Below are 65,770 nucleotides of genomic sequence, written 5' to 3' on the forward strand. Positions count from 1 at the left end.
GCAACCTGCTGCAGTGTGAGGTGTCCCTGGCCATGGCAGGGGGGTTGGAACTGGCTGAGCCTTGAGGTCCCTTCCAATCCTGACACTTCCATGGTTCTATGCAAAGGGCTGTCTGGAGCTCTCCTCCTGAGGTCCCTTCCAACCCTGACACTTCCATGGTTCTATGCAAAGGGCTGTCTGGAGCTCCCCTCTTCAGGTCCCTTCCAGCCCTGACACTTCCATGGTTCTGTGCAAAGGGCTGTCTGGAGCTCTCCTCCTGAGGTCCCTTCCAACCCTGACAGTTCCATGGCTCTATGCAAAGGGCTGTCTGGAGCTCCCCTCCCGAGGTCCCTTCCAACCCTGACAGTTCCATGGCTCTATGCAAAGGGCTGTCTGGAGCTCCCCTCCCGAGGTCCCTTCCAACCCTGACAGTTCCATGGCTCTATGCAAAGGGCTGTCTGGAGCTCTCCCCCTGAGGTCCCTTCCAACCCTGACACTTCCATGGCTCTATGCAAAGGGCTGTCTGGAGCTCTCCTCCTGAGGTCCCTTCCAACCCTGACACTTCCATGGTTCTATGCAAAGGGCTGTCTGGAGCTCTCCTCCTGAGGTCCCTTCCAACCCTGACACTTCCATGGTTCTATGCAAAGGGCTGTCTGGAGCTCTCCTCCTGAGGTCCCTTCCAACCCTGACACTTCCATGGCTCTATGCAAAGGGCTGTCTGGAGCTCCCCTCTTCAGGTCCCTTCCAGCCCTGACACTTCCATGGTTCTGTGCAAAGGGCTGTCTGGAGCTCTCCTCCTGAGGTCCCTTCCAACCCTGACACTTCCATGGTTCTATGCAAAGGGCTGTCTGGAGCTCTCCTCCTGAGGTCCCTTCCAACCCTGACACTTCCATGGTTCTATGCAAAGGGCTGTCTGGAGCTCTCCTCCTGAGGTCCCTTCCAACCCTGACACTTCCATGGCTCTATGCAAAGGGCTGTCTGGAGCTCCCCTCTTCAGGTCCCTTCCAGCCCTGACACTTCCATGGTTCTGTGCAAAGGGCTGTCTGGAGCTCCCCTCCCGCAGCCGGGAGAGCAGCAGTGCTGCGAACAGCAGAGTGAAGGTTCTCTGTTTTCCTAGGGATGTGAGTCTCTCCCTTGCCTGCTTGTGTAACTGAATTAGGCTGTGATTTCTGTCAGCTCTGCCCATGCCTACAAAATCCCTCTCTTGCTCCTTGTACAGCTCCCCTGGCAGGAGAGGTTGGCTGTGACATGTCAGCTGCTGTGCTCGGCTGTGGGAATCGGGCCAAAGCCATCACAGCCAACTTGAGGCTGTCCAAGTCTCAGCAGGGTCTGGGTTGTTGGTTCTGTTTTGGTTCCCCCCTCCCCCACTTTAGCAGCCAGTTTCCCACACAGGTACACAAACTTGTTCCTTATTTATTTACCTTCCTGTCGAATTTGGTTGCAGTCAGGCAGTGCATTCAAGCATGAGGAGAGGCACAGGGAAAGACAGAAATCATCACAGAACGGTTTGGACTGGAAGGGATCTTAAAGATCATCCAGTTCCATGGGCAGGGACACCTCCCAGTTGCCCAGGTTACTCAAGGTTCCCTCCAACATGGCCCTGAACACCTCCAGGGAGGCATCATCCACAACCTCCCAGGGCAACCTCTTCCAGTGTCTCCCCACCCTCACCCTACAGAAATTCTTAGAATCAGAGAATTGTCAGGGTTGGAAGGGACCTCAAGGCTCAGCCAGTGCCAACCCCCCTGCCATGGCCAGGGACACCTCACACTACAGCAGGTTGCTCACAGCCACATCCAGCCTGGCCTTAAAAGCCTCCAGGCAGGAGGCTTCCACCACCTCCCTGGGCAGCCAGTGCCAGTCTCTCACCACCCTCCTGGGGAACAACTGCTTCCTAATATCCAATCTGAACCTACCCATTTCTAGTTTTGCTCCATCCCCCCCAAGTCCTATCACTCCCTGACACTCTCAAAAGTCCCTCCCCAGCTTTCTTGGAGCCCTCTTCAGATCCTGGAAGGCCACAAGAAGGTCTCCTTGGAGCCTTGTCTTCTCCAGACTGAACAGCCCCAACTCCCTCAGTCTGTCCTCATAGCAGAGCAGCTCCAGCCCTCTGCTCATCCTCATGGCCCTTCTCTGGACACCTTCCAGCACCTTCAGATCCTTCCTGGCACAGAGGCTCCAGAACTGGACACAGTACTCCAGGTGGGGTCTCACCAGAGACTTCCCAATCTCCTGTCTCAGTCTCCCCTCTTCCAGCTCAAAGCCCTTGCCCCTCATCCTATCACCATAAGCCTTTGTCAGAGCTCCCTGCACAGCTTTCTTGCAGGCCCCAATGCACTGCCCAGACATCCTTTCCCAGGCAGACCTGAATCATGATTTTCATAGACTGGTTTGGGTTGGAAGGAACCTTAAAGTTCTGCTGGTTCCAACCCTTTTGCCCTGGGCAGGGACACATCCTCCTAGACCAAGATGCTCAAAGCCTCATGCAGCCTGGTCTTCAACAGCTCCTTCCAGTTTGAAGCCATGACCCCTTGTCCCCTCACTACCTGTCTTTGTACAAAGACCCTCTCCAGCTCTCCTGAAGGCCTCTTCAAACCCTGGCAGGATTCTCTAAGCTCTCCCTGGAGCCCAAACAACCTCAACCCTCAGCCTGCCTTCAGAGGAGAGGTGCTGCAAGCCTTGGCTCATCCTTGTGTCCCTCCTATGGACCCAATCCAACAGTTCCACATCCTTGATGTGCTGGGGGTTCTACAGGTGGTCTCAGTACCCCATTTGGGGTCTCACAAGACCCATAGCAAACTCTTGGCCAAGCTAACAGCCCTTGGCTTGGACGGGAGCACACTGTGTTGGGTTAGGAACTGGCTGGAGGCTGAGGCCAGAGAGTGGTGGTGAATGGTGCCACAGCCAGCTGGCAGCCAGGCACCAGTGGTGTGCCCCAGGGATCAGTGCTGGGGCCCATTCTCTTTAATATCTTCATTGATTATCTGGATGAGGGCATTGAGTCAATCATCAGTAAATTTGCAGATGACACCAAGTTGGGGGCAGGAGTTGATCTGCTGGAGGGTAGAGAGGCTCTGCAGAGAGACCTCGACAGGCTGGGCAGATGGGCAGAGTCCAAGGGCAGGAGATTGAACACATCCAAGTGCCAGGATCTGCACACTGGCCACAACAACCCCAGGCAGTGCTGCAGGCTGGGGTCAGAGTGGCTGAGAGCAGCCAGGCAGAAAGGGACCTGGGGGGTACTGGTCGATGGTAGGCTGAACATGAGCCTGCAGTGTGCCCAGGCAGCCATGAGGGCCAATGGCATCCTGGCCTGCATCAGGAACAGTGTGGCCAGCAGGAGCAGGGAGCTCATTGTGCCCTGTGCTCAGCACTGGTTAAGCCACACCTTGAGTCCTGTGTCCAGTTCTGGGCCCCTCAGTTTAGGAAGGAGGTTGAGATGCTGGAACGAGTCCAGAGAAGAGCAACAAAGCTGGGGAGGGGTCTGGAGCACAGCCCTGTGAGGAGAGGCTGAGGGAGCTGGGGTTGCTTAGCCTGGAGAAGAGGAGGCTCAGGGGAGACCTTCTTGCTCTCTACAACTCCCTGAAGGGAGGTTGTAGCCAGGTGGGGGTTGGTCTCTTCTCCCAGGCAAGCAGCACCAGAACAAGAGGACACAGTCTCAAGCTGCACCAGGGGAGGTTTAGGCTGGAGGTGAGGAGGAAGTTCTAGACAGAGAGAGTGATTGCCCATTGGGATGTGCTGCCCAGGGAGGTGGTGGAGTCCCCATCCCTGGAGGTGTTCAGGAGGAGACTTGATGGGGTGCTTGGTGCCATGGGTTAGTTGATTAGGTGGTGTTGGATGATAGGTTGGACTTGACGATCTTGAAGGTCTCTTCCAACCTGGTCTGGTCTATTCTATTCTATTCTATTCTATTCTATTCTATTCTATTCTATTCTATTCCATTCCATTCCATTCCATTCCATTCCTTTCCATTCCATTCCATTCCACTCCATTCCATTCACTTAGTATAATCCATCCCTAGCCCAAAAAATACTCCCCAATTCCAGTTGCTGGTGGGTGCAGCCAACTTATTTGATCCAGACAGCTCTTTCTGGAGTCTCAGGCTGGAACCTGTGCCAGGCAGACAGTTGCTTGGTGGTTTGGGGTGGGTTTGTGGGTGTGCAGCAAGGAGAAACATCATTTTCTTAAAGCCATGCAGACGAGGAACAAGCTCCATGCATAAAACGAACAGGCAGCCCATTTTTCACCTGTAATTGTTGCTTTGCCACATTAATGAAAAGATGGTGTGTGTGGTGTGGTTAATGGATATGTAAATGAGAGGTGATTAATAACCCATTTGCAGAGAAATGGGAAGATTCATTTACCTTCTGGAATTCCTCTGGTGCTCCCCAGCCTCTCCTCGCTGCCCTGCCAGCTCCTGGCTCTCAGTGCCTGAAGCCCTTTGCCACAACACAATGTGAGACACATTATTGCCCAGGCTAAACTCAAGAGCATGCCCAAAGCATCTGGGTTTTCTTTGAGGGCATCTGCATGGTGTGTGGAACACTGGGCACCACTCAGCAGAGTCTGGCCCCAGCCTCTTGCCCCCCACAGGTCATTTAGCTCTTGCTGAGCATTGCTCAGCTCCCCTCTGGGGCTGCTCTTCTGCAGGCTCTCAGCCCCAGGGCTCTCAGCCTTTGCTCCTCACAGAGCTGATCCAGGTCCCTCAGCAGCTTTGTAGCCTCCCCTGGACTCTCTCCAGCAGTTCTCTGTCTCTCCTGAACTGGGGAGCCCAGAACTGAACCCAGCATTCCAGATGTGGCTTCACTCTTGCTCTGCTCAGCCTGCCCTGAAGACATGGTTCAAGCCAGCTTCAGGCTTCCACCAAACCTTAGGTTAAGTTGTTTTTTTCTTGGCAAAAGAAAGGGACCTGGGGATACTGATTGACAGCTGGCTAAACATGAGCCAGCAGTGTGCCTAGATGGTCAAGAAGGCCAATAGCATCCTGGCCTGCATCAGCAATAGTGTGGCCAGCAGGAGCAGGGAGGTCATTCTGCCCTGTGCTCAGCACTGGTTAGGCCACACCTTGAGTGCTGTGTCCAGTTCTGGGCTCCTCAGTTTAAGAAGGACATTGAGAGACTTGAAAGTGTCCAGAGAAGGGCAACAAAGCTGGGGAGGGGTCTGGAGCACAGCCCTGTGAGGAGAGGCTGAGGGAGCTGGGGTTGCTTAGCCTGGAGAAGAGGAGGCTCAGAGGAGTCCTTCTTGCTCTCTCCAACTCCCTGAAGGGAGGTTGTAGCCAGGTGGGGGTTGGTCTCTTCTCCCAGGCAAGCAGCACTAGAACAAGAGGACACAGTCTCAAGCTGTGCCAGGGGAGGTTTAGGCTGAAGGTGAGGAAGAAGTTCTTCCCAGAAAGAGAGATTGGCCTTTGGAATGTGCTGCCCAGGGAGGTGGTGGAGTCCCCATCCCTGGAGGTGTTTAGGAAGAGCCTGGATGAGGCACTTGGTGCCATGGTTTAGTTGATCAGATGGTGCTGGGTGATAGGTTGGACTTGATGACCTCTCAGATCTTTTCCAACCTGCTTAATTCTATTCTATTCTATAAATCTGCAGTCACCTAAGCACTCTTGAACCAAACAACTCAGCCTAGATGTAGAGGTTTAGGATCTGCACCCCAGCTGGATAAACAAAGCCCCTTGCCAAGGTGTCCTCCCATGGGAGAGCCACAGGGTGTGAGCATGGGCTGGGCAAAGGCTTTTCCCTGACAAGCTCCTTTGACAGGTGCCTTTTTCCATCCTTTCTGAGGCCTGAGTCTATGAACAATACTCCTTTTCTTGCCAATACCATGGGATTTGGGGTTTGAGCTGGAAGGTTTCACTAGATGTCTGATGGTGAAACATTTCTGCCCCCCAATTGTATACAAAGTCATAGAATCACAGAATGGTTTGGGTTGAAAGGGGCCTCCAAAGGTCATCCTGTCCAAACCCCCTGCAGTCAGCAGGGACATCCTCCACTAGACCAGGCTGCCAGAACCCTGTCAAGCCTGACTTTGAATATCTCCAGGGATGGGGCCTCAACTACCTCCTTGGGCAACCTATTCCAGTGTTCCACCACCCTCCTGGTGCAGAACTTGCTCCTAACATCCAATCTAAATCTGCTCTTCCCTAATTTCAAGCCATTGCCCCTCATCCTATCACTTCAGGCCTTTGGAAACAGTCCCTCTGCAGCCTTCTTGTAAGCATCCTACAGATACTAGAGGGACATTCTTAGGTCTCCCTGAGCTTTTCCCAGGCTGAACACCCCCAGCTCCCTCAGCCTGTCCTCATAGCAAAGCTGTTCCACCCCCCTAATCATTTTTGTGGCCCTCCTCTGGACCCACTCCATCAGGTCCATGTCCTTCCTGTGTTGTGAGCTGGATGCAGCACTGCAGGTGAGGTCTTACCAGACCAAAGTCCCTCCTGTCCATGCTGCCTGTCCTCCACAGACCCCTTGCAACCTTGTCCCATACTCTGCACAACTGCAGTATGGACTGCACCAAAGCCCTCAGCATTTGCTCTCAAACACTGATTGCCTGAGAGCTGGAGGTGAAATCTGTCTGACCCCCTGGCATGCAAATTGCTTCCCTGGAGCACCAGGTTGCACTTACTGGGAAGGTGAAAAGCCAAAGGGGTGTCCAGCTCCAAGGGGACACTGTCCTGCTCATTATCACCTCACTGGGATCTTCTCAATGCTCAGCAATATCTAAGGGTGAGGGGCAAGACAATGGGGCCAGACTCTTGCCAGTGGTGCCCAGGGACAGGACAAGAGGCAGTGGGCACAAACTGGAAGCCAGGAGGTTCCATCTGAACAGGAGGAGAAAATTCTTGGGTGTGAGGGAGGCCTGGAGCAGGCTGCCCAGAGAGGTTGTGGAGTCTCCTGGTGTGGAGAGCTTCCAAGCCCAGCTGGACACCGTGCTGCTGGGCAAGCTGCTGTGGGTGCCCTGCTTGAGCAGGGAGCTGGACTGGGTGATCCCCAGAGGTCCCTTCCTACCCCCACCATGCTGGGGTTCTGTGACTTTGCTCCCTCCTGTAACTGATGGACTGGATGATCTCCAGAGGCCCATCTGGGTTGGTCCTTCCAGCTTCCACCACTCTGAGGTTCTGTGATAGCAACACCTCCAGGGGGTGACATAGAAATCATCAAAGGGATCAGGAACCACACAAACTGAGGCCTCCTCTGTAGCACAGGGCTGCAAGAACCAGAAAGGGCTAATTTTGGGGGGGCTATGATGTTGAGCTGGGATGAGAGGGCACAGGACGGTTTGCAAAGCCCTTTAGCCTGCGGTCTGCAGAGGGAAGCCAAACTCCTCCGAGCACCAGTGCATGCTGCCAGCTTCCTGAGCTTGGGTGGCCTCACACAGCAGTGCAGAGCTGTGCAGGGCAGAGGGAACTGTCCCTCCAGGCTGTGGCAGGCCTTTCTGCCCCAACATTCCTGTTCCTTCAGTGTGTGCATCACTGGGCAGCGGGTGCCAGTTCGAATCAAGCATCCACACCGAGACCCTGCCTCGACTGCTTGGTGCAAACCACTCAAGAGCAGGTGGGGGTGGGGGGTCTAAGGGGTTTTCTTCTGTCCCACTACAGTTTGGTGGATGAAACTGGTGCTTAGCAGTGATTATGATGATTGCTCTCAGCTTTGCACACTGGCTGGCTCTGCAGAGCTGGCAGAGCTGGGGAGGGTCTTCAGTTCCTTCCCAGCTCCTCAGGACACACAAGCCTTGTGTGAGCAGCATTTCAAGGACCTTGCACTAGTCCCTTTGAATGCTCTTTCTGCACCCTGAGCTCGACTATCAGGACACACACCCCCTCTCGTGGCAGCAGCTTAACCTACAAAGAGCCCAGGGTGCTTCCTTTCTGTAGAGCTCAAGGTTTGGCTCTATTTTGGAGAGAATCTTTCCTCAGATTCCCCCTGAGGGGGTAAAAAACATGAATTCTAATAAATAACCAAATGGATTTGTGCACTGGTTGAGCTCTGTGCTGTGCTCTCTCTTCCATGTGTGCTTTCTGCAGTGAGTTGTGCTCCTGTGCACCAAGGGCAGAGATTTGTATATCCTGGAGGACATTTTTCTCTCCTGCATGGCCAGATAGGCTGAGAGAGCTGGGCTTGATCAGCCTGCAGAAAAGAAGGCTTCTGGGCAGCCTTCCAGTACCTGAAGAGGGCTATAGGAAAGATGAGGAGAGACAAGGGCCTGTAGGGATAGGAGGAGAGGGAATGGATTGAAGCTTGAGGAGGGCAGATTGAGACTGGAGATGAGGAAGGAGTTCTTTCCAGTGAGGGTGGGGAGACACTGGCACAGGTTGCCCAGGGAGGTTGAGGATGTCCTCTCCCTGGAGGTGTTCAAGGCCAGGCTGGAAGAGGCCTTGAGCAAGCTGGGCTGGTGGGAGGTGTCCCTGCCCATGGCAGGGGGGTTGGAACTGGCTGAGCTTTAAGGTCCCTTCCAACCCAAACCATTCTGTGAATCTAGGCTGGATTTTCGGAGGAAATTCTTCACAGAGAGATTGGTCATTGGGATGTGCTGCCCAGGGAGGTGGTGGAGTCCCCATCCCTGGAGGTGTTTAGGAAGAGCCTGGCTGAGGAACTTGGTGCCATGGTTGAGTTGATCAGATGGTGTTGGGTGAGAGATTGGACTTGAAGATCTCAAAGATCTCTTCCAACCTGGTTCATTCCGTTCTATTCTATCTCCTGAGTGAGCCTGGACACAAACTCACTCAGAGGCAGAGCTGGCTGCACATCCACCCCCAAAAGGCAAATTTGGCTGGAGACATGTCCCTGGAAAGTAAGACTTTGTTTTCCAGGGGAAGAAAAAAACCCCAAACCAACAGCAAACAACAACCCAACAACAACAGAAGCAAACCAAACCCACACAAAGGCAAACATGGCCATTTGTTCCAACTCTTCATTAAAAGCATGCATGCTCCTGAAAGCAAATGGCAGTTACAGAAAAGCAGCTGCTTGGTTGGTTTTCTGTAAGCAAAAGCAGAAGATTGGGCTTGGGAAGACAAAAAAAACACCCAAGCAAAAATGAAAGGTTTGGGAGAACCAAGCTGCTTGGGTCAGGAAAGCAAAAACCAAAGGGAAATGCTTGCAAGGCCTAAAATAAATGTTTTTTCTCTGAACTTCCCAGAGCATAAAGCAAAGAAATGGTTCCATTGATTGAATTCAGCAGCTGGGGAGCCTGGTGCTGAGTGCTTGCTGCCTGCAGCATCCCCAGCCCCAGCAGCCCCTTCCTGCTCCTGCTGTGCCGTGTCCTCAGCAGGGTGGGATCACAGCTTGCCCTCAACAGGACAAGGCCTTGTGCCCTGGCCTTGAGGGACCAAAGCCACCTCTGGGCAGTAATCATCTCATGGAGGTATTGGATCTGAAGCCCTTCCATGTTTAGGAGGAGGCTTGATGGGGTTTAGTTGATTAGAAGGTGTTGGATGATGGGTTGGATGCGATGATCTTGAAGGTCTCTTCCAACCTCGTCTGGTCTGGTCTATTCTATTCTATCCCATTCCATTCTATCCCATTCCATCCCATCCCATTCTATCCCATCCCATCCCATTCCATCCCATCCCATTCTATCCCATTCCATCCCACTCCATCCCATCTCATTCTATTCTATCCCATTCCATCCCATCCCATTCCATCCCATCCCATTCCATCCCATTCCATCCCATTCCACCTCATTCCATTCCATCCCATCCCATTCCATTCTATCCCATTCCATCCCATCCCATTCCATCCCATCCCATTCCATCCCATCCCATCCCATTCCATCCCATTCCATCCCATCCCATTCCATTCCATCCCATTCCATTCTATCCCATTCCATCCCACTCCATTCCATTCCATCCCATCCCAGGCTCTCACCCAGCACTATGTGTCTGGGGAGTGTTTGCTTTGCTGCTGGGTGCAGAAGGGAAGCCCCAAGCCCACTCTGCTTGGGCACTGCTCCTGGAGATATGTTGAAGAAGAGGCTCTGCAAAAGCCATTTGTGATCACTTTGTGTTTTCTTAGTTCCCTGGACCAGTGTTTCCACCTCACTGCTCTGCCTTTCCAAGGCTGATGGAGTTAAGCAGATCACTCTGAGAGACTTGTCTCTGTCTCACTCAGACTGTTTCAGCCACTAGGAAAAGAAGATTAAAGAACTCAAGATGTCTCTCTGGGGTCACAGGATGTTAGGGGTTGGAAGGGACCTCCAGAGATCTTCCAGTCCAACCCCCCTGTCAGAGCAGGGCCATAGAATCCAGCACAGGTCACACAGGAACACATCAAGACAGGGCTGGAAAGTCCCCAGAGGAGACTCCACAACCTCTCTGGGCAGCCTGTTCCAGTGCTCTGGGAGCCTCACAGTGAAGAAGTTCCTCCTTGTGTTGAGGTGGAACCTCCTGTGCTGCAAGCCTATATCTATTACCTCTTGTCCTATCCTAGGGTGCCACTGAGCAGAGCCTGGCCCCTGCCTCCTGACCTCCAGCCCTCAGATATTCATAGATATTAATTAAATCCTTCTCAATCTCCTCCTCTCCAGACTAAACAGCCCCAGGGCTCTCAGCCTCTCCTCCCCAGGCAGTGCTGCAGTCCCTTCAGCAGCCTTGGAGCCCTCCCTTGGACTCTCTCCAGCAGATCCCTGTCCCTCCTGAACTGGGGAGCCCAGCACTGGATGCAATATTCCAGGTGAGGTCTCAGCAGGGCAGAGGAGAGGGGGAGGAGAACCTCCCTGGCTCTGCTGGCCACACTCTTAATGCCCCCCAGGACCCAATTGGCCTTCTTGGCCCCCAGGGCACATTGCTATCCCATGCAGAACTTGCTGTCCACCAGCACTCCCAGGTCCTTCTCCCCAGGGCTGCTCTCCAGCAGATCACCTCCCAGCCTCTACTGCTGCAGTTTGTTCTTCCTCCCCAGGTGCAGGACTCTGCACTTATCCTTCTTGAACCTCCTGAGGTTCCTCTCTGCCCAGCTCTCAGTCTGTCCACGTCTCTGAACAGCCTCACAGCCTTCAGGCATATCAGCCAAGCCTCCCAGTTGGGTATGCTCAGCAAACTTGCTAGGGAGACACTGTCTGTCTGTCCGCTCATCAATGTCATTGATAAAGATGTTCCTCATTGATTTTTCAATGGGGACCAACAAAGCCTCATTCAAAGCCCAAACCCTCCCCTCGTTAACGTTCCCTTCGCTGCATCAGCCTCTCCAGCAACCAATTAACAGAGACAGAATGAAACCAAGGCTTTAGGAGGAGCTGTTGTGTCCAGAGGAAGGGCTGTGCTGTGTGACTCACAGGGCATTAGAATTCAGCCCTGGTTTTCTTCCTGGAGCTCGACCTCCTGCCCCAGGTCCGGCAACAATGAGGTGTGGATTAATGCAGCCTATTTCACGCCCTGTCAGCTCAGCCCAGCTCCAGGCAGCACAGCCCCCCAAAAGGTCAGCCCAGATCTGTGGGGAGAGCAGATGTGGATGGTGTCAGCTTTACTGCAGCCCTTGGAAAGGTCTGGGGTGCTCTGCATGGGGTGCCCCAGGGCTCCCACGGTGCCAGGCAAAGCCTAGGACCTTCTCCCCTGCACAGTCCTGGGCTTCATTTAACTCAACAGCAGGACATGTGGGCTTGGGAGCCCCTGGCAGGGAGAGGAAGGGCATCAGCCTTCCTAGCATTTAGCTTGCCTTGGCCTGGCAGCTCTGAAGTTCTGCAGGACCAAGCATGGGGCTGCTCCTTGGATGCCTCCTAGCCCACCCCCCAGCATTTCACATCCCCCGAGGGCCGGGTGAGCAGCACCAACCCCTTCACTCTGCACCTCATGGCCATCCAAAGAGGAGCAGAGGTCCAGAGCTCAGCCCTCCAGGCCCTAGGAAACCAACATCCCGGAGGCCATCGGCCCCATGGTCCTTTCTGGGCAGCAGGTTCACCCAGCCTCGTTGGCAAGGATGCTTCACAGGGAAGGATGCAAATTCCATCCCCCAGCCCTCAAGGTTTCCTCTGTTCAGAATGAGATCTGGGCCTGGGAACATGTCTGTGCTCCTGCACTTCGAGAGGGAGCTTTAATTAAGAGGTAAAATTATTAAAGCTGCAAGTTATTATAGCCCCAGGACCCCCCCTGGCCCAGTGATATGAAGCAGATGGTCCAGGGGCAAGCAAGAGGCCCTTTAATAAAGCAGCTTTTGCAATTCATGAGCATTAATTATGTCCACTTCTCCCATTTGAAAATGTTCTGCTTGTCAGCCCTGGGATTGTGTGGGGAGCAAGCATGATGAATTAGGCAAACCCCTTCTGGTCCAAGGCATACTCTTTGTGTGGCAGCAATTGAAAGTATCCTTCCCCCAGAAGATAGAGGGATTGGAACAGGCAAGCTCTTGGGGTGCCCTCCCAACGCCTCCTCAGCCTTTTCTCCCTCCACCACCACAGCTTCCCTGTTTTGTTTTGGGCCGGGGGGGGATGGCTGAAGGCACTGCTGGGATCTGAGCATCCCCAGGAGGCAGAGAGGGATGCATCATCCCAGTCCCTGGGACGCTGACTGAGGGCACTGGGGGGCTCCAGGCAGCTGTTCAACGGGGAACTGGGGCCACCTTGGGCGAGACACTTATCCTCTTGCTTCACCCCCTAGCCCACCCCATCTATTATTAATAACAAACCTGGAGCCCAGTGTCTATCTTCAGCCAAACAACAGCCACTGCTCTGTCACCTGGTGACCCCTCCCCAGCACAGAAGGGGGGCTGGGAGAAGAAAACATCAGGGCTGAAATGCAAAGGAGGATTTAATGAGACAGCAAAATGAGCACCGATGGGAAGCACACAAAGTCACACTCAGCACAGTGAGACACACTAACCAGGAAGGAAGGGAGCAGGAGAAGGAAGGAGAGCAGGTTGAGAGGGAGCCAGAGCAAGGCAGGTGGGCAGAGTCCAACTTGATGGCTTTGAACAAGTGCCAGGAGCTGCACTTTGGCCACAACAACCCCAGGCAGAGCTACAGGCTGGGGACAGAGTGGCTGAGAGCAGCCAGGCAGAGAGGGACCTGGGGGGACTGGTGGACAGCAGCTGAACAGGAGCCAGCAGTGTGCCCAGGCAGCCAAGAAGGCCAATGGCATCCTGGCCTGCATCAGGGACACTGTGGCCAGCAGGAGCAGGGAGCTCATTGTGCCCTGTGCTCAGCACTGGCTAGGCCACACCTTGAGTCCTGTGTCCAGTTCTGGGCTCCTCACTTGAAGAAGGACATTGAGAGACTTGAAGGTGTCCAGAGAAGGGCAATGAGGCTGGGGAGGGGTCTGGAGCACAGCCCTGTGAGGAGAGGCTGAGGGAGCTGGGGTTGCTTAGCCTGGAGAAGAGGAGGCTCAGGGGAGACCTTCTTGCTCTCTCCAACTCCCTGAAGGGAGGTTGTAGCCTGGTGGGGGTTGGTCTCTTCTCCCAGGCAAGCAGCACCAGAACAGAGGACACAGTCTCAAGCTGTGCCAGGGGAGGTTTAGGCTGGAGGTGCCGAGAAAGTTCTTCTCAGAAAGAGTAATTGGCCCTTGGGATGTGCTGCCCAGGGAGGTGGTGGAGTCCCCATCCCTGGACGTGTGCAAAAAAGGCTTGGATGTGGCACTTGGAGCCATGGTTTAGTTGTCAGGACGTGTTAGGTGTTGGGTGATAAGTTGGACTTGATGTTCTCTGAGGTCTTTTCCAGCCTGGGTGATTCAATGATAAGAGCAGGAGCCTACATCCTCAGCAAACTTCCCCCTCTCTGCTGAGTGGGGTGTTTCTGGTGTGGGATACTGCTGTAGTCAATCTCTACCTGAAAGAAGCCTACAAAACAGCTGGGGAGGGACTTCTGACAAAGGCTGGGAGTGACAGGGTGAGGGACAATGGCTTTGAGCTGGAAGAAGGGAGATTGAGAGTGGAGATGAGGAAGAAATCCTTTCCATTGAGGGTGGGGAGACACTGGAACAGGTTGCCCAGGGAGGTTGGGGATGTCCTCTCCCTGGAAGTGTTCAAGACCAGGCTGGATGAGGCCTTGAGCAACCTGGGCTGGTGAGAGGTGTCCCTGCCCATGGCAGGGAGGGTTGGAACTGGATGATCTTTATGGTTTCTTCCAACCCAAACCATTCTAGGATCAGCTGTCCTGGCTGTCTCCAAGCTGCCAAGGGCCTGCAGACCACAGCTGGGATTCTGTCCTGGCAAAAACAGGACACCCAGCAAAACAATGGAGGAGAACAAGAGTTTATCCCACTGAATCACAGGGACCTCAAGAGATCATCCAGTCCAACCCCCCTGCCAGAGCAGGATCACCTACACCAGATCACACAGGAACACATCCAGGAGGGGTTTGAATACCTCCAGAGAGGGAGACTCCACAACCCCCCTGGGCAGGCTGTTCAATTCCCTGCCCTGCTGCAGTTTGCCATCATCACTAACACACTTCCCCACTTGATTTCTGTGGTGTCAAGTGCCACACACTGTGGTGCCTGCTTGCCAGATGCTCTGTCCTGTCACTAGATCCATGCTACTTCATTGGGACCCTGCACAGCTGCAGGCAGCTCTCCCTCCCCAAGCAGTTATGGGCTGGGGAAACCAAGGTTGACCCCACAAGGCACAGCAAAGGGGAGGCTAAGAGCCCAGCCTGGGCTTCTGAAATCCCCACCCACAGTCATGGCACCCTCCTACTCTGCTCACCTGGGTGGCAAAACAGCTCAGGGTTAAAAGCAAAGCACCTGGGGGCTGTTAGGAAAGGGCAGCAGCCACATCAGAAAAACCTAAAAAGCCAGAGGAAAATGCCAGCCTTTCTTATTTTTGCCCTTTGCTTTAGACTCTTGAGATGGCTTAGGTTGGAAGGCATCTTCAAAGGTCACCCAGTCCAATCCCCTGCAGCCAGCAGGGACATCTGCAACCAGAGCAGGTTGCTCACAGCCCCAACCAACCTGACCTGCAATGCTTCCAGGCACGGGGCAGCTCACACCTCTCTGGGCAGCCTGGGACAGGCTCTCACCACCCTCAGGGTCAAACATTTGCTCCTTCTCTCCACTCTGAATCTCCCTCTTGGAGTTTCAAACCATCCCCCCTTGTCCTGTCACAACAGGCCCTGTTCAAAAGTTTGTCCCCAGCTTTCCAGTTGTCTCCTTTAACCCACCAGAAGGTCTCCTGGGAGCCTTCTCCTCTCCAGGCTGCCCAAGGCCAACTCTCTCAGCCTGGCCTCACAGCAGAGGGCTTCCAGCCCTGCCAGCATTGCTGTGGCCTCCTCTGGCCCTGCTCCAACAGCTCCCTGTCTGTGCTGAGGACTCCAGAGCTGCCCCAGCACTGCAGGGGTGGGGGTCTGAGCAGTGCACAGCAGGACAGTCTCACCTCTCTTTCCATCCACTTCTTCCCTCTGATCACTTGAAGCATTAAGAGCACTTAAAAGACAACAGCAAACAATTCCTCCTCCCACCCTCAGCAAAGGCATTTTCCATTTCGTTGCTCCAGTTCCCAGCTCAAAAGCTCTCCTTGACTTTCCCTAGGCACAAAGAGGTTTTCCACGCAGGAGAAGCAGCCTCACGCCATGCCTGATGTTTCAAGGCTGCTGGGAAAGGAGGAGGGATATTAACTGGCTCAGACTGCTCCCAGCCCTGGAGGGCATCAGATAACCCAGTCTGACCTTACAGCATCAAGCTGCCTGCCCTCCCCTGTAATGGCTTCACCCCCTCCCCCCAGCCTCGTTCAAAGGTGACATCGTTTACATTCAGAGAGATTTATCGGCACTTCCTTTTGCCCTGATTTAAGCCCCATTGTGGGACCATTTCATTTGGCCAGGCATTAGTCAGACAAGCTCAGGACTTGGAGGAAATAGGCCCCCACGGAGTCCCAGCAAGGGCTGAGCAGCAGGCTTTGGGAAGGCACAAATCCACCCTGGAAATCATGGAATTGTCAGGGTTGGAAGGGACCTCAGGGCTCAGCCAGTTCCAACCTCCCTGCCATGGGCAGGGACACCTCACACTGCAGCAGGTTGCTCACAGCCACATCCAGCCTGGCTGCAAACACCTCCAGGCAGGAGGCTTCCACCACCTCCCTGGGCAACCTGTGCCAGGCTCTCACCACCCTCCTGGGGAACAACTTCTTCCTCACATCCAATCTGAATCTTCCCATTTCTAGTTTTGCTCCATCCCCCCCAGTCCTATCCCTCCCTGACACCCTCAAAAGTCCCTCCTCAGCTTTCTTGTAGCCCTCTTCAGATCCTAGAAGGCCACAATTAGATCTCCTTGGAGCCTTCTCATCTCCAGACTGAAGAGCCCCAACTCTCTCAGTCTGTCCTCACAGCAGAGCAGCTCCATTGACCAAATGGACAAAGCTGGGGAGGGGTCTGGAGCACAGCCCTGTGAGGAGAGACTGAGGGAGCTGGGGTTGCTTAGCCTGGAGAAGAGGAGGCTCAGGGGAGACCTTCTTGCTCTCTACAACACCCTGAAGGGAGGTTGCAGCCAGGTGGGGATTGGTCTCTTCTCCCAGGCAAGCAGCCCCAGAACAAGAGGACACAGTCTCAAGCTGTGCCAGGGGAGGTTTAGGCTGGATGTTAGGAAGAAGTTCTTCCCAGCAGGACAGATTGGCCATTGGGATGTGCTGCCCAGGGAGGTGGTGGAGTCCCCATCCCTGGAGGTGTTTAGGAAGAGACTTGATGGGGTGCTTGGTGCCATGGCTTGGTTGATCAGATGGTGTTGGGTGATAGGTTGGACTCAACGATCTCAAAGGTCTCTTCCAACCTGGTTAATTCTATTCTATTCTAATTCTTCCCCAGAAGTGATCTCCCACCCTCTGCTGACCACTGCTGGGCTGTGAAGTGAATTCACAGCCTAGAGCCAGAAAGTTGATGCTTTAAAACAAAATTGGCCCTGCCTGGGAGCCCTTAATGCACAAAAAGCAAAACCAAATGCTGAAGAGGAGGAGGAGGATGCTGCTGCTGTGGGTGCTTGTTCAGTGCAGTGATGGCTCAGAGCAATGGGTGGCTCATGCCTTGGTGCCTCTGCTCTGAAGCTTTAGGCTGCAGAAGAGAAGTCTGAGAGGGAATCTTAGCAATGGTTATAAATATCTGAATGGTGGGGGTCCAAGAGATGGATCCAGGCTCTTTTCAGTGCTATCCTCTGATAAGGCAAGGGGCATTGGGCACAAACTGGGATCCAGGGGGTTCCATTTGAACAGGAGGAGAATTTTCTTTGGTGTGAGGGTGCTGGAGCCCTGGAGCTGGCTGCCCAGAGAGGTTGTGGAGTCTCCTTCTCTGGAGAGACCCCAAACTCACTTGGATGTGTTCCTGTGTGCCCTGCCCTGGCTCATCCTGCTTTGGCAGGGGGGCTGGACTCAGTCTCCAGAGTACCACAGTATCACTAAAGTTGGAAGAGACCTCAAAGATCATCGAGTCCAACCTATCAGAGATCCCCTTCTATCCCATGACAGACTTCACCTGCCCTGTGCAGGGGCCCCATGGACAAGCCCAGCCTCCCACCATGCAGCACAGGCTGGCAGGTACACACTGCTCCTATCCCTTCTTTGCAAGAGGGGAAACCAAGGCAGCTCTGCCTTGCCCTCAGACACGGCCTTGCACAGAGCTGGCTTTAGCTTGGCTTTGTCAAACCCGAGCTCAAGCCCTTGTGGATGCTCTGCTCCACCCCAAGATGAGCTCTCTCAGCACAGGAGCTCTCTAGGACCCTGGACTCACAGCAGCCAGCTTTGAGTTCTGTAGGAGCCTACTGCCCTCTCCTGCAGGATGAGGGATTTTGTTTGGTTGCCTGTCCAGCTTCACAGGGGCTTGGTTTTGCTTCATGGTTTAATTGGGCTGTGATACATTTATAGGGATGCTTATAGAACATGCAGCCCCTTCTGAATCCTCTGTCCACATGAATGCTTGCAGGGCCTGGAATCACTGCCATGGATGCTGCTGGGCAGGAACAGCCTCAGAGGTAACATTCCCAGGCTGCTGCAGGATTGTAGAATCATAGAATCAATAAGGTTGGAAAAGACCTCAAGGATCATCAAGTCCAACCTGTCACCCAACACCTCATGACTACTAAACCATGGCTCCAAGTGCCACATCCAATCCCCTCTTGAACACCTCCAGGGATGGGGACTCCACCACCTCCCTGGGCAGCACATCCCAATGGCTAACAACTCTCTGGGAAGAACTTTCTCCTCACCTCCAGCCTAAACTTCCCCTGGCACAGCTTCAGACTGTGTCCTCTTGTTCTGGTTGCCTGGGAGAAGAGACCAACCCCCTCCTGGACCAGGACATTCAAGCCATGCAGCACTTTGGGATTGACAGAAAATGTCATGCTTGTGTGCCCATCCCACCACTGGCCATGTCTGGATGCTTCTGGTCCCTCCCTGCCACAAAGAGGTGCAGCTGGTGCCACCATCTGAGCTCAAACCTCTTTGGAGGCTCTTGTCAAGGCATGAGGACATCTCACCACGATGACAGTCATCCCAGTGTGGTCCCCAAGGCTTGCTCTGAGACCCCTCAGGACAAGAGGTGGGTGATGCTCCCACCTTCACTCACCTCTTCTCAGGAAATGAGGTGGGTGCAAGTTTCTCTGGTGACCACCAAAATGTTGTCAGTGGCTTAGGGGCATCCAAAAGTGCCTGAGGGACAAGTAGGGGAAGCATCTAATGCAGACTCCTCTCTGCCATAGATCCTGCCCAAACAGCCCTGAGCTGAACCTGCCAGGAGCACCCAGGTAGAGCTCAGCCCTGGTGCTTGCTCCCTGCTCTCAGCTGGGAGGGACCAGCCCCACAGCCATCCTTCAAAAGCCACTGAATATCCCCAGAAGAGCACTTCACAGACCATGGCCAGCAGACACCCAGGGCCTGAGGCAGACTTGATGCTCGTCCCAGGGCCTGAGACACCAAGCCAGGGCTGAGGGGTGTGATCCAGGACCTCCAGGAAGGCAATGCATCGTTGGAGAAGAACCTAGAGGCCAGGTAGAGCTCTGAAGTCAGCCCAACCTTTCCCAGGTGAAGAACCAAAGCAAGGCCTTCTTCAGCTGCTAGGGGATAACCCCAACATACAGAACCCCAGTGTGGAGAGTGGGTGGAAAGGCATCTGTGGGGGTCATCCAGTCCAAGCTCCCTGCTAGAGCAGGGGCAACCACAGCAGCTTGTCCAGGATCACAGTGTCCACCTGGGCTTGGAATCTCTCCAGAGAAGGAAAGTTTGGGCAGCCACAACAAAGAAGTTTCTCCTCCTGCTCAGATGGAGCCTCCTGGGTTCCAGTCTGTGCCCACTGCCCCTTGTCCTGTCCCTGGGCACCACTCGATGGACTTGATGATCCTCAAGGTCCTTTCCAACCTAAGTCACTGACAAGAGTCTGGTCCCAGCCTCTTGCCCCCCATCCTTGACCTCTTGCTGAGCATTGCTCAGCTGCCCTCTGGGGCTGCTCCTCTCCAGGCTCTCAGCCCCAGGGCTCTCAGCCCCAGGGCTCTCAGCCTTTGCTCCTCACAGAGCTGCTCCAGGCCCCTCAGCAGCTCTGCAAACTCTCTCCAGTAGCTCTCTGTCTCTCCTGAACTGGGGAGCCCAGAACTGGACCAAGTACTCCAGCTGTGGCCTCACTAGGGCAGAGTAGAGAGGGAGGAGAACCTGCCTTGACCTGCTACAGTTCCCTGCTGCCCCCAGTGGGTTACTTGCCCACACAGGGCTTGCCTTGCCCATGTGCACCAAACTGCACTTGCAGTTACTCCCCGACACAGGTACCTCTCAGCTGCCTTGCTGTGAGCCTGCCCAGCCTGCAAGGCCACAATTCTGCTTTCCTAGCATGACACAGAGGCTGAAGGAGCCTCAGATCCCCATCACACACTCAGAACCCCCCCCTGGTTTTACCAAGTGAAACACCAAGATACCTCATCCCTGTTCATGGCCAAATTCAGTCAGTCCCTGGCTCAGGCACACAAAGGGCTGCAAGGGGCAGTGGGAAATTACACCCTGCAGAGCTTTAACAACCGTCTGAGCTCAGATCCTGCTGCTCCACCTGCTCTTAGGCTGCAGAGGGGTCAGGTGCAGCTCCACCAGCACGGTCAAGGGCACTGGGGCAACACTGGGATGCCCCAGGGCTCGGGGGGAGTGTGGGGGGGATGTCTCTCATTAATTGGGAATCAGAAAGAAGGAAATAAAAATGAGACACTGAACACAAGGAGAGGGAGGTGGAAGGGAATTCATTACCCCAGTTTACTCCCAGCCCTATTAAGCAGTCCCCAGCCCTTTGGTGTGGGCAGGAGGGAAGCCCTGCCCTTGCCCGGGGCAGATGGGCTCAGCTCCAAACCACTCCCAGGTGCTTTGTGGTCCATTAGAGGCGAGGGAGGAGCAAGGCAGAGGGGTTAAAAGATTATACCAAGGGCCAGGCTAGGGACACAGCAGGGAGCTCCTCTGCTCATCTATATCATAGACACTAATTTGGTTTAATTGACTTCAAAGGCTTTCCCCTAGGCTGGGGCATAGAGGGCTGGGATCTATTTTTGTCTCAGGAGAGGTCTGAAAGGGGGCAGAGGCCTTTGCCTTGAAAGCATCCCAGGGAAAGTGCTTTGGGCTTGGATAGTTTGGGGGGTTGATTGTTTTACAAGGGCTGTCTCCAAAGGCAGATAGGAGGGAGCCCTGGGAAATGAAAGCCAAAACAACCCCCCCACACACAAAACACAGCAAAAAACACAAGTATCTGTGAAAGGAAACACAACTGGCACAGATTGCCACAAAGCAGTTAAAGCACTTGGAAAGTAAAGCCTCCTTCCCAGCCAGTGCCTGCAGAGTGGCAATAAAACCATCCTGCAAAGTGCTGCTGGCCAGAGGTTCCCCCAGGGAAAGCAGGCCCTTTGGGGAAAGATAAAGCTGCTGAATTATCCCCCAGGAAGTGAATAAACCAGGGGCAACTCAGTGCTTTTATCCTCTCATCAGCCCAGGAGAGAGTGGCTCGGTAATGGTGGGAGGCTTAGGGAGAACAGAAACCCCAGTGAACAGCCACAGGGCTGGGGGACACAGAGCAGGGTGGCCTCTTGGCAGGCAGGCATGAAAGGCAGGACTGGGTCCTGGAATATAATCAGCAGCTTGTGTCATCCAATGCTGTGGATGAGGCTCAGCTCAAAGCCCAAGAGCTCCAGCAGCTCCCAGCACAGCTCTGAGCATCTTCCTGCAGCTTTGGGCAATCAGGGCTGCCTCTTCTCCGGGGAAGGGTAAAGGAAACATCAGACACAGGGAGGTCCAAGGAGTGTGAAACCACACCAGGGACAGCCCCTGCAGGAACATCCCCAGAACTGTATGATTTCAACCCCAGCATGGAGCACCCTTGGCTGAATCAGGTTGAGAATCATAGAGTCACAGAGCATTACAGACTGGGAGGGACCTCCAGAGATCATAGAATCATAGAACCAATAAGGTTGGAAAGGACCTCAGAGATCAGCAAGTCCAACCTGCCACCCAACACCTCCTGACAACTAAACCATGGCTCCAAGTGCCACATCCAATCCCCTCTTGAACACCCCCAGGGATGGGGACTCCACCACCTCCCTGGGCAGCACATCCCAATGGCCAACAACTCTTTCTGGGAAGAACTTTCTCCTCACCTCCAGCCTAAACCTCCCCTGGCACAGCTTGAGGCTGTGTCCTCCTGTTCTGGTTCTGATAGCCTGGGAGAAGAGACCAATCCCCTCCTGGCTGCAACCTCCCTTCAGGTAGTTGTAGACAGCAAGAAGGTCTCTCCTGAACTTCCTCTTCTCCAGACTAAACACCCCCAGCTCCCTCAGCCTCTCCTCACAGGGGTTGTGCTTGAGGCCATTGAGTCCAACTCCCCCTCCCCCCTCCAAAGCACTAAACACTGCTGGGTGCCTCTGCAGCATCTCAGGCGCCTCCTGACTTCAAGGCAGGGCACTTCAGCGCTTGCAGATGCTGAATTAGTGCTCAGAATGTGACCTAAAGCAGCATCTCCCGACCACAGCCTGTCCCCACGATGGGAGAGGGGAGCTGCAGCACAGGAAACACCCCACACATCACCACACAAAGAGGTCATGTTCAGGGAAGCATCAATAATCACATTAAATAATTATGGCCAAGTGAGAACTGGGAGGGCTGCAGGGTCAGCACCCCCTCGGCAGAGATGGGAGGGAGGGAGAGGTGGCTTGGACAGCAACACTCTGTGCTGGAGGCTGAGCCCAGAGAGTGGTGGTGAATGGTGCCACAGCCAGCTGGCAGCCAGGCACCAGTGGTGTGCCCCAGGGATCAGTGCTGGGCCCCATCCTCTTTAATATCTTCATTGATGATCTGGATGAGGGCATTGAGTCAGTCACCAGCAAATTCGCAGATGACACCAAGTTGGGAGCAGATGTTGGTCAGTTAGAGGACAGAAGGGCTCTGCAGAGGAACCTTGCCAGGCTGGACAGATGGGCAGGGGCCAATGGGATGGCATTCAACAAGTCCAAGTGCCAGGGGCCAAGTGCCACAGCAACCCCATGCAGAGCTACAGGCTGGGGTCAGAGTGGCTGAGAGCTGCCAAACAGAGAGGGACCTGGGGGTGCTGATTGACAGCTGCCTAAACATGAGCCAGCAGTGTGCCTGGAGAAGAGGAGGCTCAGGGGTGACCTCATTGCCCTCTACAACTACCTGCAAGGTGGTTGGAGCCAGGAGGGGGTTGGTCTCTTCTCCCAGGCAACCAGCACCAGAACAAGAGGACACAGTCTCAAGCTGTGCCAGGGGAGGTTTAGGCCGGAGGTGAGGAGAAAGTTCTTGCCAGAGAGAGTTGTTAGCCATTGGAATGCACTGCCCAGGGAGGTGGTGGAGTCCCCATCCCTGGAAGTGTTCAAGAGGGTATTGGATGTGGCACTTGGTGCCATGGTCTAGTCATGAGGTCTGTAGTGACAGGTTGGACTTGATGATCCTTGAGGTCTCTTCCAACCTTAGCGACACTGTGATGCTGTGATACTGTGAGGCCAGGCTGGAGGCTGAGGATGGCAGAGGGACAGGAGGGCTCAGGGGATAGGCAATGGGATGGAAAGGAAAAAGTGTGGCTAGATTCTGAAAGCAGACTGAGACTACTCCAGTCTAGTCCTGAATGGATCTAAACAGACATCCATCAACCACATCCCAGCTCCAACCTACACAGGGGAAGTCCAGCCCTCAGCACCCCTGCACCTGCCTGTGTGACAGGGCAGGTCTGGAGAGGATGGGTTAAGGCAAAGCCCAGCGGTAGTGGTGTTAGAAGGTTTGTTTTAATTAGCCTCATTAAAAAGTAGTGGTAAAAGCTGCTCAAAGCATACAATCATGGACTTGTTTTGGTTGGAAAAGACCTCCAAGATCACCGAGTCCAACCATCAACCTCACACCACCACGGCCACTAAACCATGGCATGAAGAGAACATCTCCCACCTCCCTGGGCAGCCCAGCCCAGGCTCTCACCACCCTCGGGGTCAAACATTCCTCCTTTCTCTCCAGTTTGAATCTCCTGCTTGCTTTGAGTTCTAAACCATCCCCCCTTGTCCTGTCACAACAGGCCCTGCTCAAAACTCTGCCCCCTGCTTTCTGATCAGCACTGAAAGGCTGCAGTAAGGTCCCCTGCAGCCTGTTCTTGCCCCTGTGCTTACCCCTAGACTCAGTCCCTGTCCATGTCCTTACCCCAGTGCATATCCTTACCCCAGGCCGGTCCCATCCTTGCACCCATCCTTACCCCAGTCCATATCCTTACCCCAGTCCAGTCTCGGTCTTTGTACCCATCCTTACCCCAGCCCATATCCTTACCCCAGTCTCCATCCTTACCCCAGTCCATATCCTTACCCCTGTCCCTGTCCTTACCCCTGTCCCTATCCTTATCCTGGTCTCCATCCTTACCCCGGTCCCAGTCCCTGTCCCTCTCCTTACCCCAGTCCCTATCCTGACCTCATTCGCTATCCTTACCACGGTCTCCATCCTTATCCCAGTCCCTGTCCTTAGCCTGGTCCTAGTCCCTGTCCCACTCCTTATCCCTGTCCCTGTCCTTACCCCTGTCCCACTCTTTATCCCTGTCCCTCTCCTTACCCGGGCCCCACTCCTTACCCCTGTCCCTCTCCTTACCCTTGTCCCTATCCTTACCTCACTCCCTATCCTTACCCCGGTCCCATTTCCTCTCTTACCCCTGTTCCTCTCCTTACCACAGTCCCTATTCTTACCCCAGTCCCGGTCCCTCTCCTTACCCCTGTCCTTCTCCTTACCCCTGTCCCTCTCCTTACCACGGTCCCTATCCTTACCCTGGTCCCATTCCCTATCTTTACCCCTGTCGCACTCCTTACCCCTGTCCCTCTCCTTACCCGGGTCCCTATCCTTACCCGGATCCCTAGCCTTACCCTAGTCCCATTCCCTATCCTTACCCTGGTCCCTATCCTTACCCTGGTCCCTATCCTTACCCCCGTCCCTCTCCTTACCCCGGTCTCTATTCTTACCCCGGTCCCGGTCCCTCTCCTTACCCCCGTCCCTCTCCTTACCTCGGTCCCGGTCCCTCTCCCTACCCCCGTCCCTCTCTTTGCCCCTGTCCCTCTCCTTATGCCGGTCCCCGTCCCGCTCCCGCCGCTCTCTGCAGCCACCGGGCGGCAGCCGCGGGCCGCGGTCGGGGCCGGGGCTCCGTTCCTCCGCCGCTCCCCTGCCTCTTCCCGTGCGCCGCCGGAAAGACGCGGGAGGACGGAATTTAAGCCAAAAATAAAAGGTCAAAAGAGCCTGCTGGAGGCTGCGAAAGGGACCTTGGTGCAGGGACCGGACGCGGCTGGCAGCTCCGGACCGGCAGCTCCTGCTCCCTCAGCCCCCGCAGCCGTGGCTGAGGGCTGAGTAACGGCACTGAGCTTCTGCAGCCCGATGGAGTCACCCCAAAGGAGACACCGCTGAGCGGGACAGATGCTGTAGATCAGTTACCAGAGGCTTAGACCCTTTCCTGCAAAGTCCCAGAATCCCAGCGTGGTGAGGGTTAGAAGGTACCTCTGAAGCCCATCTAGTCCAACCCTCCCGGCCAGGTGAACAGGGTCTCCCAGAGCAGGTCGACTCTGGTGCACATGGGTGGCATTTCCTCTGTGGGCTCTTTCCAAAGGGATTCAAACCTTAGCTTGTTGCCACTTCAGAAATAATCTTGCTCTGCACGCTTCCAGCAATGCATCCCTGTGGCCATGCAGTGCTGAGATGTTGACAGAGGAATCGCTGGAGGTGTTGCTGAGGTCTGGTTGATTAGACAAGGTTGGGTGATCAGTTGAACTTGATGTCATCTTGACGGTCTCTTCCAACCTGTGTGATTCTGTGTTGCAGAGGGATCTGGCCAGGCTGGATCGACGGGCTGAGGTCAGTTGTATGAGGTTTAACAAAGCCCTGCACTTGGGTCACAACAACCCCATGACTGCTCCAGGCTTGTGGCAAAGTGCCTGGAAATTGCCCAGCAGAGAACAGTGGCTGAAGATGAGCCAGCAGTGTGCCCAGGTGGCCAAGAAGGCCACCAGCATCCTGGCCTGGATCAACAATGGCGTGGCTAGCAGGAGCAGGGCAGGGATTGTCCCTCTATACTGGGCACTGGTGAGGCCACACATCAAATACTGGGTTCAGTTTCTGGCCTCTCACTCCAAGAAGGACATTGAGGTGCTGGAGCAGGTCCAGAGAAGAGCAATGAAGCTGGGGAAGGGTCTGGAGAACAGGGCTGGGGAGGAGCAGCTGAGGGAGCTGGGGGTGTTTAGTCTGGAGAAAGGGAAACTGAGAGGAGACCTCATGGTCCTGACAGGAGGTTGCAGTGAGGTGGGGGCCGGTCTCTTCTCCCTGGTATTGGGTGAGACAAAGGATGGCCTCTTAAGTTGCACCAGGGGAGGTTTAGGATAGATATCAGGAAAATTTTCTTTCCTGTAAGGGTGGTCAGGGATTGGAACAGGTTGCCCAGGGAGGTGGAGCAGTCCCCATGCCTGGAGGTGCTTGAGAAACCTGTAGCCATGGCACTTCAGGACATGGTTTAGTGGCCATGGTGCTGTTGAGTGATGATCTTAAAGTTCTTTTTCCAACCTTAGTGATATTATGGTTCTAAATGATGCCGTTCACACCTTAAACAGATGGAACCCTTGGGGAGCATCATACTGAGGGGGGAGGAAAATGAAGCGCTGAGCTTTTTTGTGCTTCCTGAGTATTGATCTGGAGTGGAAAAGAGCATCTTTAGTTTTGCTGTAAGAGGGGAAAAACCCCACCTGTGCTCCTGTCTGGTCCTCAGAAGGGAAATCCATGTCTGCTTTGCCTGGCAGGACCCAGGAGGACCACGTGTCCCAGCACTGCAGCTCACAGGGGCATGAATGCTGCCTCAGCAAGCGAGATATCCTCCCAGGCTTAGTCACAGCTCGGCAGAATGAGCAGGCTGGAACTACTCTCAGGTGGAAGACCACGGAGCAGGAGCCCCAGCCGTGAAGCCAGCAGGTTCACACCGCTCTGCCCAGGCTCTGCGCCGGGCGGCCGAGGAGAGGTGAGGCAACTCCTGCTCTTTTCCTTTGGGATGAGGCAGGGTTGAGGGCTTTGGGATGTGGCCTGATGTTAACAACTGGCCTCGACAGACGGCCTTGCAAGGGCCATTGTGCTTCTGCCAGCACCAGTTGCTTCATCAGCTCTGGTATTTAATAGCCAAGTGAATGAGGAGCGGAAGTGCGGCGGCTTCCGTGCCAGCCATTAATGCTGCACACACTGCACACAATGTGCTAATCCCCCAGCCCTAACTGCACCCCCAGGCTCTGGCTGTTTGGGTGCACAGCACTGAAAGCCTCCTGCTGTTTGTGCTGGGTGGCAGAGCTGGCCGGATCCCCCCAGGGCAGCTGATGCTGACCTGAACCATCCCTTGCTCAGGAGATGGGGATAGGACGAGCGCAGCCCTGCCAGCTGCTGCCCGGCTGCTGCCTTCTGGGTTTGGTGGACACATCAAGGGAGCATTGTAGGACAGAGGCAGAAAGATGAGCAGGCACTAGCTGAGCTGAGCTCAGTTCCTGGTGCCAGCACTAGCTCTGGTAGAGTCTTACCCCTCTGGCACAGTCTTACCCCTCTGGCACAGGTACATCTGCCTCACAGACAGCCCACAGCCTCTCATAAGCATGAGCTGCCCCCACAAATTTGCTCCAAGGCATACAACCCTAGAATGGTTTGGGTTGGAAAGGACCTTCAAAGCTCATCCAGTCCAACAGCCCTGCATTCAGCAGGCAAAACAGCCCAGGGTTAAAAGCAAAGCACCTGGGGGCTGTTAGGGAAGGGCAGCAGCCACATCAGGAAACCCCAAAAAGCCAGAGGAAAATGCCAGCCTTTCTTATTTTTGCCCTTTGCTGTAGAATCTTGAGATGGTTTAGGTTGGAAGGCATCTTCAAAGGTCAGCCAGTCCAGCCCCCCTGCAGCCAGCAGGGACATCTGCAACCAGTGCAGGCTGCTCACAGCTCCGAACAACCTGACCTGCAATGCTTCCAGCCATGGGGCAGCTCCCAGCTCTCTGGGCAACCTGGGACAGGCTCTCACCACCCTCAGGGTCAAACAGTTCTTCCTTCTCTCCAGTCTCAATCTCCTTCTTTGAGTTTCAAACCATCTCCCCTTGTCCTGTCCCAACAGGCACTGCTCAAAACTCTGTCCCCAGCTTTCTGATGGTTCCCTTGAAGCACTTCAAGGCCACCAGAAGGCCTCCCTGGAGCCTCCTCTTCACCAGGCTGAGCCACTCCATCACAGAGACCTTTCAGGGAACGGCCATGGAAGCAGACTGGTGGAACTCAGGCCAGTTTATCACCCCCCTCACCCCCCAATGCCAAAAAGAGCAGAAGCAACTGAGTTACTCTGACTTTTATTTCATTGCTTCTTAGTCCACACAGTCGGTATAAAATCAGAAAAGCAAAGCAAAAATGAAACAACAAACCCAGAGACGACCAAAATGAAACGAAGACAACAACAGCAACAGTGTCTGGAGTCCTCAGAGGGCAGCCTGGGGTCTGTGCAAGGTGCCCATTCAATTCATGGCCAGACACATCAGACACACAGACAGAGGGACAGACACCTTGCTCCACCAGCAGACACCCCACCCCCCTACCCCCCCCCCCCCCCAGAGGGCTCTTGCCTGGAGCTTTTTCTGTTCCTCTTGACCACGGGAAAGGGGTCGGGGGGTGGGGGAGGGGAGTGGAATGGGGTGGGGGGTGGAAAAAAAAGGACCTCAGTTATAAATGCTTTATTAAAAATAATAACAACAACAACAACAATAATAACAGTAAGAGCAAATCTAAGTACAAAAGCAGTTACAGCTCATGTATAGTCCACAGAATTAATCTCTGGCCTCTAGCTTCTGCTGTTTAACCTCAAGGCTGTTAAGTGAATTTCCAGTGCAGAAGGGTTAAAATGGCTTTAGCAATATAAGGAATGGTAAATAGATAGCACCATTTCATACATCTGCTATTGGATTTCGTTGCTATACTGGGCTTAGCTTCTTCGTCTCTCAGCTGTACTTTAGCTCCACGGCAAGGAATAAAACGCAGCTCGCTTTGCCCCGGCAGCTCGGCACGGCACGGCACGGCACGGCACGGCACGGCACGGCTCGGCACACAGCCCCCACCGGCACCCCCCAGAGCCTGCGGGGCTGAAGGAGGACAGCCCACGCTGGGTTTGCCGTTCGACCTAAGTGATTTCAAAAGCCCAAATTCCCAGGGGGTGTGGTGGGAGGCCAGGGAGGGAATTCAGGCACCCGAAAGTCATTTAGGCGCGTTAAGTCATCGAGGGCGCTCGGCGGGGCAATCAAAGCCTTTGCTCCGAAATCCCTTCAAAGCTTTGGGAAGCCTCTCCCGGTCAGATCTGGACCTGCACTTCGATTACCAAGATCACAGCATGCGGCAGGAGCGAGGCCCAACCCCTTCAGCTGGTGTCAACAAGGCGTCGCTCCCGTTCGCCCCAGCCCGAAACCACTCAAAGCCGCCGGGGGTGGGGTGGGGGTGGTGGTTCTGACGGCTCCGTACGGGCTGGGACGGGGTGGAGGGAGGAGACTTCAGGTCAGAGAGGAGGGGGAAGGGGGGGAAATAAAACCAAAACACCAAAAACCCCATAAAATCACCACGCTCGTGTTACATTGTTAGGAGTAATAGATCCTTAGGCACTTGCTTTAGGCTTTCAAAGGCAGCGTAGGGTCAACGAAAGCGAACGAGACTATGTACATATATGTAAAAAGTGTTATAAATAGGTTTGTTTTAAACCATAGATACTATATACATCTTCAATTAACAAGTAACCCTTTGAGTGTTTCCTTTTTGTTGGCGGGGGGGGAGGGGGAGGAAGGGAGGGTTTGATTTTGGGAGGGTTTATTCCTTTGCCCTTTTATTTTGATTATTTTTTTTCCTCCTTTTTTTTTTTTCCTTCTTCCTTTTTTTTCCTCTTTTTTTTTTCCCTTCTTTTCTCCTTTTTTTCCCTCCTTTTGTCCCTTTTTTCCCTCCTTTTTTTTTTCTCTCTCCTTTTTTTCCCCTTTTCTTTTTTTTCCCCTCTCCTTTTTTTCCCTCTCCTTTTTTTCCTCTCTTTTTTTTTCCCCTCTCTTTTTTTTTCTCCTTTTTTTTTTTTTTACTCTCCTTTTTTCCTTTTTTTGGTTTTTTCTCTCTTTTTTTTTTTTTCTCTCCTTTTTATTTTCCCTCTCCTTTTTTTTCTCCCTCCTTTTTTTTTGTTTTGTCTTTTCTCCTTTTTTTTTTCATTTTAGTTTGGTTGTGTTTGTTTGTTCATTTCTGGTTAATTCTCTTTTCCGTTTTCTCGTCTATTTCCCTCCCCCCCTTCCCCCCCCCCCCCCCCCTTCCATCTCGCCTCCTCCTCCTCCTCGGACGCCGTCAGTGCCCTGGGTGGGGTCTGGCCGCCTCCCCGCGGCGTCATTCGCGCTTCCGGAGGATGACATAGATGATGCCGCTGGCGAGGGCCAGGGGGAAGGCCAGCCATGCCAGGATGTAGGCAAAGCCATAGGAGGTGTTTTCCGAGGCTTGGTGCCAGTCCGTGTGCCTCACTGTGAAGATGGCAGCGCCGCTCATCACGCAGAGTCCTGCCGGGGACAGAAGGGGGAAAGAAAGGACAGAAGGGGGAAAGGGTTAGAATCATCACAGGATCAATGCTCTGCCTTTCTGAGGCTGATGGAGTTAAGCAGATCACTCTGGTAAGGCTTTTCTCTGCCTCACTCAGAGTGGTTCAGCCGTTAAGGAAAGGAAAAAGAAAGAACTCAAGATGTCTCCCTGGATCTTGGGGTCACAGGATGTCAGGGGTTGGAAGGGACCCAAAGAGATCATCCAGTCCAACCCCCCTGCCACAGCAGGACCACAGAATCCAGCATAGGTCACACAGGAACACATCCAGATGAGCCTTGAATGTCCCCAGAGAAGGAGACTCCACAACCTCTCTGGGCAGCCTGCTCCAGGGCTCTGGGACCCTCACAGGGAAGTTCCTCCTCATGTTGAGGTGGAACCTCCTGTGCTGGAGTTTTACATCCATTGCCCCTTGTCCTGTCACAGAGCACAAGTGAGCAGAGGCTGTCCCCTCCTTCCTGACCCCCAGCTCTCACATTTATAGACATTTATTAGATCCTCTCTCAGTCTTCTCCTCTCCAGACTAAAAAGCCCCAAATCGTTTTGCTTGGAGAAGACCTTCAAAATCATCTAGTCCAACCACTGTATAAACCCAGGCTGGTGCTAAACCATGGCCCTCAGCACCACATCTCTGTGTCTTTGAAGCACATCCATGGAAGGGGCTGAAGCCTGCTTCAGTTCTTTGAGAACCCTTTCAGTCAGGAAGTTTCTTCTAACGACCAACCTAAACCTCCCCTGGTGCAACTTGAGGCCACTTCTTCTTTTCCTAGCACACAAGCAGCTTCCTGCTGGAAACTCAGAGCCAGAGAGGATAATACCCACCCCCCAGCATGGGAAACTGCTTTTATTGTTGGCCCCCTGTATTTCATCTTCTGGAAGACCACAGAATGATTGGGGAGTGTGATGCTGGGGGCTGTGCCCTGGCTGCAGGTGAGTGAAGACATCTCTGCCAGGGTCAGCAAGTAAAGCAGGACCCCCTGGACCAAGTGAAGATGGAACCTCTGGGCCAAGCAAAGCTAAAGCCCATGGGGCAAGCAAAGCTGGAGGCTCTTGACCAAGCAAAGCCACAGGCTTTTGACCAAGCAAAGTAGGAGCCCTTGGAGCAGGCAAAGGAGCAGCCCCTGGGGCAAGCAAAGGAGGAGCCCCTGGGGCAAGCAAAGGAGGAGGCTCTTGACTAATCAAAGCCAGAGCCCCTGGAGCAAGCAAAGCAGGAGCCCCTGGAGCTTGCACAGCTAGAATCCATGGAGCAAGCAAAGGAGGAGTACTTGGAGCAAGCAAAGCAGGAACCCCCTGCGCAGTTAAAGACAGAGCATCACCTGGGCTCATCCATTCATCAGGCAAGCACTGGCTATCCCTCCAGCTCCCACTCCAAACCTGCCCCACTCCCCTGGGTGGCTTATTTAAAACCCAGCCTGTAGCTTGAACCACACTACCAGAGCTGCTGCAAGAGGTCAGGCACAAACCTCATTCCCTTCAAGGCACAAGACTTTATCTTCTGCTCAGGCAACACAGCTGGAGCCAGTATTGCTCAGGCCAGGCAGGTCTGTGCCTTGCCATCTCCTGCCCTCCCCCAGGGCTGTGTGAGGACCTCAGCTACCAACCCTGCTCTACTGTGCTTGTGGCCTGTCCCTCTTCCCCAGCTGCTGTTGTCCACCCTGCCCAGCCATGGGCTCCCCAGGGGCTGTGCAGCCAGGCCTGGCTCCGGTGAGCCACGCTTCAGCTTTGTTTCAAAACCAACCCATCAGCATTAGGGACTGGCCAGAGCTCACACAAAGCCACCTCTATTCCTGCCCCCAAAAAACAAGCTCTTTCAGTCCATCCCAGCACTCCTATTATACAGTGGTGGGGCTGTTGTTGGAGCAGAGTTCCAAACCCCCCCTGCTGCACGGACTTCAGGACCACCTACATTTAAGCAGGGTGATATTTGAGCTGCAGTTCCACTTGACACTGCTCCTTTGTTCTGCCAAAGTGCAGCAGTGGGAACACGTTTCAGCAAGGCGCCGCTGGGGCACTTTCCATTCTCTGAGCAACTCCTACTGCCCCAGCCCATGCACAGCCAGCACAACAATAGCCCTGCCCCGGGCTGGGGGGACAGGGCACAGGCCTGTGGGCACGCTGGGCACCTACAGACAGCAGCAAATAACAGCAGTGATTGTCCTCCTGAGGAATGGGGCCAAATGGAGGCGATGGCTTGGACTGCACTCCTGCAGCATCTGCGCTGGGCTGGGCCTGCAGGACCTGCTCAGGGAGGGGAGGACAACCTGCAGGCAAGGACAACCTGCAGGCAAGGACAACCTGCAGGCAAAAATACATCAGCAAGTGGAGGATCTTTGGAGGTCCCTTCCAATCCCTAACATCACGTGATCACCAAGGTTGGAAGAGACCTCAAAGATCATCAAGTCCAACCTGGCACCACAGACCTCATGACTAAACCATGGCACCAAGTGCCACATCCAATCCACTCTTGAACACCTCCAGGGATGGGGACTCCAATACCTCCCTGGGCAGCACATCCCAATGGTGAATGACTCTCTCTGCGAAGAACTTTCTCCTCACCTCCAGCCTAAACTTCCCCTGGCACAGCTTGAGACTGTGTCCTCTTGTTCTGGTGCTGGTTGCTAGAGAGAAGAGACCAACCCCCTCCTGGCTCAACCACCCTTCAGGTAGTTGTAGAGAGCAATGAGGTCTCCCCTGAGCCTCCTCTTCTCCAGGCTAAGCAACCCCAGCTCTCTCAGCCTCTCCTCACAGGGCTGTGCTCAAGGCCTCTCCCTCGTTGCCCTTCTCTGGACATGTTCAAGTGTCTCAATGTCCATCCTGTGCTCCTGTGACCTGGGGAGGAATAACCTCCCCCTGCACCAGTGCAGACAAGGTGGTGATCTTCTCTGCAGAGAAGGACCTGGGAGTCCTGGTGGGCAACAAGTTCCCCGTGAGCCAGCAATGTGTGCTCATGGTCAAAAAGGGGAATGGTCTCCTGAAGTGCATGAAGAGTGTGGCCAGCAGGTCGAGGGACATTCTTCTCCCCTTCTACACTGCCTTAGTGAAGCCACATCTGGAGTCCAGTTCTGGGCTCCCCAGTTCAGAGAGACAGGGAACTGCTGGAGAGAGTCCAGGGGAAGCTGCAAAGATGCTGAGGGGCCTGGAGCAGCTCTGGGAGGAGCAAAGGCTGAGAGCCCTGGGGCTGAGAGCCTGGAGAAGAGCAGCCCCAGATGGGATCTGAGCACTGCTCAGCAAGAGCTAAAGGAGCTGTGGAGGACAAGGCTTGTCAGAGCATATTTCCAAGCAGTGTGGAGAAGATGCTGGGGAATGCACCATGCCCTGCCACTGCACAACACCCCCAGGTGACCTCCTCTCCTCACTTCTGTTGAGCTACAGGGGAAATCATAATAGGGACCAGCCCCTGCCCTCCCTGCTGGCTCTCAGGGCACTAGTGCCCAGCTCTGCCATCCAACAGTGGCTGTGCTTCTGGCACCCACTGATTCAGGTCCAGCATTGCTGTTGTTCAGGCTCCAAAACAGGAGACCTTCAGCTTTGCCAAGCTGCATGACCCCCAGGAAGAGGTATGGGGTGGTGGAGGAGTTCAGGAAGAGCCTTCTCATCCCATCCCAGGAGGAGGGAGGTCCTCTCCAGCTTTCCTGGAGCTGAGCATAAAGGCAAGTCTGCAGACCTGCAGCAGAGCTTTGTGGTGCCCGGGCATTGCAAGGCATGGATGAACAACTGCAGAGCCTGAAGGCCACACAAATTCCCTCCAGTGGCTTTAGACAGCAAGCTGCACACAGACCACAGCAGGTTCAGCTCCTTTGAGCAGAGCCATCCACACCTCCAAGTGGGATCTCCAGTGCTGACATGCTGTCCAGTTTCCTACCAACAACCCTGAGACTTTGAGCCACCAAGACCACAGCTGCCTCAAGCCCCCTCCTCCAGCCTTGGCCAGGGAACACAGCAAGGATGGCTACCAATGCCCAGCTCTGCATGGCCCATTCAGACCCAGACCTCTGCATAGGAGGCCACAAGGAAGCTTCATGGTGATCAGGTCACACTTTTCCTGTCCTTCATGCTGGCTGAGGATGGCTTTGTCTCCTGCTTCAACAAGGAAAGAGACAGTAGTCCTGATCCTATCCCCCCTTAGGACCCAGCATGGACAGGAGGGTTGCAATCCCATTTTCTCTTCCTCTGAGAATGAGATTTCCCCAGCAGTCACCCATGAGAGAGAAGCCTTCTGCTGCCAGATCTCTTAGAGAAGCTCTCAGGCAGATAACTGCATTATTAATGCCCATTTCTCCTCCTTGTCTCCAGGGCTCTAATGGGTTTCTACACATCCATCTTTCTGAGACAGTGAACTGATCTGAACTCACCACCTGCCTGCTGGCCGAGCAGCAGGTACACTTAGGACAGATTCCATGCCACCCTTGCTAATCCAGGTCAGCTGAAGGCTTTTCCAGGCTGTGTGGAGGCCAGAGGCTTAAAGGATGCCCAGAAGCTTGGTGGTGGAAGCCTCATCCCTGGAGGTGTTTGCAGCCAGGCTGGATGTGGCTGTGAGCAACCTGCTGTAGTGTGAGGTGTCCCTGCCCATGGCAGGGGGGTTGGAACTGGCTGAGCCTTGAGGTCCCTTCCAACCCTGACAATTCTGTGGTTCTGTGAAGCTTCATCTAAAGTCAGTGGATGAGTTTTCTCCACTGCTTTAGTGGCAGGAGCTAGGCTGGCTTTTAGGCTCACATCTAAATGCTTGGTCTCTTGCCCAGGCAGGCAGACCTTGGTACATGGTTGAATGTTCCTACTCTGAATGCTTGAGAAGCCTCTCCCCTGGTTTCATACATGGAAAGGTAAATGGAGCCAGTGGCTTGCCAGCAGCTATATTTGGTAGAACCACAATGTAGGACATGAACCTTGGCTCACTGCCACTGCTGGGTTCTCCAAGAGTTAAAAATAGTGGCTGACAGGTCAGAGTCAGCTGGCTCACCCTGCAGCTCCAGCAGGCTCTTTGCTGAGGTGGAGAGCACCAGGCCCCCTCTTGGTTAAGTTTATAAATAATCATTGGATCCTTTTTCATCCTCACTGCTTCCCCCACCCCGCCAGCAGTTGTGGAAACATTGCCCAGCCCATCAAAGGTGGGTCCCAGAACCAGCACAGCCAGCCTGCACCCTCAGCACCCCACCTCAAGCTGAGAGCTGAGCAAGCAGACCCTCAGTCTGGCAGCCCCCATGCATGTCCTGCCTGTCCCACCACCCAGCACCACCAGCAGAGCTTTGCCTCCAGCTAGGTGGGTCTGGCACCCTGCCCCTCCAAAACCTTCCTGGCTGGGGCAGTGTCCCTCTTGCACCTTCCAGCACACCCTTGGGGCTGACACCGTCTCCTCCCAGCGCCACCGCCCTCCCTCTAGGCCTGGCCTGAGGAGCGGAGTGCTGGCCACAAGAGGCATCACTTTCTGCTTGAAACTCTGACTGCTGGGGACTTAGAATCACAGAATCAACCAGGCTGGAAAAGACCTCAGAGATCATCAAGTCCAACCTGTCACCCAACACCTCATGACTACTAAACCATGGCTTCAAGTATCACAGTATCACCAAGGCTGGAAGAGACCTCAAAGATCATTGAGTCCAACCTGGCACCACAGACCTCATGACTAGACCATGGCACCAAGTGCCACATCCAATCCCCTCTTGAACACCCCCAGGGATGGGGACTCCACCACCTCCCTGGGCAGCACATTCCTATGGCCAATTACTCTCTCAGTGAAGAACTTTCTCCATGATGCACAGCTTGGATACAGTCACACATTGCATAGGGTTGGAAGGGACCCTTAAAAGTCATCTTGTCCACCCCCCCCCAGTCAGCAGGGACATCTCCAGCTAGATCAGGTTGCCCAGGGCCAGACACATGTCATAGGCCCTGACAGATGGGCCCCCTCCTGGGGTGGGACACATCCTGCCCTGATACTGTACAACAGACCCAACTGACCTTGTGCATCTCTTGTTGCCCTTACCTCCACTCCCCACTTCCCCTGAGCCACAGACAAAGCTGTAGTGCAGCCCAGCCCCTGCCCTCCTTGGCTGTCAGGGCACTGCTGCCCATCTCTCTCAGCCAGCAGTGTGAGACCTCAGCAGACCCAAATGATTCATCCCCCTTCCCCATCACTAAGCCCTGCAGGAGACCATTCAGTGGCTCTCCTGTTTCAGCACCCCAGAGCATGCTCGCTTCCAGCATCACACAAACCACCCCCTCCCCCCTTTCCCCCCATCCATCAAGCCCCACTTACCAGCTAGGATTTGGAAGAAGGCAGTGATGTAAAACCTCCCACCCTTGGTGAGGGTGAAGAGCTGGCAGAAGAACCAGAACAGGGACAAGACACTGAAGATGACTGAGAGGATCATCATCGCTTGGACAGACTGCAGCCATTCTGGGGAAAGACAGACAGACAGACACCTCAGTGCTGGCACCACAGACAGGGAGACCCCCACCCCGTGGCCTTGGCATCAGCCCCTGTGAAGCTTCTGACTAGCTGGGGGATGCAGCTGCTGGTGAGGTCCAGGGCACAGGCAGGATGCTGCTTCAGATTTAGGATGATTTGTGCCGAGGTAGAGGCCCCTTGGGATAGGATGAGGGGGAATGGGTTGAAGCTGGAGGAGGGGAGCTTTAGACTGGAGATTAGGACTCAATTCTTGACAGTGATGGTGGTGAGACACTGGAACAGGTTGCCCAGGGAGGCTGTGGATAGGATACCCCTCAAGGCCAGGCTGGATGATGCCTTGAGCAAGCTGGGCTGGTGTGAGGTGTCCCTGCCCACGACAGGGGGGGTTGGAACTGGATGAGCTTTAAGGTCCCTTCCAACCCAAACCATTCTGTGATTCTGCAGGCATCAGCTCACATTTTCTTGCCCCTGCTCCCTGGGAAAGGTCCTGGCCCTGCCATTTGTTCTACCTCAGTACAAATCATCCTAAAGCTGAAGCAGCATGGTGCCTGTGCTGAGGACCTCACCAGCAGCTGCATCCCCCAGCTATTCAGAAACTTAACAGCACAGGAAGGGTTAAAGATCACTTTAAAGATCATCCAGTTCCAACCCAACCCCCCTGCCATGGGCAGGGACACCTCCCACCAGCCCAGGTGGCTCAAGGCATCATCCAGCCTGGCCTTGAGGGGTATCCCCAGCCTCCCTGAGCAACCTGTTCCAGTGTCTCACCACTCTCACTGTCAGGAATTGAATCCTAATCTCCAGTCTAAAGCTCTCCTCCTCCAGCTTCAACCCATTCCCCCTCATCCTATCCCAAGAAGCCCTTGCAGAAAGCCCCTGCCCAGCTTTCTTGTAAGCCTCCCTCAGGGGCTGGAGGGGCGAGCTTCAAGGCAAAGCTTCTCCCCCAGCTTCACCTCAGGCCCTGGGTGCTGAGCTGAGGTAGAAACACAAAAGCCACACGTGGCAAGCCGGGGACACCCAGCTGGGAGGTAAACCAAACACCCAGGGAGTGAAACCTTCTGCTCTTGTGGACTCAAACCTTTTGTGAAGAGCCTTCTTCCCCCCGCCCCCGGCTCCCCCAGCTGCCAAACGCAGCTGCTTCCCAGGGCAGAGCAGTTAAAGCAGCCCCTGCCTGAGTGAGTCACTGCCCAGCTATTTCCAGGCTTCATGGGTGTGTAACTCCCCGTGTGAAAAGAAAAACCAACCACCCAAGCGACCCTAAACATAAATAAATAAACAAGCAAAGGGCTGCTCCAGCCCATGAGCTGCTGGAGCTTGACAGAGAGACCTCCCAGCGCCCCAGGACGGGGCCACGCTCGCAAATCTCTCTGCCTTGCCCTTGCCTCCTGATGTCTGAGCTCAAAAGGAGGATTGGCAGCCACCCCTGAGAGGTCTTGAAGGAGGCAGCATGGATTAATTCACCACAATAGCCAGGCAGGACCGAGGCACAAACCCTCCAAGTGAAAGGCAGAGGGGGCAAAAAAAAAGACCATGCTTTGAGCTGGATCCTCAGGCAGGGGAGAACTGGGCAGCACTGAGGTCCCAGTCTCATGTTCCTGCCCCAGTTTTGCTCCCACCAGCTTCACTCCCCTGCTGCAAGCAACAGCTTTCTGCAGCAGAGAGCTGCGAGGTGGCAAAAGTGCCGAACAAAGAGAGGCTTCAGCTCAGCAACCTGCAGCCCTGGGTGTGGCAATGAGGCCCTCGGGGATGCCCAGGGCAGTGTCTGCTCCCAAGGAAGCCATCACGCTTCCTAGCTGAACCCTCACAGGCTGCACTTGCTGAGAGTGGAATTTGATGTGGAGAGCGAGGTGCTCAGCTGGGCCAGCAGGGATGATCCAGGCCTCCCAGCAGGGATGATCCAGGCCTCCCAGCAGGGATGATCCAGGCCTCCCAGCAAAGCCATGCCTGCAGGGAACATCCTGTGCCGTTGAGTAATGTCTGCCGGGCCTGACTTTGGAGCATCAGCTCTGCCTCTTGGCTCCGCATCTTGCTTCCAGGCATTGCAACAAAGCAGATTCAGGTCCTGCTCACCAGGGCAGACTGAAACCACGCAGAGCAGCCTCTGCTCGCCACAGACAGCTTTTCCTTCCCCTCCCATTCACACTTCCCATGCCAAACTACCCTGCAGCTGTGCTTCACTCACTTCAGTGACACTGTGTTTACCTCTCAGAATGGTAGAGCTTGGAAGTGATCTCCAGGGATCAAGTCCAACCTCCCTGCCACGGCAGGTACACACAGAGAAGGGCACACAGGGCCACATCCAGGCTACTTTTGAATGTCTCCACTGATGGAGACTCCACCACCTCCCTGGACAGCACCTCCATGTGCACCATAGAATCACAGAGTCAACAAGGTCGGAAAAGACCTCAGAGATCATCAAGCCCAACCTGTCACCCAACACCTCATGACTACTAGAACATGGCACCAAGTGCCATATCCAATCCCCTCTTGAACACCTCCAGGGATGGGGACTCCACCACCTCCCTGGGCAGCAGATCTCAATGGCTAACAACTCTCTCTGTACAGAACTTTCTCCTCACCTCCAGCCTAAACCTCCCCTGGTGCAGTCTGAGACTGTGTCCTCTTGTTCTGGTGCTGGATCCCTGAGAGCAGAGACCAACCCCCACCTGGCTACAACCTCCCTTCAGGGAGTTGGAGAGAGCAAGAAGGTCTCCCCTGAGCCTCCTCTTCTCCAGGCTAAGCAACCCCAGCTCCCTCAGCCTCTCCTCACAGGGCTGTGATCCAGACCCCTCCCCAGCTTTGTTGCCCTTCTCTGGACACCTTCAAGAGTCTCAATGTCCTTCTTAAACTGAGGAGCCCAGAACTGGACACAGGACTCAAGCTGTGGCCTAACCAGTGCTGAGCACAGGGCAGAATGACTTCCCTGCTCCTCCTGGCCACACTGTTCCTGATGCAGGCCAGGATGCCATTGGCTTTCTTGGCCACCTGGGCACCATGTTCCTTAGGCAGGAGCAGCCAGCAGTGCTTCACTTCCAGGAAGTCCCAGTCTGGCTCTCACACTGCTGTCCCATGTATTCCACTGGTACCAGCCAGCCAAGTAGGGAAACCTCCCTGCCTCAGCCACACCTGACCCTTCAAGCTCTGCCCATGCTCAGTCAGTGGGGACATAGAGGGGCTAGGGCAGCTCAAGTGATGCTAAAGCCCAGGTCCTAAATCATAGGATCACTGAGGATGATCCTAGAGGTCTTTTGCAACAAGTCCAACTTCCTACCCAACACCCCCACGACCACTAGCCCATGCCCCAAAGTGCCACATCTACTCATTTTTTAAGCCATCCAGGGATGAGGACTCCACCACCTCCCTGGGCAGCCTCTTCCAATCCCTGACCACTCTTGCAGCAAAGACATTTTTCCTGATCCCCAATCTAAACCTCCCCTTGCACAGCTTGAGGCCACTGCCTTTTGTCCTGTCATTAGTTACCTGGGAGAAGAGACCAAGGCCAGCCTCACTCTAAGCTCCCTTCAGGTAGCTGTAGAGGGCAACGAGGTCTCCCCTCAGCCTCTCCTTCAGGCTAAACAACCCCAGTTCCCTCAGCCTCTCCTCATAAGAAATGCTCTCCAAACCCCTCACCAGCTTTGCTGCCCTTCTCTGTACCTGCTCCAGCACCTTAATGTCTTTCTTATACTCACTCAGGTGAAGAAGGATGTCCAGATACTAAACTGCAACCTCCTTCCATGCTTCAGCACAGAAAAGGCTTCCGTCCCAGATCTGAACAGCAGAGCTTTCACCTCACCCCCTCCCAAGCCCTACAGCTGTGCCCAGCTCCATGCACCAGCAGAAGTGAAGCCTGCACCAGCCCCAAGCCCTGCACCCAGGGAGCTAAGCCTTTTGTGCTTTGAAAGGCTGTGGGATCTGGCCCAGAGAGAGGAGGCCTTTCTGCTGGGAGGTGGATGCTCCAACTGCTGCTTATTTTAGGAGAAGGCTGTATAGCCAGAAAGCTGAGCTGAGCTGAGCTGCCCTTTTAATTGCCTCTGCCTCCCCGTGCCTCTTTTTTGGGGTTCTGAGTGTGAATGGTTCATGGGAGCTGTGCAAAGTCCCACTGGCATCAAGAGCCCTGTCAGAGGGGCAGAAAGGCAGGGAGGGGGGAAAGCCCCCCATGACCTGAGGGGTTTCAGCAGCCAGCCCCTGGAGAGCAGAAGTCACACGACTAAGAGATGATCCTACAGAGCAGAGCTCTGGGGCTGCTCACACCCAGCCCTTTGCTGACTCTGATTGCAGGGTCTCCTTTGTGAAAGCAACGGGCAGGACCCCCCCAGATCAGACCCACAAGTCTTAGGATGAGAGGATACAGCCACAAGCTGTGCCAAGGAAGGTTCAGGTTGGACATGAGGAACAATTTCTTCCCCCCAAAGGATTGCCAGATCATCACTCAGAGACCCACAAGTCTTAGGATGAGAGGATACAGCCACAAGCTGTGCCAAGGAAGGTTCAGGTTGGACATGAGGAACAATTTCTTCCCCCCAAAGGATCCCCAGATCATCACTCAGAGACCCACAAGTCTTAGGATGAGAGGATACAGCCACAAGCTGTGCCAGGGGGGGTTTAAGTTGGACATGAGGAACAATTTCTTCCCCCAAAGGGTTGTCAAGGCTGCCAGGGCAGTGGTGGAGTCCCCATTCCTGGAGGGGTTCCCAAGCTGTGTAGATATGGTGCTGAGGGCCACAGTTTAGTGGTGCCCTGGCAGTGCTGGCTTAAGGGTTGGACTCCATGGTCTGAAAGGTTTCTCCCAACCTAAATGATTCACAGGATCACAGAATGCCAGGTTGAAAGGGACCCCAAGGACCATCTAGTTGAATCTTTCTAGTTAATAGTCCAGTTGAAAGGAGCTGGCCCAGCACCCTGGCAAGCTGAGTCTTGAAGCTGTCCTGTGTAGGGGAATCCACCACTTCCCCTGGGAGATGATTCCAGTGTCCACCTGTTCTCCTGGGGAAACATTTCCTCCTGGAGTCCAAAGGGAATCTCCCCAGCAGCACCTTGTCCCCATCACCTCTTGTCTTTCCCATGGGACTCCTTGTCAAATGAGAGTCTCCATCTTCTTGGTAGCCACCCTCAGTGTGCTGGTCCATGGCATAAGGTCACTCCTAAGCTTTCTTCTCCCCAGGCTGCACAAACCCAGCTCTCTCAGCCTGTGCTCACATGGCAGCTCCTCAACGATTCCATGATTCTACGTGCAAGCTGCTCTCCTCCCGTTAAGCCCAAACCCAGCTGCCTCCAGACTTCAGCTTGATGAGGCCAGCTGATTGCCTTTTAATTCAGCTGAAAACAGCACTGGAACTGCAGCTGGGCTTGCTAAGCCTCCTCAAGCTCACAAGGCTTTCAACATCATCTCTATCAGCGGCGTCCTACCTACAGGCTTTAGAAACTTGGTGGACAAAAAGCTCAGCAGGAGCTCTCAGTGTGCACTTGCAGCCCGCAAAGCCAATCAGATCCTGGGCTGCAGCAGGAGAAGTGTGGCCAGCAGGTCGAGGGAGGTGATCCTCCCCCTCTACTCAGCCCTGGTGAGACCCCACCTGGAGTACTGTGTCCAGTTCTGGAGCCCCTATTACAAGAGGGATCTGGAGGTGCTGGAACGTGTCCAGAGAAGGGCCACAAGGATGATCAGAGGGCTGGAGCACCTCTCCTATGAGGGCAGACTGAAGGAGTTGGGGCTGTTCAGTCTGCAGAAGAGAAGGCTCCGGGGTGACCTCATTGTGGCCTTCCAGTATCTGAAGGGGGCCTACAGGAAGGCTGGGGAAGGACTACTCAGGATCTCAGGTAGTGATAGGACTAGGGGGAATGGAATGCAGCTGGAGGTGGGGAGATTCAGGCTGGATGTGAGGAGGAGGTTCTTCCCCATGAGAGTGATGAAACCCTGGAATGGGTTGTCCAGGGAGGTGGTCAAGGCCCTGTCCCTGGGGTGTTTCAGCCCAGGCTGGATGAGGCTCTGTCCAGCCTGATCTAGTGTGGGGTGTCCCTGCCCATGGCAGGGGGGTTGGAACTAGATGATCCTTGTGGTCCCTTCCAACCCTGAATGAAACTATGAAACTATGAAACTTCAAGCAAGTTTTGCCCCTCCTCACCCCCGCAGGGGGAGGTCCAGCCCCGGGCGCTGCTCTGCAGGGCTGTCAGCGCTGTTTACTCCCAGGCTGGTATTTGTGGTTTCCCCTGGGCAGCCAAGTCGGTTATTCCGTATTTTTTCCCTCTTCACTTCCTGCATCTCTTCAGCTCTGTGTTTATATCTTTGTTCTTCAGGAGGAGGAGGAGGAGGAAGAGAAGGAAGCGGAGTAGAAGAGGACAGATAACAACCCTGCACGCCGCTTCCGGAGAGGACCCGCGGGGAGCGGTTTTGGAGCCCGTTCCAGGCAGGCACAAACAAAGCCAACTTTTGCCACAGAACTCGTTTGAGACTACTTTTTTTTCCACCCTGAGCCCTGCAAGCCCCAAAGGTGCTGAGGGCCACCACTTAAAAGTGCAGGGGGGGGCGGTGGAAAACACAGCCTGAGAGGCTAAAGCCCACGTGTCGCTGCCCTGAAGCGTAACCGGAAAGGAAAACGAGAGCAGAAATGGAAAGTTAAGAGTAGAAATGGAAAGCTGAAGCAGAAATTGCAGCTGAACACCACCCCCACCCCCTCAGAAAGGCTAGGGCTGAGCCAACCCCTTCCCAACAAAGCCCCAGCCCTCCTCGCAGGGAGGTTTTGTAGCCAGATGCTGGGTACAGCCGAGCAGGATTGATGGGGCTGGCAGAAACATGCCCTTTAAGGCCCTCTGCTCACGGCCAAGGGCGAGAATTGGCTTCCCAGGCTTTCATCCACTACTCCGTTGTAGACAAGCTTACCCTCTTTTCACCCAGCCAAGGAGAAGGAATGAAGTGCAAACCACAAAGAAACTTGAGTGAGCAATCAGCTCAAAGCGCCTTGAGGCACCACTGAATTAGTGCTGTGCGTGACGCCCAGCCCTGCGCTGCAACCTGCAGCCGGTATTAACCTCTTAGAGGACCGCAGAACTCCTGGGGGTGGAGGAGACCTTTGAGATCCTCCAGTCCAACCGCTCCCCCAGAGCTCACAATCCCACCCCCGCTGCTGCTGCTGCTGCTAAGCCGCTGCCACGAAACCACATCCCTCAGCGCCACAGCCACACAGCCCTTAAACACCTCCAGGGGTGGGGACTCCACCACCTCCCTGGGCAGCCTGGGGCAGTGCCTGAGAACCCTTGCTGGGAAGGAGTTGCTCCTAATAACCAACCTGATCCTCCCCTGGCACAACTTGAGGCCCTTTTCTCTTGTGCTTTCACTTGGTGCATTTGAGAAGAGACCAACCCCCTACCACCACCACTCCAACCTCCTTCCAGGGAGTTGTAGAGGACAATGAGGTCTCCCCTCAGCCTTCTCTTCTGGGGGTGCTGGTTGATGGTAGGCTGAACATGAGCCTGCAGTGTGCCCAGGCGGCCAGGAGGGCCAGTGGCATCCTGGCCTGCATCAAGAACAGTGTGGCCAGCAGGAGCAGGGAGGTCATTCTGCCCCTGTACACTGCACTGGTTAGGCCACACCTCGAGTACTGTGTCCAGTTCTGGGCCCCTCAGTTTAGGAAGGAGGTTGACTTGCTGGAAGGTGTCCAGAGAAGGGCAACAAAGTTGGTGAGGGGCTTGGAACACAGCCCTGTGAGGAGAGGCTGAGGGAGCTGGGGTTGCTTAGCCTGGAGAAGAGGAGGCTCAGGGGTGACCTTATTGCTCTCTCCAACTCCCTGAAGGGAGGTTGTAGCCAGGTGGGGGTTGGTCTCTTCTCCCAGGCACCCAGCACCAGAACAAGAGGACACAGTCTCAAGCTGCACCAGGGGAGGTTCAGGCTGGAGGTCAGGAGGAAGTTTTACACTGAGAGAGTGATTGCCCATTGGGATGGACTGCCCGGGGAGGTGGTGGAGTCACCATCATTGGAGGTGTTCAGGAGGAGACTTGACAGGGTGCTTGGTGCCATGGGTTAGTTGATTAGGCGGTGTTGGATGATAGGTTGGACACGATGATCTTGAAAGTCTCTTCCAACCTGGTTTATTCTATTCTATTCTATTCTGAAGGCTTAACAACCTCAGTTCCTTCAGCCATTCCTCACAGGACTTGTGATCAAGGCCCTTCCCCAGCTTTGTTACCCTTCTCTGGACAGACTCCCAACACCTCAATGTCCTTCTTGGAGTGAGGGGCTCAAACCTGAACACTCTGCTGGAGCTGGATTACTAATTTCAGGCTAAACAGAAGGAAGAGATGTTTTCCACTGAGGGTGGTGAGAGCCTGGCCCGAGCTGCCCCATGGCTGGAAGCATTGCAGCTCAGGTTGTGTGGGGCTGTGAGCAACCTGCTGTAGTTGCAGATGCCCCTGCTGGCTGCAGGGGGGTTGGGCTGGATGAGCTTTCAAGACCCTTTCCAAGCCATTCCATGAGTTTATGGAGAGCTTTCCCTTTGCAGACTGCAAGTGCACCTTGAAAGCAGCCACTTCTGGGGAAGAAAACACCCACTAAGGAGGGAACCACAGCATGTAGCGTACCCAAAACCAGAGGGAGGGGAAATTCATCGCCACATCTGCATGGTGAAACCTGCACCTTCAGTGCTGCAAGCTAAGTATCAGCAGGGTGAGCAACAGCACAGGCATCTACTGGCCCAGCAAAAGCCCTGTGCTGAGCAGAGTGCTTCCAAAGCAGACTCTTGGGCTTCAAGATGTGATGAAGAACCTGAACCCAGCTTGCATCCTCATCTATGAAGCAGCCAAGTCCCATCACAAGCACTGGGGCTTGCCATGAATGTCAACCTTGCTAGCAAATACCCCTGCAGAAGGTTGAAAAAGGTGAAAGATGCACAAATATTGACTCAAATGTGTCACTCTTCTGGGGATGAACTTCAGCCCCACCACTGGAAGTGAACATCTCTGTTGAGGAGAGCAGCCTCAGGGCTGGTCAGACACCCAGCAGAGCTACTAAGCTGTCTGCAGAGGAGGGGGTTGGTCTCTGCTGAAAGTCTCCAGAGCTGCTAAGCTGTCTGCAGAGAAGGGGGTTGGTCTCTTCTCAAAGTCTCCAGAGCTGCTAAGCTGTCTGCAGAGAAGGGGGTTGGTCTCTTCTCAAAGTCTCCAGAGCTGCTAAGCTGTCTGCAGAGAAGGGGGTTGGTATCTCCTCAAAGTCTCCAGAGCTGCTAAGCTGTCTGCAGAGAAGGGGGTTGGTCTCTTCTCAAAGTCTCCAGAGCTGCTAAGCTGTCCCCAGAGAAGGGGGTTGGTCTCTTCTCAAAGTCTCCAGAGCTGCTAAGCTGTCCCCAGAAAAGGGGGTTGGTCTCTTCTCAAAGTCTCCAGAGCTGCTAAGCTGTCCCCAGAGAAGGGGGTTGGTCTCTTCTCAAAGTCTCCAGAGCTGCTAAGCTGTCCCCAGAAAAGGGGGTTGGTCTCTTCTCAAAGTCTCCAGAGCTGCTAAGCTGTCCCCAGAGAAGGGGGTTGGTCTCTGCTCAAAGTCTCCAGAGCTGCTAAGCTGTCTGCAGAGAAGGGGGTTGGTCTCTTCTCAAAGTCTCCAGAGCTGCTAAGCTGTCCCCAGAGAAGGGGGTTGGTCTCTTCTCAAAGTCTCCAGAGCTGCTAAGCTGCTAAGCTCTGCTAGGGAAAAAAAACCTCTCCATGACATTGCAATTTTCTTCTGCTTTGGTCCCAGCCCTCTAACCAGCATGGGGTCAAACCTTCTCCATTCCCAATCTGGGTGGCTGGATGCTCAAGCTGGGAGAAGCAAATCTTTCACCTATAGATTACTCCTTTTCTGTCCTCCTACATCCACTGCCTGCAGAGGACCATAGGGTGCTGGACTGAGGTGTTCCTGGAAGTGCTACCAGAAAAGGGGGATTTAAAAGCTCTTTGTAAGGGCCAGGGGATGAGCAGGTGGGAAACACCAGGGCTGTGAGGAGGCAGTGAATGAACATGCTGGCTCCTGCCCAAGACTTCATGGTCCTCTTTTGTAGCATCCTTCACAGGGGCAGGAAACCCTCAGAAGCTCCTCTTGCCTTTGCCTCACAGCTGTCCTCCTTTTTGCCTTTGCCTCAAAGCTTCATCCAAGAAGTCTCTGAGGCCAAGAGGTCTTCAGCTCTCCAGAGCAGATGCACTCAGATGACCCTTCAGACAGCCAAAGCTCACATCCTGCAGAGGCAGCTGCCAGTGGTGCCAAGGCTGAAAAATACTTTCCACCAGCTCCACAGTGCCCAAGGCAGTTCCTCTTCAGGACCCTTGATGTGGTAGCTCTGACCTCCTTTTGGCTGGGGTGTGAGAGTGAGCTGAGGTGCTTTCATTTCAGGCTCAGGTCCTCCAAAGGGCTTAGCTACCAACTCTGACTCATTTCAAGTCCAGGCAGCAGGAGCAGGGATGGGGAACAGTGGTGCCCTGACCCATAGGCATGTCCCAGGCTCACAGGATGTGAGAGGTTGGAAGGAATCTCCCAGGGTCATCAAGTCCAACCCCCTCTGCCAGGGCAGGAGCATAGAATCCAGCACAGGTTGCACAGGAAGACATCCAGATGGGGCTTGAAAGTCTCCAGAGAAGGAGACTCCACAACCTCCCTGGGCAGCCAGTTCCAGTGTTCTGTGAGCCTCTGTCACAGGGGTACACTCAGCCTGTGGCCACAGGGACATCCAAGAGTCTCATCAGAGCCAAATGAACCTTGGATTAAGAAGTTCTCCAGCCCTGGGCTCTGCAGTAGACTCCTCCAGCTGTTCTTCTGGTTTCGCAGTCATACTTTACCCACAGGTTTGCTGCCTCCTCCTTCCCTTTTGCTCCTCTCTCATGGGCCACAGCCCTCCACCAAGCAGGGGAGTTTGACTTGACCCTCCCTTTATGCAGGAGTAGAGGAGCCAAGGAGCTCTGGAGCAGGGAAAACAGCCTTGGTTTCCTACCTCTCTGTATCAGATGTTCTTTGTAAGAAGAGCAAGGAAAACAAACCCTTGTTTTAAGCAGAAGAAGTCCCTTCCTAGCAACATGGTTATGGCAGAAACTGATCTGAAGCACAAAATATTCTCCTAGAATACTCTTAGACCATTAAGGGGCAAGCTGCAGTCACCCACAAGCTGGCAGAGAGGGGATCAGCCCAGCTCAAGTTAAGCCAAGGTTACCTCCCATTACTGACAAGTGATATCCTAGCTCCAGGAACTAATGAGGTTTAAAGCTGGCTCATTCCTCCCCTGATGCAAACTCCAAAGACCCTGAAGGCCCAGAGAAGCCCCCAGATCAAGGGATATGTGTACACATGTGGTCCACCAGCTGAATGGGGCCAGCTGATAGCTAGAACCTCGAGTACACAAAGGCTGTGTGCTACCACCCAAACCATAACCTTACTGCTCCAGCATCCTCCAACACAGATCATTTCTTGCTGGTCTGCAAGCCCCCCAGAAGAAATGAAGCAAAAGCTGAGGCAGTGCTGTGCCTGCAGACTTGGCAGGCTGCTGTGTGACAGGGCAGAAGGTACCTCCAGCATCCAGCAACCAATCATCAAATTGTTTGGGTTAGAAAAGCCCTTCAAGGTCACCCAGTCCAACCATTCCCTAACCCTGCCAAGGCTGCTGCTAAACCATGGCCCTCAGTGCCATGTCTCTGCCTCTGAGACACCTCAGGAATGAGGACTCAACCACCTCCCTGGGCAGCCTGGGCCAGGCTTTGAGAACCCTTTCAGGGAAGAAGTTTCTTCTAATATCCAATATCCCTTCTGGCCATTTCCTCTCACCTTGTCCCATGTTGGGAGAAGAGACCGACCCCCACCTGGCATCAACCTCCTTTCAGGGAGTTGCAGGGAGTGAGGTTTTGCCTCAGGTGAACAAGCCCAGTTCCCTCAGCTGCTCCTCACAACACTTGCTCTCCACTCCCTTCCCCAGCTTCATTGCCCTTCTCAGGACTCCAGCACCTCAATGTCCCTCTTGTAACGAGGGGCCCAAAACTGAGCCCAGGACTTGAGGCACAGTCCAGGCAATTTCCCAGTGCCTGCCCTATAAATGGGAGGCCCCATCCTGCCCATTCAGGTGGTCCAGGGCAGATCTCTGCACCTGGGCTTTGCTTGTAGCCACCACACCAGCAAATCATCAGCATTGCAGTACTCTCAGCACTTGGTAATCACATGGATTGGCAGCCTGCACTGTTCCCACGGCCTGGGGCTTTCTTGACCCTTTAAAACAGCCAAAAGCCACCAGCCTGCCTGTGAACAAGCCTCAGAATGCAGAAACCACAGAGCAGGAGCAGGAGAAATGGTAAGAAGACACCATGAAGGATGTCTCCTGAAGTTACAGGATCACAGAATGCTAGGGCTTAGAAGGGACTTCAGCTCCAACCCCCCTTGCCAAGGCAGGATCACCTAGGCCAGGCCATGCAAGGCTGGCTTTGAAAGTCTCCACAGAAGGAGACTCCACAACCTCTCTGGGCAGCCTGCTCCAGGCCTCCAGCACCCTCACACCAAAGAAGTTTCTCCTCATGCTGAGGTGGAACTCCCTGTGTTCTACCTCATAGCCACAGCATTCCTGTGCAGACTACCCTGGGTGACCCTGCTCTGGCAGGGGAGTTGGACTCAGTGATCTCTGCAGGTCCCTTCCAACCTCTAACATTCCATGATTCTATGATTGTCCTTGTCCTGTTCCTGGGTGCCACTGACAAGAGCCTGTCTCCTTCCTTCTGACACTCACCCTTCAGATATTTTACAGACATTAATAAGATCCCCTCTCAACCTTCTCTTCACCAGACTAAGGATGTAGGGATACAGAATTTACCAGGTTGGAAAAGACCTGAGAGATCATCAAGTCCAACCTACCATCCAACACCATCTAATCAACTGAACCATGGCACCAAGTGCCTCATCCAGGCTCTTCTTAAACACTCCCAGGGATGGGGACTCCACCACATCCCTGGGCAGCACATCCCCATGGCCAATCTCTCTTGCTGGGAAGAACTTCTTCACCTCCAGCCTAAACCTCCCCTGGCACAGCTTGAGACTGTGTCCTCCTGTTCTGGTGCTGCTTGCCTGGGAGAAGAGACCAACCCCCACCAGGCTACAACCTCTCTTCAGGGAGTTGTAGACAGCAAGAAGGTCTCCCCTGAGCCTCCTCTTCTCCAGGCTAAGCAACCCCAGCTCCCTCAGCCTCTCCTCACAGGGCTGTGCTCCAGACCCCTCCCCAGCTTTGTCCAGCAACTCCAGAGAGGTCATTCCTACCAAAGCCAGAAGTAGAGCAGGGGAAAAAATCAATCAGCTGAGGAGCGAAAAGGTCATTTTTTGAGGGGAAAAAAATAAACAAATATCACTGTGTGGTAGTTTGGGGTGGAATATACTGGAGAGCACTTGAGCAGCTGAGGTCCATCTGTGTGAGTGGCTGAGGGAGCTGAGGTTGCTTAGCCTGGAGAAGAGGAGGCTCAGGGGGGTACTGGTTGACAGCAGCTGAACAGGAGTCAGCAGTATGCCCAGGTGGCCAAGAGGGCCAATGGCATCCTGGCCTGCATCAGGAACAGTGTGGCCAGCAGGAGCAGGGAGGTCATTGTGCCCTGTGCTCAGCACTGGTTAGGCCACACCTTGAGTCCTGTGTCCAGTTCTGGGCTCTTCAGTTTAGGAAGGAGGTTGACTTGCTGGAACGAGTCCAGAGAAGAGCAACAAAGCTGGGGAGGGGTCTGGAGCACAGCCCTGTGAGGAGAGGCTGAGGGAGCTGGGGTTGCTTAGCCTGGAGAAGAGGAGGCTCAGGGGAGACCTTCTTGCTCTCTCCAACTCCCTGAAGGGAGGTTGTAGCCTGGTGGGGGTTGGTCTCTTCTCCCAGGCACCCAGCACTAGAACAAGAGGACACAGTCTGAAGCTGTGCCAGGGGAAGTTTAGGCTGGAGGCGAGGAGAAAGTTCTCCCCAGAAGGAGTAATTTGCCATTGGGATGTGCTGCCCAGGGAGGTGGTGGAGTCCCCGTCCCTGGAGGTGTTCAAGAAAGGTTTGGCTGTGGCACTTGGAGCCGTGGTTTAGTTGTCAGGAGGTGTTAGGTGTTAGGCAATAGGTTGGACTTGCTGATCTCTGAGGTCTTTTCCATCCTGGTTGACTCTGTGGTTCTCTGATTCCTCTGCCTGCAGCAGCAGTGCACAGCTGGGGCTGGCTCCCGGCCGAGCCGACGCACACAGCTCTGGGACTCAGAGCTGAATTCTTCAGATAAGTCTTTTCCAGGAATGTCTGACAGTGCAAGAGAAGCAAAGATTGCAACATTTTTTCCATAGTTTCCCCTCCTCTTGGAAAAGGAAAAAAAAAAAAGGCAAGAAAAAAAAGCCATTCTGTGAGAAGCAGAGGCTGGAATCAAAGCAACAAGCAGGCGGCTGTCAAAGGTGAAGGTGTGGGCAGCAAGCAGCCCCCGGCCTGCTCTTTCCTCCTCCCTCCTGGTGCCTGCTCCCATCAGGACCATCCAGCCCTCACATACACAGGACCTTCAAGCCTTGCCAAGAGGAATCTGGGGGGTGGGAGCTCAGCCTCCATCCTGTGAGCACAGCCTGCTAGTGGCCCGTGGAGCCACGCTCTGGCAGCCCTGTGGTCAAGCCTTGGGCTGAGTGCTGGGTGCTAGGAAGAAACTTTTCCCAGAGAGAGTGATTGGCCCTTGGGATGGGCTGCCCAGGGAGGTGCTGGAGTCACCATCCCTGAAAGTGTTTCAAATAGTGCCATTAGTGCCATGGTTTAGTTGATTAGATGGTGTTGGGTGATAATAGAATCATAGAAGTCTTAGGGTTGGAAGGGACCTCAAGGCTCAGCCAGTTCCAATCCCCCTGCCGTGGCCAGGGACACCTCACACTACAGCAGGTTGCTCACAGCCACATCCAGCCTGGCTGCAAACACCTCCAGGCAGGAGGCTTCCACCACCTCCCTGGGCAACCTGTGCCAGTCTCACCCTCCTGGGGAACAACTTCTTCCTCACATCCAGTCTGAGTCTACCCCTTTTGATAGGTTGGGCTTGATGATCATGAAGGTCTTTCCCAGCATGGTTAATTCTGTGATTCTCTGATTATAGAATCATAGAAAGGACAGAGTGGATTGGAAGGGACCTTAAACATCATCTAGTTCCAACCTCCCTGCCATGGGCAGAGACACTTGCTACTAGAGCAGGTTGCTCAAGGCTCCATCTAACCTGGGATGGAGCCTGCATAGCTTCTCTGGGCAACCTCTTCCAGTGCCTCACTACCCTCATGAGGAAGAATTTCTTCCTAATGTCTAAGTTAAATCCAGCTGCTTCCAGTTTGAAACCATTTCCCCTCATCCCTCCACTCCATGCCCTTGTACAAAGTCCCTCTCCATCCCCACAGGATAATCTGTAAGATGAGGAGCATGGACCCAAACCTACCCCAGAGTTAAACACAAGCACCTGGTTTCAGCAGGTTCAGCTTCTCAATGGCCATCCACATAACAGCCATCTAAACAAAAGGGTCTCTCTGCAGTCCAGTGGGTGACAGGAGGCTCAGCCACCCTCACCATGGTGGAGGAGAAGCTCAACAGGAGCCAGAAGTGTGCACTTGTAGCCCAGAAAGCCAATCACAACCAGGGCTGAAGCAGAAGTGTGGCCAGCAGGTGAAAGGAGGTGATTCACCCCCTCTGCTCCGCTCTGCTGAGACCACAGCTGGAGCTCTGTGTCCAGTTCTGGAGCCTCTGTGCCAGGAAGGATCTGGAGGTGCTGGAAGGTGTCCAGAGAAGGGCCACGAGGATGAGCAGAGGGCTGGAGCTGCTCTGCTAGGAGGACAGACTGAGGGAGTTGGGGCTGCTCAGTCTGGAGAAGAGAAGGCTCTGAGGAGACCTAATTGCGGCCTTCCAGTATCTGCAAGGGGCTCCAAGAAAGCTGGGGAGGGACTTTTAAGGGTGTCAGGGAGTGATAGGACTGGGGGGAATGGAGCAAAGCTAGAAATGGGGAGATGCAGATTGGATGTGAGTAAGAAGTTGTTCCCCAGGAGGGTGGTGAGAGCCTGGCACAGGCTGCCCAGGGAGGTGGTGGAAGCCTCCTGCCTGGAGGTGTTTGCAGCCAGGCTGGATGTGGCTGTGAGCAACCTGCTGCAGTGTGAGGTGTCCCTGCCCATGGCAGGGGGCTTGGAACTGGCTGAGCCTTGAGGTCCCTTCCAACCCTGACAGTTCTATGATTCTATGCTAAGGCCATGAGGAGCATCTCAGCACAACAAACTCACCACCCTGGTTCTATGGCAAAGGCCCCCCCCAAGCCCCCATCTGTGCTGAAAACACAAAGCTCACTCCAACAAGGACACAGAGGTGCTGGAGCTTGTCCAAAGAAGAGCTGGTGAAGGACCTCAAACACAGTTCCTGTGAGGAACAGCTGAGGGAACTGGTGGTGTTTAGCCCTCAGAAGAGGAGGCTGAGTGGAAGTCCTCTACAGCTACCTCAAAGGATGCTGGAATGAGGTGGGGTTTGGTCATTTCTCACATGCAATCAGTGACAGTCAAGAGGAAAGGTCCTCAAGTTGTTGCAGGGATGGTTCAGGCTGGATATTAGGAACAATCCCTTCCCAGCAAGGGTTCTCAGGCACTGTCCCAGGCTGCCCAGGGAGGTGGTGGAGTCCCCATCCCTAGAGGGATTTAAAAGCCACATGGATGTGGTGCTGAGGGACTTGGTTTGGTGGCAGTGGCTTAGCAGCAGGGGTGGGGTTATGGGCTGTGGGTGAGCAGCTGCTCTTGAGGATCTCAAAGGTCTCTTCCAGCCTTCACAGCTCCATGAGTCCATGGCCCAGCCCTACCTCATTCCACATCTCCCGAGTACCAAGCACCCCCCCTGCACAAAACGAGAGGAGGAAATCACCACACTCCAGCAGCCTCTGCGATGGCCAGAAGGGAAAAACAAACCCTGCCTCTGCATAGAGCCCACATCCTGCCAAGATTCCTGCAGGAGGATCTCTGCCTCGCAGCCCCGAGCAGCCCTCGGCGCTCTGCAATTAGCCGTTCAGCACCGGCCTTGGCAGGGGCACAGAGAAACAGCCTCTCAAAGCCTGCCACAGCCCGGCACAGCCTGCTTGCAGAGAGGCTGAAGGCAGGACCGTTTGTGGTATCTGCTGTGGGATCTGCCAGGGGGGTTGAAAGTAAGCATGCTCCTAGCAAAGGGAGGTTGAGGAGCACAACAAGGACCAGGCAGAAGACGAGCGTGAGCCTCGGGGGTGGCCCTGCCACGGCGTCCTTGCCCTGCGTCCCCCACTAGCACTCCAAACGGGGGCTGGCATCAGCTCCTCCAGCAGCACAGGGGGGAGTCAGGGTTAGGGCAGGAGATAGGGTGAAGGTGAAGGTTGAGGGCACCCCAGCAAGGTGCTCAGAGATGGGAGAGTGCATGGAGCTGCTGGAGAGGATGCTGCACACTAATTCTGCTTTTACAAACCAATAACCCGGGAAATACCTTTGGGAGCTGTGTTCCCTCAGCACCAGGGAACTCTGGGATCCACAGGGTGGGTCCCACCAGGTGAAAAGTAGTCCTGAGCAGCACTGCTCCCACACCCTGGGGCTGTTGGACTCGGGGGCTGGACTCTATGATCTCTTTGGGTCCCTTCCAACCCCTGACATCCTGTGATCCTGTGACCCTGGCTGCAGAGTGGATAGGGGAGAAGCTTTTGCCCAAGCAAAACTCCCTTCTCCTGATGCCAAAGCAAAGCATTCATGTAATTAGGAGCTGGCAGAGAGCTCTCCAAGATCTGAGCACCTCACACCTCTACTCCAGGAGCAGCCCACTGGGGCACCTTATCAACCCAACTCAGCTGCTCCACAGCATTTCTAGCAGGGTCATCTTGACTGCAGTCCCTTTAGTGATGAAAGAATCACAGAATCACAGAATTGTCAGGGTTGGAAGGGACCTCAAGGCTCAGCCAGTTCCAAGCCCCCTGCCATGGGCAGAGACACCTCACACTGCAGCAGGTTGCTCACAGCCACATCCAGCCTGGCTGCAAACACCTCCAGGCAGGAGGCTTCCACCACCTCCCTGGGCAACCTGTGCCAGGCTCTCACCACCCTCCTGGGGAACAACTTCTTCCTCACATCCAATCTCAATCTCCCCATTTCTACTTTTGCTCCATCCCCCCCAGTCCTATCCCTCCCTGACACCCTCAAAAGTCCCTCCCCAGCTTTCTTGGAGCCCCCTGCAGATCCTGGAAGGCCACAATTAGGTCAGCTCAGAGCCTTCTCTTCTCCAGACTGAGCAGCCCCAACTCCCTCAGTCTGTCCTCACAGGAGAGGTGCTCCAGAATCACTGTAAAAGATCCAGAGGGAAGCTCCCCACCCTGAGCAGCTTCTGGCAGCAGGGCAACAGAGACTCGAAGCCCCCAGCAGGACAAGTCAGGTGTGGAGGAAATCATCCTAGCCACCCTGTGGACACTGAGAGCTCACTGAGCACAGAGCCTCCTGCAAACATCCAGAAAAACAAACAAACAGGCAAACAAGCCATGCAGGTTTGAAAAGCAAAAGATCTGGGGGTGGGCTTTGGAGCCCTCAGCTTTGGGACTCTGGGAGGGGCAGTCGCTGCCTTTTGATTTCCAAGCGGCAAGGTCAGCAGATGCAGAACACGCGTGAATGGCCCTGAAGCAGGCTGCCTACGCTGCAGATAGCCAACCCCAGCCAACTGCTGATGAAGGACACGGCTCCAGAAGGATCCCGGCCTGGGATAGGAGCCAGCAGCTTCCCGGCCGAGCCGGACACCACCAGGCGTCAGCAGAGCCCCGCGGTGCTGCTGCTGCTGCTGCTGGCTTCGCTCCCACCCAGACCGGAGCGGAGCCCATGCAGGGAAACACAGGATCGTAGGGTCACAGAATCGTCAGGGCTGGAAGGCACCAGTCAGTTCCAACCCCCCTGCCATGGCCAGGGACACCTCACACTACAGCAGGTTGCTCACAGCCACATCCAGCCCGGCTGCAAACACCTCCAGGCAGGAGGCTTCCACCACCTCCCTGGGCAGCCTGTGCCAGGCTCTCACCACCCTCATGGGGAACAACTTCTTACTCACATCCAAGCTGAATTTGTTATTTATACCTTTTTCCCATTCCCCCCAGTCCTATCACTCCCTGACACCCTCAAAAGTCCCTCCCCAGCTTTCTTGGAGCCCCCTTCAGATACTGGAAGGCCACAATGAGGTCTCCTCAGAGCCTTCTCTTCTCCAGACTGAAGAACCCCAACTCCCTCAGTCTGTCCTCATAGCAGAGCAGCTCCAGCCCTCTGCTCATCCTCGTGGCCCTTCTCTGGACACCTTCCAGCACCTCCAGATCCTTTCTGTAATAGAGGCTCCAGAACTGGACACAGTGCTCCAGGTGGGGTCTCAGCAGAGCGGAGCAGAGTGGGAGAATCACCTCCCTGGCCCTGCTGGCTGTGCAGTCTTGCTTGGAAAAGACCTTTAAGATCATCAAGTCCAATCATTCTCTAGCTCTACCAAGGTCTGGTGCTAAACCACGTCCCTCAGTAACACACCTCTGCCTCACCACAGCCCAGCAGAGAGGGAGGATCCCTGTCCTGGTCAGCTTGTCCAGCTTCCCACCACTTCCAGCCCAAAGGAGAGGGAGAGGGAACAGCAGCATCCTCCTCCCTCCATGGAGTCACCACCAGTGTTTTGCTCCCAGCAGGCTGGGCATCAAGGTGACCTGAATGCCCAAACCCCCCTGACAGTCTCCATCACCACCAGCCCCTCAGAAAGCACTGAGTGCTCTCCCCTGTGACCCTTCCCCCCTCGCCAAGCCCACGTGCCATGGCTTTGCTCCTTGGCAGGGCCACGTTTCCGTCTCAGGGTGGCTGTGCTCCCAGTGACATCTGCATGACTCACAGCTGGCTTCACTGGGGATCACACTGTTTCCAGGGAAAAGGAAAAACCCAAGGCTAACTGGAAACAGCTGGTGGGCACAGCACCTCTGCTGGGAGCCCTGCCCTCTGGGGAAACTGAGGCACAGGCTTGCCCGGCTCCCTGAGCACATATTTAGTGCCCCTGGGGGCCCTGGGAACTCTGTGTCAAGGTGTCTTAGCAAGCAGCTCCTCCCTGCTGACCTCAGCACGCAGCTCACTGGGTGGTGTCACTCAGTGGACATCATCCTTCACCCAGCTTGGTCCAAAGGTGGGTCTTCAGTCCCTCCCCTCCCCACCCCCCAGGATGTGCAGGTGCCACGGGGGGCAGGGGAGGGCTGTTGAGGAAAAAACTGAGCACCCAGCACATCCCACACGTGCTGCTCAGCAGCAAACCACAGGGCAAGGAGTGGTGCCCCAAAAACTCAGCCTGGCACCGCAGCAAAACACAGGGGACAAGGTGGCCAAGGCGGCCTCGGGGCACCACAGGCAGCTTCAGACACTCTCCCAACCGCAGCGAGGAGGAGAGCTGCTGAAAACGGCCTCTGCCCTCCCAGCACTGCACACTCCGCTGCAAGGGCTGCCCCGTGGCTGCACATCCCAGTGTGATCAGAAGGGGGCTAGGAACAGGAGGTCACCAAAGATCACCGTGCTGGGGCTGTGCCAAACGGGCTGCCGTGGTGCCAGCCCCCAGCTGGAGGGCAGCAGGGCAGAGCAGTGGGGCTGGTACCCACGCTAAGCCCCACTGCAACTTCAGAGGCAGTTAACAGGGCAGGGAAGCAATCCCTCCACGGCTGCACCAGCCCTGGGAAGGGAGGGCAGCACTCTCCCCCCATCCTGGCACAGAGCAGAGGGGGCAAGGGGAAGAGACAGGAGGGAACAACTTCAGAGGGGATGCAAGAGAGAACCACAACCAACCTGCAAAGCCAAAACCCTCTTAATTCCCTCTGTCTGGGGGAGGAAGATCAAAGTGGGGAGCAGCAGCAGCAGTCCTGATGCCCCCCCGCAGAGCACTCACCGTTGGAGGACGATGCCAGGCAGTGCTGGATGTTGTCCTCACCCATGGAGCAGTTCTGCCAGAGGTCTGCCGTGTGCCCGTTGCCATTCACCAGCCATTGCTGCAGGGAGAGGCAGAACGGTGAGCAGAGCCCTGGCAGGAGGCTCAGGCAGCCACCATACCCCACCCCCAGCCCCCTCCCCTCCCCCCCAAGGCTTTGCCACCCAGCAGCCCCAGCGGGTACCAGCAGGCAGGGGCTCGGCTGGGCGCTCCCAGGCACATCTTTTGCTTCAGAAAGAGCTCTGGGAAGGTCACTACTGATAGTTGCCTTTTGCTTTTGCCGCTTCCACCTCAACGGCCCCAAAACAGAAGCTCTTTATTCTCTTTGAGCGGGGAGCAGGTCCCAGTGCGGGGACACACACACACACACACACACACACACACACACACACACACACACACACACACACACACACAGAGCTTCCTGCCCCCTCCAGCCTCCTCTCCCGCTGCCGGGCCGGGATATTTGAATGGTTCCACCCCCCTTCCCCCCGCCTCGGAAGGTTGTGGTAACGTCTTCTACACCCAAAATAAAACTAGAGACCATTTGAGAACAAAACCAACCACAAAAATAAGGACAGGGGGAAAAAAAAAGGAAGGGGGAAAAAAGGGGGGGTGGGGGGAAATAAAAGGACAGAAGGGGGGGAAAGGAAAGGGGGAGAAAAAAAAAAACAGGATAGAAGGCCCTGGTAAGCCCAGCCTGGAGCTCAGCAGCCCCACAAAGCTGCTGCCTGCACAGCAGATCAACCCCCTTCCCAAAGCTGCTGACGTGTTCACTGGGCTCAGGACCTGGAACAGTGCTGGAAGCCTCTCTCCAGCCATCCAAGCTCATCCTGCTGCTTCCAGAGCTCAAAGCCTTCAAAATGCCTCATCTGGGCTGGGAGGGAGAGAGAGAGAGGCTCTGCCCAATTCACAGCCCAGTGGAGCAAGAGCTGCAGGGCAGGGCTGCTGGTGCTGAGGAGCCAGTGGCCAAACCTGCCCTGTTCACCGGGGCTTGGCTCAAACTGGCTGCACTGGTCCTGTGGGCTGGAGCCCCTTGGAAGGTGGAGCTGCTCCAGTGCACTGTCAGCCCCACAGAGGGTGGTTTGGGTGCTCTGGTGCAGTGTCAGCCCCACAGAGGATGGTTTGGGTGCTTGAGTGCAGTGCCAGCCCCACAGAGGGTTGTTTGGGTGCTTGAGTGCAGTGTCAGCCCCACAGAGGGTGGTTTGGGTGCTCTGGTGCAGTGTCAGCCCCACAGAGGGTGGTTTGGGTGCTCTGGTGCAGTGTCAGCCCCACAGAGGGTGGTTTGGGTGCATGAGTGCAGTGTCAGCCCCACAGAGGGTGGTTTGGGTGCTCTGGTGCAGTGTCAGCCCCACAGAGGGTGGTTTGGGTGCTCTGGTGCAGTGTCAGCCCCACAGAGGGTGGTTTGGGTGCTTGAGTGCAGTGCCAGCCCCACAGAGGGTGGTTTGGGTGCTTGAGTGCAGTGTCAGCCCCAGAGGGTGGTTTGGGTGCTTGAGTGCAGTGCCAGCCCCACAGAGGGTGGTTTGGGTGCTTGAGTGCAGTGTCAGCCCCAGAGGGTGGTTTGGGTGCTCTAGTGCAGTGCCAGCCCCACAGAGGGCGGTTTGGGTGCTCTGGTGCAGTGCCAGCCCCACAGAGGGTGGTTTGGGTGTTTGAGTGCAGTGCCAGCCCCACAGAGGGTGGTTTGGGTGCTTGAGTGCAGTGTCAGCCCCCACAGAGGGTGGGTTGGGTGCTTGAGTGCAGTGTCAGCCCCACAGAGGGTGGTTTGGGTGCTTGAGTGCAGTGCCAGCCCCACAGAGGGTGGTTTGGGTGCTTGAGTGCAGTGTCAGCCCCACAGAGGATGGTTTGGGTGCTTGAGTGCAGTGCCAGCCCCATGGAGGATGGTTTGGGTGCTTGAGTGCAGTGCCAGCCCCACAGAGGGTGGTTTGGGTGCTGTAGGGCTGCTCCCTGATGCGAATCAGCGTGAGGATGATGCTGATGGGATCCCCCAGCCTTCTCCTCGCTGCTGCCAGGGGTGTCCTGAGCACCTGCTGCAGCACACAGACCAAGTGACCCACCGGGCACTCCTGGCAGCCCCAGCACAGGAGGAGCTGTTGGTGCCAAGCACTCCCAAACCAGTGAGGCCAGCAGTGGGCAAGTCAAAGGTTTCCTGCTAAAAAGCCAGGCTGGAAAATCAAGTACTGCTGAAAATGGCAGCTCCTGGTCTTGCCACGCCACAGTGCCCCCACCCCGGTGGTGCCCCCGGGTCCCCCGGTGCCGAGGAAGGTCTGGACTTACGCTGACGATGGTGGAGACGAAGAGGAGCACCAGCACGGTGACATGGAGCACGATGATCCCCAGCAGCAAAAGCAGCATCTTGGCGGTGGTGGAGAGCAGGACTGGAAGGGGAGAGAGGGATGCTGCTGGGTGTGTCTGTCTGTCCGTCCGGGAGGCCCAGCCCCGGGGGCAGCAGGAGGCGCTCGGCCGGTGGTAGGGACCCGCCCGGCCCCGGGGGATGCTCGGGCAGCGCCCGGCTCCTTCCTTCGGCCCCGCCAATGGACCTCGGCGGGGGGTGGGGTGGTGGTCCGAGACTTCTGCCTGGACCTACTCCCGGACAGCCCCCCGAGATCTTCCTCCGAGCCTGCTCCCCCAAGACCTCTCACCGACGGGGCCTTCCCAACTCCCCCCTCCCCGGAGACCCTCGGGGGGGTTTCCCCCTCACCCCCAAACTCTCACTTCTGAGAGTTTGGGCTCCAGTCCCTCTCCCAAGGGCTCCCACACCCGACGGACTACCTCGGCCCCTCTCCTGAGAGGAGCTGGGGTTCCCCTGCCCACCTACCCACAGGACCACCGGGAGGGTGACCCTCTCAGCCCCTCTGCCCAGGGGAGGCTTTCACTGGTCCCTCTTCCCTGGAGACCCCCGGGGAGGGGAACACACACACTCCCTCTTCTCCAGGGGGCTCCACGGTCCATGTCTCCTCGGCACCCCCAGCAGACCCTCTCTTGGACCCTCTGCTCCGGGGAGGAGTTGGTGGGGGGAAGGCTTTCCCCAGCCTCTCTCCCCTCGGGACCGTCGAAGAAAGAGGGAAGACTCGCCCTGATCCCCTTCGCCTAAAGGGCCCCCAGAGGAGGATGGGGGGATTCTTCCCAGCCCTTCTCCCTTGGGGACCTCGGAAGGTCCTTCCAGTTCATCTCCTCCCCCCTCCCCGGAGGCGCTGGCAGCGCTGTCCCCCTGCCCCGCAGCAGCTCCCGGCCCTGTCCCCCGTCCCCAGCCCTGGCCGTACTCACGTCGCGGCGGAGCCGAGGGCAGCGGCAGCGGGCAGCGGGAGCGGGCAGCGGGAACGGAGCGGCGCTGTCAAGTTTCCCCTTTAACCGGGGCCACCGCCCCGCTTGCGTCTGCGGGACAGGGAGGGCCCCCCGGCCGCTCCTCCTATAAATGCGGCAGCGCCCCGGCTCCGGCACGCCTCTCCTTCCCCCCTCCCGAAGCTGGCTGCGAGTCACTGTCTGTCCCATCCGCGGCTCATCCTCTTTCCCGAGGCTCCACTCCCTAGTCTTTTTTGCACCATCCCCCCCATCCCCTGTTCCTCGTCCCCATCTCCACCCCCATCCCTCGCCAGGGACATTCCCATCCCCACCCATATTCCCCACTCCCCTCCCCGTTCCCCGCCAGGGACATCCCCATTCCCATCCCCCTCCCATTCCCATCCCCAGCCTCTGCCTGGGACATCCCCATTCTCCCCCCCCCCCCCCCCCCCCCCCCCCCACACACACACACTATCACCCCCCATCCCCATCCCCTGCCAGGGACATTCCCATCCCCGTTCCCATCCTACACACGCAGGCACAGCCTCTCCCGCTGGGCAGTGGGGAGATTCTGGAGGGGATACCTCCTGACCTGGCTGTCTCCCTGCTACGCTGGGCCCCCAGTGAGGACTCCCCGGCATGGAGTTCCCAGGGGGAACTGGGCATGTGGTGGGTGCCGTGTGCTGGATCAGAGGATGCAGTGGGTGAGGGGCTGTGGGAAGGGAAGCCAGGATGAGCCCTGGGCAGGATCCAGCCCCTGTCCCACGCCTGTTGGGTCTTCTCCTGAGGAGATAAGAAACTCCTTATCTCTCTGTGTGTGTGTGTGTGTGTGTGTGTGTGCTAGCAGGAGCTCTGCTCTTCCAGGGGGGCGTGGGGAGGGGGACATCATCAACGACCAGAGGACACAGAGCTCTGCTGCAGCCCCTCGCCCTGGAGGCAGTTGGGGATGGCCAGGAATCCATGGGATCGGATGTGGGGAAGGAGCTCCTGGCGGTGCTGAAGTCAAGGGAAATGTCACCTCTGATTCACACTGCGTGGCCGTGTCCAGGAAAGTGACACTGTCACCGTTTGCTCCTGCAGTGACAAAGTGATTCCAGCTCCTGGGCTGGAGGGGGATGTTTCAGCCCTTGGAAGCCGACTTCTGTGGAACTGAGCAACTTCTCGCTAAATGGGGAGTGAGAGTTTCCAGAGTGCTGGAAGAGCACTCAGGTGCTGGAGGGGACTCCGGTGCTGGAGGGTACAGCAGCCTCCACTCGCTGCTCAGCCACAGCTGATCTGGCGAAACACAGCTCACACGCCTTCCCCCACCCCCTCCACAGTCCCCACCAGGAGACCAGCCCCTCCTGGGAGTCCTGAGCATTATCTCCAGCCCCTCCAAACCACCTCTCCCCTCTTCATGCACCAGCTCCAGGCTACTCCTGCTTTGTTGTGGAGCTGGGCACCCAGCCACCGAAACTGTAAATCTTGGGAGAAAAGAGGGAGAGGAGCGTGCTTGGCTCCTTCCTCCTGGCAGGAACAGGCATGTTCCCTGCAGCACGGGCTCCGCTCTGCTCCAAGGGGTCCCATCACGGGCCTTAGCCAGCAAGTGGGAGCTGGGAGCTCTCCGTGGGGGTCGGGCAGAGGGAGACGGGCCAGCAGCTGAGAAGAGGCCCCCAGCCTCACGGCGTGCCCAAGCTCCTGTTTCAGGACATGCCTGCACGCCCCCACGGGGCTGCCGCTGAGCCAAGCCGCTGCCCCAGCAGCTCCAGCCCCGCTTCGTGCCCAGCCCGCTTCCACAGGATGCCATCCTCGCCCCCTCCTCCGGGCAGCTCCCGCCCGGCCGTGCGGGGCTGGGAGGCCGCTGCCGCACGTGCTGCTGGCAGCCGGTGCCATCCGTGACTGCAAGCCCCGGGGGACCGCAACATCTGGACCTCCGTCAGGACATTCCTGGCTAATGAGGCTATTTTGGGCTGTTCTGGCTCCCCGGGCTGAGCGCCGGCGCTGCTGTCGGAGCAGAATCGGCCCCCACGCTCGGGGCTGCCAAGGCACGGAGCCAGAAGGGTCTTGTCCCCCAAGGGCTGGGACCTGAGCTTGCTGCTAGAGATCGTCTGCCGGTTCAGGTCTGTAGGACTGAGACCTCAGCTGCTCTCTCTCTCTGCAGAAACTGTTCAAAGAATGTGTCTGGAATCACAGAACTGTTTCAGTTGGAAAAGACCTCCAAGCTGATCGAGTTCAGCCTTCAACCCCTCACCACCATGGCCACTAAACCCTGTCCCCAGGTGCCATGGCCACGCATTTCTTGAACACCTCCAGGGCTGGGGACTCCACCACCTCCCTGGGCAGCCTCTTCCAATCCCTGTCCACTCTTGCAGCAAAGACAATTTTCCTCATCTCCAGCCTAACCCTCCCCTGGCACAGTTTCAGGCCATTTCCTCTCCTGTCACCTGATATAAGGGACAAGAGACCAACCCCCACCTCACTCCAGCCTCCTTCCAGGCAGTTGTGCAGAGCAATGAGGTTTCCCCGCAGCCTCCTCTTCTCCCGACTGAGCAACCCCATTTCCCCCAGCGGCTCCTCCCCAGCCCTGTTCTCCAGACCCTTCCCCAGTTTCATTGCCCTTCTCTGGACCTGCTCCAGCTCCTCAATGTCCTTCTTGGAGTGAGGGGCCCAAGACTGAACCCAGGATTCTGGCTTTGGAAGAACACCTGCTGAGCATGTGCTGTTGCAGCAGTGATGCTGACCATACAATCAATAAGGCTGGAAAAGTCCTCAAGGATCATCAAGTCCAACCTATCACCAATCACCCCATGACTACTAAACCATGGCTCCAAGTGCCACATCCAATCCCCTCTTGAACACTTCCAGGGATGGGGACTCCACCACCTCCCTGGGCAGCACATCCCAATGGCCAAACTCTCTTTCTGGGAAGAGCTTTCTCCTCACCTCCAGCCTAAACTTCCTCTGGCATAGCTTCAGTCTGTGTCCTCTTGTTCTGGTGCTGGGTGCCTGGGAGAAGAGACCAACCCCCACCTGGCTACAACTTCCCTTCAGGGAGCTGGAGACAGCAATGAGGTCTCCCCTGAGCCTCCTCTTCTCCAGGCTAATCAACCCCAGCTCCCTCAGCCTCTCCTCACAGGGCTGTGCTCCAGACCCCTCCCCAGCCTCGTTGCCCTTCTCTGGACACCTTCAAGTCTCTCAACGTCCTTCTTAAACTGAGGAGCCCAGAACTGGACACAGGACTCAAGGCAATGCCACCAAGGGGCTCAAAAACTGCCCAGCTGCCCCACCTGGGTCTCCATATGAGTGTGGTAGTCACCACCTAAACAAAACCAGGCACCAAAGTGAATCCCTCAAACGTTCTGTGGCCAAACAGGATTCACCACAGGCTGTGCTGGGAGCACAGGAAGATTGCTGGGTTGGATTAACTCTGGATTTCTTACTTGGAATCCATTCCATGGGGTCACTTCAGACTCTGCTTCAACTTCTAGAGCAAAATAATGAGAATTCAGCAGGAGGAGTGGAGTTTATGTCAAGTTCAGGGACACAGATGCTAATCAGACAAGGTAGTGATGGACTCTGAGGACTTAGCAAGTCCAAGGGAGGTTACATAGAATTACATAGAATAAACCAGGTTGGAAGAGACCTTCAAGATCATCGTGTCCAACCCATCAACCAATCCAACCCACCTAAACAACTAACCCATGGCACCAAGCACCCCATCAAGTCTCCTCCTGAACACCTCCAATGATGGTGACTCCACCACCTCCCCAGGCAGCCCATTCCAACAGGCAATCACTCTCTCTGTATAGAACTTCTTCCTAACCTCCAGCCTAAACCTCCCCTGGTGCAGCCTGAGACTGTGTCCTCTTGTTCTGGTGCTGGCTGCCTGGGAGAAGAGACCAACCCCCACCTGGCAACAACCTCCCTTCAGGGAGTTGGAGAGAGCAAGAAGGTCACTCCTGAGCCTCCTCTTCTCCAGGCTAAGCAACCCCAGCTCCCTCAGCCTCTCCTCACAGGGCTGTGTTCCAAGCCCCCTCACCAACTTCGTTGCCCTTCTCTGGACACCTTCCAGCATCTCAACCTCCTTCCTAAACTGAGGGGCCCAGAACAGGACACAGGACTCAAGGTGTGGCCTAAGACTCAAGGTGTGGCCTAACCAGTGCTGAGCACAGGGCACAATGACCTCCCTGCTCCTGCTGGCCACACTCTTCCTGATGCAGGCCAGGATGCCATTGGCCCTCTTGGCTGCCTGGGCACACTGCAGTCTCATGTTCAGCCTACCATCGACCAGTACCCCCAGGTCCCTCTCTGCCTGGCTGCTCTCCAGGTTCTCCTCCCCCTCTACTGTGCCCTAGTGAAGACACAGCTGGAATCCAGGAAAGGAAAGAGAAAGACAGAGATGTCTCAAAAATGTGTCCTCATGGCCAAGAAGGCCCAATGGTGTCCTGGGGTGCATGAAGAGGAGTGTGGCCAGCAGGTCAAGGGAGGTTCTCCTCCCCATCTACTCTGCCCTGGTGAGGCCCCACCAGGAGTACTGGGTCCTGTTCTAGGCTCCCCCAGTTCAACAGAGACAGAGAGCTGCTGGAGAGAGTCCAGGGGAGGCTGCAAAGCTGCTGAGGGGCCTGGAGCAGCTCTGAGGAGCAAAGGCTGAGAGCCCTGGGGCTGAGAGCCTGCAGAAGAGCAGCCCCAGAGGGGAGCTGAGCAATGCTCAACAACAGCTAAAGGAGCTGTGGGGGGCAAGAGGCTGGGGCCCAGACTCTGCTGAGTGGTGCCCAGGGACAGCACAAGGGGCAGTGGGCACAGACTGGAAGCCAGGAGGTTCCATGTGAGCAGGAGGAGAAAGTTGTTTGTTGTGAGGGTGCTGGAGGCCTGGAGCAGGCTGCCCAGAGAGGTTGTGGAGTCTCCTGGTGTGGAGAGCTTCCAAGCCCAGCTGGGCACTGTGCTGCTGGGCAAGCTGCTGTGGGTGGGTGGGTCTAGACTGGATGCTCTCCAGAGGTCCCTTCCTGCCCCCCACCATGCTGGGGTTCTGGGACTTTGCTCTACAGCATCACCTGGAGCAGCACATTATGAGCTCAGGCACCACTGGCCCACATCCACCTCCACCATCCCCTTCTCCAGGCCAGGCAAACAAGCCCCACTCTTACACCACACATCTTCAAACCACACAAAAAGCCAAGATTTGCTTCATGTGGCTTTTTGTGCATGAACTTGTGTGACCCCAAGACTTTGCTCTGTCATCAATGTTTTAGGGACTGGCTTCCTGTTCCCCACCCTGAGACCATA

General features: G+C 55.4%; 1 protein-coding gene across 2 annotated transcripts; it reads right to left on the reverse strand.

Annotated features, from left to right (window-relative positions):
* Nucleotides 1-27,689: 27,689 nt before the first annotated feature.
* Nucleotides 27,690-60,600, reverse strand: PMP22 (peripheral myelin protein 22). 2 transcript variants are annotated; one of them, XM_068169685.1, is made up of 5 exons: nucleotides 60,494-60,600; nucleotides 59,504-59,604; nucleotides 57,191-57,290; nucleotides 36,207-36,347; nucleotides 27,690-29,916 (listed from the first exon to the last, which is right to left on the reverse strand). In XM_068169685.1, the coding sequence occupies exons 2-5, from the start codon at nucleotides 59,579-59,581 to the stop codon at nucleotides 29,750-29,752; spliced, it is 486 nt and encodes a 161-aa protein (XP_068025786.1). In that variant the 5' UTR covers nucleotides 59,582-59,604; nucleotides 60,494-60,600; the 3' UTR covers nucleotides 27,690-29,749. The 2 variants fall into 2 exon arrangements, with proteins under 2 accessions (XP_068025786.1, XP_068025787.1); XM_068169686.1 differs by having other exon boundaries at nucleotides 60,490-60,595.
* Nucleotides 60,601-65,770: the final 5,170 nt, after the last annotated feature.

Source organism: Melanerpes formicivorus, unplaced genomic scaffold (genome assembly GCF_026170545.1).
Source record: "Melanerpes formicivorus ecotype bairdi unplaced genomic scaffold, bMelFor1.0.p_v2 SCAF_211, whole genome shotgun sequence".
NCBI lineage: Eukaryota > Metazoa > Chordata > Aves > Piciformes > Picidae > Melanerpes > Melanerpes formicivorus.

Coding starts and splice junctions, on each gene's coding strand:
- PMP22 (XM_068169685.1), bottom strand. CDS start 59,581: ATGCTGCTTTTGCTGCTGGGGATCATCGTGCTCCATGTCACCGTGCTG. Junction 57,291..59,503: donor TCGTCTCCACCATCGTCAGC/GTAAGTCCAGAC, acceptor CTCTCCCTGCAG/CAATGGCTGGTGAATGGCAA. Junction 29,917..36,206: donor CTTCTTCCAAATCCTAGCTG/GTAAGTGGGGCT, acceptor TGTCCCCGGCAG/GACTCTGCGTGATGAGCGGC.